General features: G+C 44.8%; 4 protein-coding genes across 4 annotated transcripts; all 4 read left to right on the top strand.

Moving 5' to 3' along the window:
• Positions 1 to 4254: 4254 nt before the first annotated feature.
• Positions 4255 to 5746, top strand: LOC117640276. Its single transcript, XM_034376636.1, has 4 exons — positions 4255 to 4348; positions 4971 to 5020; positions 5215 to 5366; positions 5658 to 5746. Exons 1-4 carry the CDS (start codon positions 4284 to 4286, stop codon positions 5694 to 5696), a joined length of 306 nt encoding a protein of 101 aa, XP_034232527.1. The 5' UTR covers positions 4255 to 4283; the 3' UTR covers positions 5697 to 5746.
• Positions 5747 to 5991: 245 nt separating this feature from the next.
• Positions 5992 to 18567, top strand: LOC117640275. The gene is made up of 7 exons (XM_034376635.1): positions 5992 to 6103; positions 6441 to 6563; positions 9513 to 9687; positions 10670 to 10876; positions 13719 to 13949; positions 16200 to 16483; positions 18138 to 18567. Exons 2-7 carry the CDS (start codon positions 6454 to 6456, stop codon positions 18343 to 18345), a joined length of 1215 nt encoding a protein of 404 aa, XP_034232526.1. The 5' UTR covers positions 5992 to 6103; positions 6441 to 6453; the 3' UTR covers positions 18346 to 18567.
• Positions 18568 to 22768: 4201 nt separating this feature from the next.
• On the top strand, positions 22769 to 33680 carry LOC117640115 (cathepsin B-like). The gene is made up of 7 exons (XM_034376373.1): positions 22769 to 22924; positions 26275 to 26398; positions 27714 to 27941; positions 29398 to 29598; positions 30884 to 31031; positions 32655 to 32771; positions 33434 to 33680. The coding sequence occupies exons 2-7, from the start codon at positions 26276 to 26278 to the stop codon at positions 33637 to 33639; spliced, it is 1023 nt and encodes a 340-aa protein (XP_034232264.1). The 5' UTR covers positions 22769 to 22924; position 26275; the 3' UTR covers positions 33640 to 33680.
• Positions 33681 to 39532: 5852 nt separating this feature from the next.
• On the top strand, positions 39533 to 57204 carry LOC117640116 (cathepsin B-like). Its single transcript, XM_034376375.1, has 7 exons — positions 39533 to 39687; positions 49528 to 49651; positions 50879 to 51106; positions 52076 to 52276; positions 54631 to 54778; positions 56195 to 56311; positions 56956 to 57204. Exons 2-7 carry the CDS (start codon positions 49529 to 49531, stop codon positions 57159 to 57161), a joined length of 1023 nt encoding a protein of 340 aa, XP_034232266.1. The 5' UTR covers positions 39533 to 39687; position 49528; the 3' UTR covers positions 57162 to 57204.
• Positions 57205 to 70795: the final 13591 nt, after the last annotated feature.

The following is a 70795-nucleotide window of genomic DNA, read 5'->3' on the forward strand; positions in this document are numbered from 1 at the left end:
ATTTCGGAATTGTCCGGCGGGGACTGGCGGACTGTCCTCCGGACAATTTCGGATCGTCCGATCGGACCCATTTCGGAGCCTTCCCCGTTTTATAAGGGAATATGGAAAATCTCCGTAAAAAGATGGAAAATTTACGGAGCCTCCATTCCCAAAATTAGAGTAACTTTCTCCGTAAATTTACGGACTTTTTTTCTAACAGTGTACTTTCCACTCGTTACTTTCTCGGAGCGATGTTCAGGCGATTCGCGACTGTTCTAGAAGTAATTTTTGGTGAGGTGTCGTGTACGGCGTTTTCCTAAACATTGATCGAATTTGAGTGCGTTGCTGTACTAAGTGTCCCAAACAAACAACTATCCGCTGGCTGCTGGCTACCGCAAGTGTGTGTGTCTCTCAAACTTGAAGGACGGGCGGTGAGAGGGTGGGAGGTGTATTATTTTATTCGCCTCTCCTCTTTCACCCTCGTCCCCAAGTGTTCCCATCATTTGCAAACAGCTTCAACGAGTTCGCTTGTGCAGGCATGTACTTGCAGGTATGCTACAGTTAGTGCATGATCAAAATTTGTGTGTAATATTCCACTGGAGGCTGTAAATCGCGTCCCTTGCCGTGTCTGACCGGCCACCGTGCCCCGAGCCGAGTCGAGCCGAGCCGCCACGGCAGTGGTGGCCGCCCAGCCGAGCCAGGTAGGGTGAGCCCAACCGGCGCTAGGGCGCGCTCCCGCGGAAAATCCCCGGCCGGCCGGCCGAAGCAACCTGCGTCCGAAGGGAAAGGGGAAGGGGGAAAGGGAGGGGCGAGGGGCAGCAGGCTGGTGCATTTGTTCGGACTGTCCGTTTTTCGACTAGCGTTGGTACTCAGGACAAGTCCGGAATCTTTCTGACTTTGGTCTTTTTCAATGTTTTTGGGAACTGTCCGAGGGCGGATTTAGGAACTGTCCCGGTCCGACTTTTGGAGCCGTTTCGGACGGTCCGCAAACGGTTGTTTTGGCTGCTTTTCGGACTCCAACATTTTCGTACGGGGCCTCGCTCCGACACAACGAGAGCAAGCTGTCACAGAAATTCATGTTGAGGCAATAAGTAGAGCCGCTTCCGCAGATCTTTTTTCTTTAAGTCCGGCATTTATTCTTCATTTCTTCTTAACTTCTGTCGTAAGGGAGGGTGGGGCACCATGACCACTTTTTTTTTTTGTGCCTCCCTCTACTCCACCGTGTGGTTCGAACAGTTAAGTTTCTAGCATGAGGGGATTCTTTGGACCTCCAAGGACCTCTTCCACCCATTGGAACTTGTCTGCAATGCACGGCAGGCTCACAGAACACTTTGGAAAATAAAACGCAAAGTGGTCATGGTGCCCCACCTATGGGGCACCATGACCACCCCGTGGGGCACCATGACCATAGTAATTTTTTGGCCCAAAAAAGTGTACTTTCTACCAGTATTCTCATTGAAATTGTTTATATCGCTGTCATTACCTTCAGGCCAGTCAACTAAACTAAAAAACACTGTAAAAACCTTCGAAGTATCAAACGTTCTAAGATGCCTTGAAATGGACGGTTTAAAACAGTTAACGCTCTAAGGCTTTCAAATTTCACATCCAAAGCTATGACATGTGTTAACATTTTATGTTTGTCTTGCTAAGACGAGTCCAAATTCGTATGCAGATTTCAATTTGGTAAATTTTAAGAAAATTATCGCGGTTACTACACTGCAAACAAGTGAATTAAATGCTGTTTCTCATAATGCCAGAGCCATCTTGGTGCAAAGTAGCCACGGATCGCCTTCGCGGCCAACTTTTGCGGTTTGGAGCTCATTTAGTGCAAGAGAAACCACCATTTCAAGTCTCAGTTTCAGAACCATTCTTAATCATCTTGGTGATTCACAAATTATCACAAATTTGTGATAAAACTATCTATTCTGCAGCAATTATTCAACCTTTATACATTTTCAGAAGCAAAAAGCAAATTCTCGACGAAAATAAATCATTATCAGGCCAAAATATGAGAAAAAACACTCAAATATGTGTGGTCATGGTGCCCCACTAAAAAGTGGTCATGGTGCCCCACAGTGCAGTTTACGACTCTAAGGCTCCCCGAGCAAGCAAACAACCACTTAGAATTAAATGTGATGTTGGATATTTTGCCGAAGAGCCGACATTTTGAGAAAAACCTAAAACATCGAACCTATCTTCTCAAATGTGAGAGTGAGAAAAAATATCCCAGATTTGAAAAACGCCCAATTTAGCCAAAACGCTGTAACAAAAATTTTGGCGAGGTGCTATGGTCGTACCCTTGAAGCTAGAAGGTAGGGCTCTGGCTGAAAATAGTTAGAATTCTATTCTCTCGAAAGTCCGGTCGACCGGTTGCCGTCGGCAAAGTAGTTCCCGAGAGCGAGGGGGGTGGTCATGGTGCCCCAGTGGTCATGGTGCCCCACCCTCCCTTAGCTTTTCTTCGAAGTACTCTAATTGAGCGTTTCACGTGAAATCTCAACTCTGAGCGAAATCTATGCACTTAAACTCTAAACACTACTCTACAAATCAAAGAGTGTACATAGTATGCTCTAACTGGAGCACACTCAAAAAAATTTCAATACAAAATTCTGTAACATGGTTACGCAGTAATTTCCACTACAAATGTTACAGAATTTTGTATCAGCACTGATACAAAATTTTGTATCACGCGTTACGGTAAACTGTTTCCCGGTTACAGAATTCTGCAATGCAAAAATCATAAAAATTTGTCGTTTTATAAACAAAAATTGAACCTCACCGATCGTTTGTTCCTACACATTCGCTCCGTCGCTTCTGTACTCTCGAACACCCGGGGAAATCGAACTGCGTTCTCCGGAACCGAACCCCGGTCCCCCGGATTGCCAGCTCGGCATGCTACCGCTTGCGCCACAGCGCCGTATGGGGTGGCACGCCTCAGACTGTCGATGACACCGAGCGGGCACGCTGCATGCCCAGGTATAGTGGTGGGAAACGAGCCCTGCGGCGCGACAGTTAGAGTTCCTGGCCCGAAGCTTCTAAAGTACTATGCCCCACGTTAGGACTTTTCGCCCGATCAACTGTGACGTTAAAATTAAGCTCGTAATTTGACTTTAAATTTGCGTTATTAATTTTTGCATCACCCGATATGTAAACTTGTAACGATATGTTACGGTTTTCTGTATCAGTTACAGTTACTTGCATAAATATCGCATTTTTACACGGAACTATATCACTGATTGTGAATATTGAAACGAAAAGTACAGAATTTTGTATCAGTTTTAGAATTTTGAAGCACTGATTCGTAAATTCGTAACATTCTTGACGTGATACAGAATTTAGGATCAAGGATACAAATTTTTGTATCCGACTGACGTGTTACAGAATTTTGTATCAAGATCGTTACAAAATCCTATATTATTTTTTAGAGTGCATGCCTGCAAGCACGCTCTAGCAAGCGCATGCCTGCCAAGCATGCACTAACTAGAGCATACATGCCATGTACACGCTTCCTGATGCAGAAAACTCCCTATCCCTTATGCAGTAAATGTATGCTTCAGTTAGCGTGTACATGGCATGTATGCACTAGTTAGTGCATGCCTGGCAGGCATGCGCTAGTTAGAGCGTGCTTGCAGGCATGCTCCAGTTAGAGCGTACCATGTACACTCTTTGATTTGTAGAGTACGTAGTTCAGTGAGACGAAAGGTTCGGACCGGTAGGAACGAGCCCGGACACGTGCGTATCCAAGTTTTCAGAGTGCGTAAATGCCTAGATGTTCAATTTAGTGTTCTAAAGGGTAGAAATATTCCCGGGAATTTAGGGAATTCCCAGGAACGTTCCCGGGCACAATCAGACCCAAAAAATGGGAAATTCCCGGGAATTTTTAAAAAATGGCAAAAATAGCTACTTTTTGCGCGGAAAATGTAGAAAGTGCAAGGTATCAAGTTAATAATTATGAAACACTTTAGTGTATTTCTATTTTTGTTTCAGAAGAGAACAAAATGAAACGTGTCGTAATAAAAAGTTCGCTTCTTGTCAATAAAAATTTGTATCAGAAATTTAACTTTTGTCAAATGTGATCGGTTTCATATGAAGCAATGTTCCCGGCCAAGTGGGAATATTCCCGGGAATTCCCGGGAAGTCTCGGGAATATTCCCCCAAATGATTGTTCCCGGGAATTTTCGAACACTAGTTCAATTTGCTCGCAACGTGACGAATAATTTGCAGTCTCAGTGCGTAATCACTTTGTTACATGTAGACGTGCCTCTGATCGACCTATCGAGAGCCATTATCTTTCGTTTTCGGTCAAGATGGCGGCTTGTCCCATTCATTTCTTTGTTGTCCTTGCAGCACGCGACGCCCCGCGCCCACTTTCGTAAAGAGTACTCCAAAGAAGCCCTGGCCCGGAAGAAAAAGAACAAAAACGGAAGCAAGAAATTGCAGTTTCCATGAGAAATATACGCTGCACTCAACCAAAAATGTCCTGTCAATGCCGTTAATTTATTACCAGTTTTCACCGTAGGTCAATTCACAGCGTTTACTGTGATCTGCTCACGCGATTCACTGTGATCTTGTTCACGGTGTTCACTGCGATCTGGTTCTCAGTAATCACTGTGAGTTTGACGCCGCTGAGCACCGAAGTGCGGCAAATCAGCCTCCAATTCACGGCGTTTACTGTGGCCAGATCACAGTGAACACTGTAACCGAGATCACAGTGAACGCCGTGAACTAGTTCACAGCAAACGCCGTGAATTGCATAACAGCAAACATTGGTAATAAATTAACGGCGTTGACCGGACATTTTTTGTAGAGTGTGCGCATGAGAGTCCGCAGCGTATATTTCTCATAGAAACATCAATTTCTTACTTCCGTTTTTGTTCTTCTTCCGGGCCAGGGCTTCTTTGGAGTACTCTATTCAGGAAGTAGGAGAGGCCTGTGATAGAGCGTGCCCGCCCATGTAGTTCCGGAGTGGTGACGGCCTAGCGTAATTGATTCAGGTGTGTTCGGCATCTGGTCAACAATCTGGTCTCAACGAGGTCTGAAAGAGGTAGGTGCTTCGCAGAAGGTTCAAAACTGAAGTTGACCTTGTTCTGAAGTGGTTCCTGGTTTTTCAGGAACTGTTTGGACATCGCCTATGCCTCTTCCTCGGCACGGGCAGTCTGGGCAGCCAGGAACCGTTTTTGCTAGATTCCAGTTCAAATCCGGTAGCAAGTTTGCTTGCTGTCATCCATATTATTTCAGAAGTGACCAATATAATTGCTGCTCGCATGGCGACTGAAGCAGCCATCTTCATTCCAACCAACTTTGTTGCCTGCCATCCCGCCTTCGAAGCCTGTATTGAAGTTTGCGGTCGCTGTGTTAGAGCGGGACAAGTGACTTCTGCTGCGGTTCTGGTACTATAATAGAGCACTCCAAAGAAGCTCTGGCCCGGAAGAGGAAGAACAAAAACGGAAGTAGGAAATTGCAGTTTTCTATGAGAAATATGATCTGCGGACCTCATGCGCAGCGTACATTTCTCATACAAACTGCAGTATCATACTTCCGTTTTTCTTCTTCTTCCGGGCCAGAGCTTCTTTGGAGTACTCTATCGTGACTGGAGGATTGATTGTACGGAGTACATCCATAGATCTTGTGTGACCTGAATTCTTCCTGGTGGTGAAGCTTTATGTCCTTTCATGTCTTAGGTGTTCATGTCAGGTAGAGCTGCCTTTCCCTGCGTTTAAGAAGCCCGAGCTGCGTAACGATTGCCCCTGCTTCCGCTGAATTTCAAAGGGTGAGACATCTCGCCAATAGGGTACTTTCGTAGATCCCTGAACCGGAAGTACACAGACGCCATGTTGGCGGAAGTAGATCCTAATTTGACATGGGAAAGAGACGTTAGTCAAACGTATCGGCCACACTTGAACATAAACAGTCGTTTCATACTTTTTTGCAGTGCATATGTGTTTCGCGAGCAATATTTGTACAGCTCGCCTATAGTTTAGAACCGAAAAGATGCTAATTTCCGGCCAATTTGGCGTCTGCTGGTCTGCTTGCTTCCGGTTCAGGATCTACGAAAGTACCTTATTTTCGGCGATTCGAAAAGTATCATTGATAAAAAGATTGTCCACAAATGTATCATCGATCAAAAGTTAGATACCAGCGAGATTGGCCCTTGTTTTCCAGTGAAAGTATCACTCTCTTTCGGTGATACATTCGTGTACGACCCATTTTTTGGCGATACATTCCTGTGCTGTTTTTTTTAATCGGTGATTCATGTTAGTTTCACCCTTTTTCTGTGAGAGAACTCTGTCTCACCCATCAGAGAGCGTTTATCACTATTTGATTTTTAGTGTGACCAGGCATTTCCAGCGTATCACTTACACACTCATCTTCGAGACGACAACATGTTATCTGTAGCTTCTTAAGTTCTTGCGAAGCCGTATCGTCTCAAAGTGACGAAAGACGGTTCTTTTCCTGTGTCGCAGTCTGCAATTTGAGATGGCCGCCGTGGACCTTTCCGCCCTGCTGCCTGACGAGCTGTGGGTGCGCGTGTTCTCGTTCTTGGACGACGCGGCGACCCTCCTGGACGTGGTGCCGCTGGTCTGCAGGTACGTACGGTCATGTAAAATGACGAACGAGGCCGACACGAAGTATACTGCTCTTCCAAAACAAGTACACTGTTTTTGGAGCACACGGGTCGGGTACATCGGGATCTCGATACATAGCGATATCTCAGCATCACTTGGACACAACATACATTATTACAAGGTAGCGGTGTACGCCAGACCGTGCCTTGTCGTAACAGGCTTCGCGATGCTTCGCTAGTTTCGACAATCCACGCCTGGCGTTTTAATACACCTACCTTGGCCTGTGGCGCCCTCGGCAAGCTGTCACTGAAATTTCAATTGAAGCACTGAGTAGTTGTGCAGAAGGTTCCAAATGGAATACATCTGAGAAGACCTTTCGGAAGCCGCAATAAAACTTTTCAGTCAGCCAACCCCCTTTTTCGACGATTCTGATCGTGATAACTGCCGAAGGCGGGCTCGTAGACCCCCCTTCCGACCACTTGTTGAAAAGATCTCGGCGAGACCAATGGGCGATTCCATGCCAAACCAACGAACTCTTGGAAATTCATCTCTTCGATTTGGATGAAACTTTTTTTAAGGGTAGAGGTCATTATGAAAAGATCCAATGCCAAAGGGTTTTGCGATATCTCTCCCCGATTGGCTGTAATAACATAGCAAAAGTTTTCACTTTGGTCAGAATCATGATATTTTCTTTATTTTCCTCCGTACTTACTGAAAGTCTTAAGATTTGTTCCGAGAGTGGTTCATTACGTAAAAAGAGCTGGGGAACACGATGGAAATAGTTTCGAGACGATTGGGTGAAGTTTTGACGTCGGTTTCTCTATTCAACGTAATTTATTTCCGAAAAATCGATGTTTCCAAAATAGCTCTTCTTCGATTTCGATGTGACTTTCCTCACATGATCCTCTCCCTTATTGAAAGAAAATCCTAAAAGGATTTGGTCGGCCCACCGTAAGTTTTTTATTTGCACAAGAAAAGATGTACCATTTTGGCTGTTTTTCTTGAATTCCCGAACCATCTTTCTGAGTTTGCATCCAAGCTTATGTCCCGTGAGGAAATAAATTTTGTCTTGTCGAGACGAATCCGTTGATATATAGAAAAGCCATTTTGGACAATTTTGGTAAATTTTCAAAATTGTCCAAAATTACTGGGGGTGGGACAGGGATTTCTCCCACGCTTGCAAGTGTGGGACACGGATATGTCCCACGCTTTCAAACGTGGGACACCGTTTGTCCCACGCTTGTAAGTGTGGGATACGGATTTGTCCCACGCTTGCAAGCGTGTAACACGGTTTGCTCCACGCTTGCAAACGTAGGACATTTTGTCCCACGCTTACAAGCGTGGGACAGTTTGTCCCACGTTATCTGGTGCATGCCTGTCCCACACTTGGATTTTCAGTGCGCACGGTCAGGAAAAGTTTTTTTAACCGCACTGGAGTATCAGGCTTCGCTATCGCTCAGCCAATCATCACAAAATTGAAAATTGAAAATAAAGAATTCGGACCAAATGTGACGACACCGTTTCGTGGACTTCTTTTTTTAAATATCAACGTAAAATGCTGTGTGTCCTTTATCACTCCGCACCGCTAAAGAGGTCTGAATTTCGAGTCTCGCTCCCAAGGTTACCAGACATAATGTCCATGAACTTAATGTCCAATGTCTAAGTGTCCATGAATTTATGTCCATGTGCATGATGTCCAGGTTTTAATGTCCATGAATGTTAAGTCCAAGGGGTAAATGTCCACGCACAAAAATGCCCATGTTTCATAATGTCCTTTAAATATTGGCCAGGAAATACTCCGTTCTGGCAGGAACATTCAAATGGTCAGGGAATCGCCATTTTTGGAGATACTTCCCGCGCGAGGGCTGTTCGGGAGGTAGGAGTTCCATTGTTACCCGTCTCATAGTAAAAATTTTCAGTCATGGCAGAAATCATTCAATCTCATAGAGGAAAGCCCCAGTTAGTTTACCGCATGAGAAACGTGTTATGGAGAGCGACAATAGGATCATCTGACCTAAGATATTTTCATAACAGCTGCACTCTTAAAAGCCTACGAATCATTTGCTTTTTAACTACAAAGCAAATGAAGGCGTTGTAGAATTGCTTCGTATTATGAAGAAATGCTTCGTATTACGAACGATTTTGCTTCATAATACGAAGCATTTCTTCGTAGATTTTACAATGCCTTCATTTTCTTCGTATTACGAAGCGATTCTTCGTAGAGTTTTCACTGTGTGTGGCGTGGTGTTGTTGCTGCGGAGTGCTGGTTCCCGGTGCTGCGACGCGGTGCTGCGGGGATGGTTGAATAAATTTGGACATTCTGACTCATGGACTAAATGGTTTCTGGACCTTAATTTGGAGGACCTTTTTATACATGGACATTTAAACCTCATGGACATTTTTTGGTCGTGGACATTTTGGATCATGGACATTATTTCTCTGGACCTTGTATGGTGGAATGCGCTCCCAAAAGGTGAGAATTTTGTTTTCGGGAATTGTGTTTTGAACGTACGTGGTCTCACTATTTTAAACAAGAGAAATTTTCCGTACGATTTTGCACTGGGTCTCACCTTTTTTAATTATGTGAACTTTTTCGTACACTCCCAACATCTTACTGAGCTTTTTCTTCGTAATACTAAGGAAGCGCTTAGTATTATGACTGCTCAGCGAAGGTAGTAACTTATAGTGCAGAGTTCTCATGACCACTTTCTTCATATTACAATCAAAAATCCCTGTATTGTGACAGATTTGTATCGTAAAGTTTTAAGAATTAGCTTAGTATTATGGCTGCCCGGCATTTCTAAGTACGAAACTGGGAGTGTACAAATTTGTTCGCACGGTCGTACCATTTCTTGCGAGATTGCAAACAAATTTGTTCCGAGTGCTAGCATGCGCACTATTGTCTCAGACTACGAACAATCATTGTGGAGGCGAATTAAGTATGTGAATATCGCACAACCCTGTCTGCAGGCGGTGGCGTGACCTGGCGGGGTGTCCAGGGAGTTGGGCCAACGTGTCCGTCATAAGGAACGTGGACTGGTTTAAGGTGCCCGATCCAGACCTGCGCGTCCTTCTCCACGCCCCTGGCCTGCGTTGCCTGGACTTGCACTGCACTGGCAGGACCTGCGGCGACGGTAGCAACGCGGTGAGTCAAATCGAAGGTGCCGCAAATCATGCTCAAATAGATTACTTTCGTGAAGTGGAAGTTAAAAGACGCCTCGGTGACTCGAGATCTCTACGAAAAACTCTAAGCAGGCAAGATTAAATCTTAAAAATTTAATTTCGTACATGATGACAGATTCAAGAAGCATACAGTTAAATTTTGATATAAACGTTGCAAGTGTCAGGTCACTCCGTAGAGCATTTCTGTGACTTATCCCTTTCCGTTGAAATAGTCAACAGTCATTTCAGTTTCTATTTCCTAAAGGAAGTTAAATTTGGAGACAATTCAAGTACAAGATTTTACGAAACAACCTGTTTTGATCGTTTCTGCAAAATCCTTTTAAATTGTCTTTGGATGAAATTTAGACTTTCGACAGACAGCTCATTGTTCATGGTGGTAACTCATGCGCAATAACCTACATTTTGACGAAAACGGGGTTGTGATCTCAAGATGGGTTGTCTCCAAGTGACAATATTATAAATGGAGCCCTGTTGACTTCCGTTGAGCTTTTTCCATTTTCTGCTAAATTGTGAGCGAAAAGGGGTTGAGTTGTTTAATTTCTCCCCCTGCATTTCTCCTTAACTGCTTGGAATTAAGTCGTACAATTTGATGTAATGATTCAAACCATTCTCAGGTCCAATTATACAATTTGAGGACAAGTCAAGTTATTCTCTTCTTCCGCTTCCTGTACACACTAAATTCTTATGGACTTTTTTTATGCATAGTTATGCATGCACAGATACGTCCGTATGTTATGTATAATATTATGCATCACTGTGTACATTTTATGCAGGAAGACGCATAAAATGTACACAGTGATGCATAATTTTATACATACCTTATGGACGTTTCTGAGCATGCATAACTATGCATAAAAAATGCGTCCTTATGCATTTAAAAAGTCCATAAGAATTGTAGTGTGTACGTCCCTGATTTTAATTTTCCTTGTCGTTTCATTGCACAGGGACGATGGCTTGAGGACCACTGGCTTGTGTCGGCGCTGCGTCGCAGCCGCGCCGTGGTGCGACAGGAGCTGCGGCTGTCGGGGTACTTCTGGAGCAACCTCCCCCGGTCGGGTCGGCGCGCGGTGGCCGAGATGGTGGGGCGGAGCGCGCCGTTGCTGCGCCGCCTCCACGTGACGTTGTCCGAGGAGGACCGCAACGAACCGGAGGTGAGTCGTCGAGTACGACACTGCTCATTCAAGAGGAGGCACACGCTAAAACTTTTCTCGAACCTTAGAAGGAGCATCGCCGAACGCCGAACATACGGCGTGAATCGCGACAGGGGTTTGCCGTCGAAGCACGGCGCGAAGCGCACGTCACGGGTTACGTGCGCTGAGTTGCTTTCCGCTTTTAACCGGGACATCCTTCGACAATGTACACTAGTGACCACAAAATAAGATTCTACGTGAAATTTAACGTTGCCTTTGCTAGTATATTCCGTGTCTCCATTAGATTTGAATTGACGAACGAGCATCAAACATGCACTGAGAATGAAAGAGTCACCACCATCGCCCTTATATTGGGTGATGCACGCATCGTCGCTCAAATTTGGGTAACGAGCCAGCGGTGACCATATTTGGGCAGTCCTAAAATCGTCGCCCAAATTTGGGTAACGTCGTCGGCGACGCCCTAAGGTCCCCGATGACGTTCTACCAGAGCCACGACGATGACCCCATGCGGCGTTGAGGCCTCCGGTCATCGTGGTGGCCCCGGGAGGACGTCACGAGGGACCTCACGGCGACGCCGACGGCGTTTCCCAAATTTGGGCGACCTAACGCCTGTTGCCAAATTTCGGGTAATGAATTTTTCGTCACCCAAAATAAGGCAACGAAGTTGCATCACCCACTTTAAGGGTGATGGTAGTGACCCATTCATTCTCAGTGATGGACGGCAAGCCATTCGGCGGAAAGCCACAACGGGGCCTCATGGTCCCGGGCACTCCCACCGAGCTTCAGCGGCGTTCGGCGTGTGATTCCACGGAACTAAGACGCGACACGACAGTTTTCTGCCGAAGAAGGCTATTTACGCGGAATTTTCGGCGGGGCATTTCAAGAAAAGTTAGCTGTGGAAAAAAGAAGTGAGGGGTGTCGCATAAGTTGCCTACCTTTCAGCCCCTCCCCCTGAATCCACGTTTGAAGGAGGGAACAGTCACACACTAGTTAGCTTGAACCTAATGTTTCATGCTTTCAAGTGCGACCCACGTTTGTTTCACGCTTGTAAGTGTGAGGCACGGTTTGTCTTTCACTAGCCCCTCAGGTCTCAATCGTTCACACTTAAGGGGAGGTTCTGGTGAAAATCTTGCCATTTTCCCAATGGATCCCACTGTCATGATTTGTTCGGTATATAAAATCTTTCTTCGGGGAGACGAAAATTTGAATTTGGAAGGCACATGCCAGGCTCTGAACCCAGTCAAAGAGTCTTTTTGAGCCTAATTTGGCTGTATCTTAAAAAATCTTTTTGCGCATACTATTTTGTCGTAATGTTGTGCCTGCCGGCATCTTCTAAAAATGAATCGAAGAAGTGAAAAATGTCCAGGCCAACCTTTCACGACAAAATAGTATGCGCTAGAAAATTTTTAAAGTTATTGCCTTAATAGGTCAAAAAGACTCTGCGACTGGGTTCAGGGCATAGAATGTGCCTCCCCAATGAAAATTTTTAATAATTACTGCGTAAGACATCAAATTTTAGTCAAATTTTCACATTGGGACCTATTTATGAGAAAATAGCATTTACCAGAACCTCCCCTTAATAGTGTGAAACTGTCCCACTCTAGAATTTGCTGTGCAGTACAGTGAACGTTTTTGGACAAATTTTGTACGTTTTTTTTGTGCAGAATATTTTGTTTTGTACAAATTTGTACCGATAGCTGGGGTTCAATGAGATAAATCGGGGCATCATGAGACAATTGCAGGTTTGTTTGATCACATTTAAAGCTGCGTGATTATGGTCTGTTGGAAGACTATCACGAAAACCGATGCTTCATGTAGACACTTTTTCAAAGCAGTTAAAGGGGAAAAAGTGATCAAATGCAACTAGAGTTTGATGGCTATTTCCTGTTAAGCAGTATGTTTTAAGAATCTAAAATAAGCATTGGTCTCAAGCTACCCCTGTGTACATAAAATGTTTTAAACAAATTTTGCACAGATTATTGGACGTGAAATTTTTTGCGTTGATTTATTTATACGTGTGATTTAGAACAAAGCGAGAGAAATGTGTGTGATTCTCCGCACGAAAATGGCAAAAAGTTCTTGCACTAAAAACTATGACTCCTCTTCCACTTATTATCTTGCATAATATGCTTTCCCATAGCATGAGAAAGAAACAAAATAAAGGTGCACGGGAAAAATTAGACCAGAACGCGAGTGTTTCGCCCGGAACGGAACCATCTTTTTAATTCGGACGATCACAATATGTTATAGTCTTATACAAGGTTTAGAGGTCACATGCAGGTGGTACACAGTAAAAAAAGATTCGCTGTTTTGGTGGTCGTTCTATATCCAATCTCACCGAAACGGGTACCCCTACAAACCCGGCGACGGTCTGTCACCAAAACGGTGACCTGCGTCACCAGGTGGTGTTCCGCCAGAGAGGTTAGGATGACCACAACAACTGTTTTTGAGCTGTTTGTGCATATTTGTGCGTGCCCGCCGGCAACGTTACGCTTTGATGAGTCACGCGAATGATTACTGACAGCCCCTGACTTGTTTTGTGTCCTATTTCACATTAATACGACGATTAAAAGTCGCTGGCGGGAGGGTGACTGCAGTGCCGTTCTGGTGAGGTGGCCGCTCCGGAACGGACCGAGCGCCACCGAAATTAGACCAAGCGTCGCCGAAACGAACAGAGGGCCGCCAGAACAGTTTGAGGGTGTTGCTGTTCTTGTAATATTCTCGTTTTGGCGCCCAGACGTCACCGAATCGGCGAATCTTTTTTTACTGTGTAGCATCTCCCGCAACATACCTGCAAAGTAAGGAAACAACTGTTTTTATTGGTGTTTATTGTCATTTGCAGCCTCTCGACTGCGGCGAGGACATGACCGACGACGAGATATTCGCTCTCCTGGACACGCTACCCGACCCAGCCATCCCCATGGTGGAGGCCGTGCTCCAGGTGAAGCGCGTCGAGGTGCTCCATTTGGACACGGACATCGACGACCTCAACTGCGATGCTGATGGGCCGTTTATCTACCAACGTGAGCTCTCAGGAATCTCTCTCCCGAAACTACGAGAACTCGTCATCAAGGTAGTGAAAAGCGGCCTACGTTTTAAAAATTTGGATCTTTCCCACACTCAATATAGCACGTTGCCACTCTTACTAGACGTACTGAAACAAGCTCATGAGTCGCTGAAAAACATTGAACTACATCATGCATCAAACCGAAACGAATGTTGCTGAACCAATAAAGTGACATTTTGTCCTTCATGAATAGTAAAGTACCTGTTTTCACCATAAACGCTTGCATGTGTTCCACGGCGCACACGACGGGCTAATAAGGGAGGTGTCCCAGGTGATACATCCAGATGTTGGCCATGTTTTGGGGATCTCTTGTAAAAAAGGTTAAGGTATAAAATCATTTGTGGGTCACTCTTAAAAAAAAAAAAAGAGTTTTGAAGTATTATTTTGAACAAGTAGCCAATGTAGCTGTGAGACGTTTAAATATGATCCCTTGACTTCGTTTTGCAGCATAGCAGCCCCGTGTATCGCCTCCGTTTATTGAGCTATAGCTGTTTTAAAACAGGCTGTTTTTGCCCACAATTGATTTTTGGAACCACTCGTGGGTCAGCACTTTTTAAAGCTACCGGCGCGCCAAGCCTTTCACAGCTTTTGCCAAATTTGGGTTGACCTACAGTCTTTCACCTATCATACACTCAATCGGTAAGGCGTCCCCCTTCATTCGATAATTAGATTTTGAAAATGTTTGGAAAACATACATTTTTTCTTGCCCTCGGTTTGGCCCAAGCCCAAGTTTCCGTCGAATTTTGTAGGTCTCTCTTTGATGCCCGATAGGTGGCGTTGTGGTCGTTGCTCAGACATCCGCGCTCTTTCAGCTGACAAAGGAAGGTTGAGGGAAGACCCATAGGGGTAGGTTGGGGAAGAAAAGTACAAAACGCGTACTTTGCACTGTACAGAAGTTCCAAATGAGGATTCAACTATTCTGCTCTCGTGAACTTGTAATCCAATGCCTACCTAATGAAATGGATCACTGTTCATTGATAATAGTCCCCCACATTACGTACAACATGCCAAAATGTATGTGATTTTGGAACTCCTCGAAAAGGGAAAGAAAAGTACACCACCGGGAAAGAAAAGTACAACGAAAAGGATTGCGATTTCGAACCAGGAGACCACTAATCTTGGCTCAATACAGGTTTACCCCTAAAGTGGAGAGTTTTCACTTGCCATTAGTTAAAGTTTCGTCAAAATCGGTCAATTGGTTCTGATTCTACATGGACTCATCACAGAAGGTGCAAAAAGCCTTTTCTCAGAGATAAGTGAGTACAGCATTTTTTTGTACTTTTCTTCCCCATTTTACGTAAATGCGCAATAACTTGTTTATTTCGAGTCTAATTCTATAACTTGTGTTGACATTTTTTGCTTGTCTCGCCCAATCAAATCTATTTCCGTGATCAATTTAATTTTCATTCCGCTTTTAGTTTCTTTGAGGGTGTTTTTTTCTTCCCCAATGCCTGTACTTTTCTTCCCCAGCCGACTGTACTTTTCTTCCCCATTTCAATTTTACACTTATAAAAAATTGTGTTGAAGCCTAAGAGCATCGAACGGCACTGTTTTTCAAAGATGATGGTCTAAGCTATAAGGTGGTACCTTACATTGGACTGTCGGCTGATTATGCAGGAATCTGTACTTCAAAGTACAAACATTTAAAAAAAAGATTTTCATAGTTATTTTTAATGTTTTTTTCAAACATGCAGTTTGATACTAAATATTATATGTAGAACTGGGCTAAATTTATTTTTTGTCAGCGGGACGACCAATCTTTCGAAAACCACTAACGTGATGGTTCAGTGTAGTTTTAGTTCGGATATATAACGGGTGTTTTTTTCTTACCCGAGCCTCGAGTGTACTTTTCTTACCCAACCTACCCCTACCGAATTTGAAATCGATTCGGTCTTTCATGGAATTGTAGCGGCCCGTCGAATAAAATGGCCCATAATTGATTCGTGACTCACAATTGATGTTCTACCGTCATTCTCCGCCTTTAAGTTGCGGCTGAGATATATTGGAACAATCTTGAAAGTTGTGTTTAATTTTTCAAGAATACTCAACAAAAAGTTTCCTTTTAAGAAAATTTAACTTCACTTATAAAATTGTCGTAATATACCTCATCAGCAACTGTTATGCGGAAAATTGATCTTTTTTTTTATTGTATGAGATATACTCAATGCATGGTCAACATCCGGATTTAACACCTGGGACTCTTCCCTTGTAAGCTGAGGATTCTGGAGGGACTGCCACGGCGTCGCGCTTTCACAGGGCAAGTTCGGGCCGGTGCCGACTGCGCTCATCTCGGACCTGCTGAGCGCCGCGGCAAACACGCTGGAGGTGGTCAAGATCGGCAAGACCATCGAGTCCTGGAGCGCCGACGCGAACCTGGACCTGCCCGGCGTGGTGGCGGCGCTGTCCCGCTGCACGCGCGTGCGTGAGCTCGCCGCAGACCGCTTCTGCCTGCCGGCTATGGCCAGCCTGCCCTCCCTGCAGGACCTGCAGCTCCACGTCCAGTGCAACGAGAAGAGGGTCGAGTCTGCTGGGTTCTTCAGGTACTGATGCGATGCTGGTGGCAAGGGGTGAAAGGAGACTCCGAATTTGGCATGCCAAGATAGACGCTGGTCGCCTTTGTCGCCTGCTCAACTTTTTGGGGCGCCAAATGTCACCCAGTTTCTAGGCATGCCACAAAATTGGAAAGCCTTGATATGAAATCTTAATGTGCTTGCCAGTATTTGGCGCTTCGGCTGCCTGCAAGGCCAATATTCTCAAGTTAGAGAGTGGGCGCCTTGCCAATTTTTGGCAATCAAAGCGGCTTTCCAGTTTTGTGTTACATTGAAAATAGAATGGTCATAGGGGTAGGTTGGGGAAGAAAAGTACAAAACGCGTACTTTGCACTGTACAGAAGTTCCAAATGAGGATTCAACTATTCTGCTCTCGTGAACTTGTAATCCAATGCCTTCCTAATGAAATGGATCACTGTTCATTGATTATAGTTCACCACATTACGTACAACATGCCAAAATGTATGTGATTTCGTATGTGATTTCGGAACTCCTCGAAAAGGGGAAGAAAAGTACAACGAAAAGGATTGCGATTTCGAACCAGGAGACCACTAATCTTGGCTCAATACAGGTTTAACCCTAAAGTGGAGAGTTTTCACTTGCCATTAGTTCAAGTTTCGTCTAAATCGGTCAATTGGTTCTGATTCTACATGGACTCATCACAGAAGGTGCAAAAAGCCTTTTTCGAGAGATAAGTGAGTACAGCATTTTTGTGCTTTTCTTCCCCTTTTCACGTAAATGCGCAATAACTTGTTTATTTCGAGTCTAATTCTATAACTTGTGTTGACATTTTTTGCTTGTCTCGCCTAATCAAATCCATTTCCGTGATCAATTCAATTTTCATTCCGCTTTTAGTTTCTTCGAGGGTGTTTTTTTCTTCCCCAATGCCTGTACTTTTCTTCCCCAGCCGTCTGTACTTTTCTTCCCCATTTCAATTTTACACTTATTAAAAATTGTGTTGAAGCCTTAGAGCATCGAACGGCACTGTTTTTCAAAGATGATGGTCTAAGCTATAAGGCGGTACCTTACATTGGACTGTCGGCTGATTATGCAGGAAGCTGTACTTCAAAGTACAAACATTAAAAAAAAAAGATTTTCATAGTTATTTTTAATGTTTTTTTCAAACATGCAGTTTGATTCAAAATATTAATTAAAGAACTGGGCTAAATTTATTTTTTGTCAGCGGGATGACCAATCTTTCGAAAACCACTAACGTGATGGTTCAGTGCAGTTTCAGTTCGGAGATATAACGGGTGTTTTTTTCTTACCCGAGCCTCGAGTGTACTTTTCTTACCCAACCTACCCCTACTTTTGATTCTTAAAAAGGTGATACTGAAATGTGCGACCGAATCATACTAAAGTGCATGACCGAAAAAGGGTCATACTTTTTTTGTATCACTGATAGACTTTTATGTAACTACGAATACGAAACTAAACGAAGGGGTGACCATTTTTCAGTCATACATTTGTGTATGGCCTTTTTTTTTCGGTCACACTTTCTAAAAAATGGCCCGACGTCTCACGCTTTTAATTTCAGTGTACGTAATTCAACTGTAAACTCGCCATTGGCTTTGTAGCGTTTTGCAGTGTCGTAAAAAGGGTGTATTTGGGGAAGTGTCCTGACAATGATGCATCTATTTTGCAGCGAGTGTGTCGCTGCCTGTGAGGCCCTGGCGGCGCTGCGTCGCCTTCGCCTCGTCCTGGACGGCCTGGACATCCTGGAGGACGACCCCGACGGCCGCTTCGTCCTGCGTAGGTGCAAGAAGGCATTTGCTGGCTTCTCCCGGCGCCGGCCGGCTGTGGACGCCTCCTGGAGGGTCCTCAGCGAGTGGGACGACCCGTGGCAGTACTAGGGTTTGTGGCAGCACACCTTTTGACAAGCAGCGCCCCCGTGACAGCACCGGAAGAGGACCTTTCCTTTCTGCATGAATGTAGCTGAAGCGCACCTTTTAATTTTAATGTTTCAGACTGATCATGTTAAGGATTTATTTTGTCTCATTATCAGTCAGAACTGACTTAACAGAAGGTACTGCCTCTAGTTTAACTCTTAATAAACACTGATAGTTTCATTTCTACACTCGCCTTTTCGTTGCCTCTAGCTCTCCTCCGAACACTGATCAGCAGACATGAGATGTAAAGCGGAGAAGTGAGATTAGTTTAATCGATCCGCTCACTTTTCAGGAAATGCAAAACACATGTGAGCGATTCTCACGTTTCGGGGTAGTTGTGTTTAGGGATGCACTTTAAAATCTTGATCATGGGAATGGGCAATCTTTTCAAGTATGTCGCTCACTGCTCTGGGAATTATACCCATTTCACCTTCACCATTGTAACACGTTCCCATTGGGTGAGTCGTACTGGGCCCCGTTTGACCATAAGCTAGGATAGTCTAGTCACACTGTAGCCTGAAAAACATTGAAACGCGTTAATGATTAAATATCAGATCAACAGCCAAGGGTAAAGCAAGTGAGAAACCTCAATGAAACATACCCTTGAATAACTTGGGCACTGAATTCTTTACAGCATTGTGATAAACCTGAGCCTGGCTGGACTCAGGGCTGCTCTACAAATGACAGAGCGTACATTGTACTCTCTACCTGGAGCATGCCTGCAAGCACGCTGTAGCTAGCGCATGTCTGCCACGCATACACTTCTTAATGCATACATGCCAAGCACACGCTTATTGAAGCAATATGCGTCTAATGCATAAGGGATAGGGAGTTGCCTGCATCAGGAAGCGTGTACATGGCATGAATGCGACGAGTTTTGGCATTTTAAAACGCCCTACAATGACATGTTTGTGCTTAAAATGTTCATTGAGGTGTCTAGTATTCCATTTTTCATACGGCGCGACAATGACTGCTCATAGAAATGGGAATTAAGAAATCAAGCAGAACATGGCAATTATGGGTTTTCTAAAGATTGGAAAAATTTGCCGCAGAGGTCATCTAATTAGAACACTACAGAACACCTCATTAACAGAAAACTTAAGTATTATAATGTTTTGGAGAGCTAAAAGAACGAGGATTTCGATCCACCAACTCATTTTGGCATCAATGCATTCGTTAACTTGCAATTGTAGAATTTTCCGGTGGGGTAAGAATGGGACACTCCTGGGGTAAAAATGGGACACTTGGTTAATGGTAAATTGTGGCCTTTGGGGAGAAAATTTTCAAAGTTGTTCGAATTGACATCTCTGAACGGAAATAGATAGGCCTCGACAATACAAACAAAAAATGTCGACACATGCTATGGGTTTGGACGGATATCTAAAAAGTTACTGGGCTTTGAAATTAACAAATAGTCGCAAAAGGTCAAATGGCACCCAAGTTCTTTTGAAGCGCAATGCCTTTTCATTTTTCATCCGAACCTGTGGCATGTGATGACATTCATTGTTCCTCGTGTTGAGACGAATCGAATTTTATAAAGTGGTCTCTATTTGGAAAAGTTTGAGGCCTGTTTTACCACTGCTAAGCCCTTGTCCCATTTTTACCCCAGCGTGTCCCATTCTTACCCCCAAACTTACAGGTCCGAATTTTCATACAGAACTGCAAAATTAAATGACTTTTTGATCTTATTTTAACGCCAAATGGTGTGGAACAGAGTACCCTATCCTTTAAAAGCATTAGAAACACTCCAACTCGCCATTGCAGAGTTGTGGAAACCTTATTATTCAAACTGTCCCAGTATTACCCCAACTCACCCTATTCTAAAACAGGGTTGCCACAAGTCTGGAAAACCTTGAAAACCTGGAAAAGTCAGTTAATTTGAAAATGGTCAGGGAAGTCAGGGAAAAGTCAGGAATGAAATGAAGTCAGGAAAAAGGAAATAAGTGGCACAAACGACCCTTGACACCTATTCGTTTGATAACTCATTACACCCAACTGCGAAAAAGTATCCGAAAAGTCAGGAAATACATTAAATATTGGTCTGGAAGTCAGGGAAAATGAAAATTTCATATTTGTGGCAACCCTGTAAATTAGCAATTTTTCGAAAAAGAAAAAAAAAAACCTTAAATGGACAAAGCGACTCCAAATTTTTATCTAACCGTCTCAAAACTATTTCCGTCGTGTTCCCCAGCCCTTTTTACGTACAGAACCATTATCGGAAAACATCTAAAAACTTCCAGTCAGTACGGAGAAAAAATAAGAAAATGCCATTAATCTGACTAAAGTGAAAACTTCGCTATTTTATCACAGCCGAACGGAGCGAGATATCGCAAAACCCTTTGACATGGGATCTTTTCACAATGGCAGCTACCCCTAACTAAAGTTCCTTCCAAATCGAGATGTATTGCCAACACTCTCATTCTAGGAACGTGACATCACGTTGAAACGAACGTGACAAACTGTCACGTTCGTTTGAGCATTGTGTCACATTCGTTTGGGTGTGAATTGGCCGAAAATCAGCTCGTTCCCATTCAAACGAACGTGACACAATGCTCAAACGAACGTGACACTTTGTCACGTTCGTTTCAACGTGATGTCACGTTCCTGGAATGAGAGTGAAGAGTTCGTTGTTTGGCATAGAATCGTCCAGAGGTGAGCCTCTTATCATGTGTCAGATTGCTGTTTTGAATCTGTCAAAAGATAATGGAGAGAATCGAAGACAGTATACAATTCACGTCATGCCGTGCAGGAAATTGCACAGACTTTGCACGGTGCGCGCACGAGACCCGGCTCGCACATGGTTCCCATTTCGGGTACACGGGTTTACACATGGGTTCCTCCGCGGGGAAATTTCAAATAGGATGTAGAAATGAAGTGCGCCAAGGAAAGGCTGAGAAGGAATTACAGACATACTTGAATTGCCTGACACAAAATGAAGTAACGTTATCTGACGTTCCTACGAACACGGCTTATCTGGCTTAGAGGATCAGGCTGACGTGGAAATCAGAGCTCATTGAGCAGAGATTCGCTGTCATCTAACTGCAATACCCACTGTCTACACTTTGCTACAAAATGCAGTATTCTCCCGCAATAGGTCGACGGCTCGGGACCGGATCTCGGACTATAACGAACACGAAAACCGAATAGAACATGGTGTGAAGGCCGGGCTCCGGCAGTGCTCCGAGCTCGGGGAGGCCATAAAACCAATAGCCGGCCCTTGGGTCCTACACTGGAGTGACCCGAAACGCTGTGCCGACCGGCGCCTTACGGGTCCACGCTACCTGGCCAGGTCGGCACTGCGGTTCGGGGCCCCGTCAGCGCCCGGGTTCGCGCGTGTTCGACCTGGCGGCACGGAGGACCCCTGTCAATCATCCCCGAGGGTCGAGCTAACCGGGCCATAAACCCCCGTGCGTAAGCGGGGGCCGTCACATGAAAACGACTTAGTGCGAATCGACCTAATGCGGGAGAAAACTGTAACTGTTGCAATCTTTTTCATTATGCACACTGATTGCAATTAAAAAATTTAGGCGAAAGTTTGCAATCTAAGTTCTACAATTGTGAAATAACGCCTAAGGGAGGGAGAGGCACCGGCACGGGAAAAACGCTTCCTGCACTCTGAATCCAAAGATGAAACTCTTTTGCGGTACACTCTAAATGTCTTACGAAGAAATTTCCCATAATACGAAGGAAATGGCGCAAGCATAATACGAAGGTTTTTCTTTGTATCTTACAATGAAAAAGCTAAAAAGATTCGTATTACGGAGGAATATTGCTTCGTATTACAGTCAAACTCCTCGTTTTGTCCCTCTACCCGGGAGTTGCTGCGGACAAAACGAAGGACCGAGCCCGGCCGGCCGATGCGGATTAGCGCCGTTTAATCCCTACCTGGCCGGCCAGCGACGGCAAGACATCGGCCGGCGGGGCGCGACCCGCGCCACGGTGGTGGGGATGACTCTGGGACAAAACGAAGGACCCAGAAGAGGGACAAAACGAGGAGTTTGACTGTATGTTTGCGCCGAATTCACTGTAACGATCGACATGATTGATTGGATGCACGGAGATGCATTCGACCGGCAGTTCTTCACATCGCTTTCTTGCATTGTACAGTGCCATTTCAGCTCCAATACTGTCCATGGTTCACAATGTTGCAAATTCTTTTATAAATCCTACATCAGGTACGGCATCTACAATTTTAATGCAAATTATTGCAACAAATTCAACGAAAGTACCTGAAAAGGGCGTTTTTATCGCAAAGCGTGAGGAATATTTTTTACAATATTTTGTTGAACTCGGTATACGTGTTGCATCCAGGGGGCCCGTATAGTTGGCGGAGCGAAATCAGTTCTATCGCAAGAAGAATGTGAAGTACCTCGAAATGAAGCACAGTAGCCTTGTCTCCTGCGAGTGCCTACACTGCGCAAAGGTCGGCCCTGCTGTGCTGAGCTCTGGTGATGCCCCGATAGCACCCGTATAAGTAGCGGTCCTCAGGGGATGCTCGGCACCAGTCTCGCATTGAGACTGCTCAGAGGAAGACTCCTGTCACGTAAGTCATCATTGAAAATCGATGAAGCAATTTGCAACAACAGGCATAATGAAAACACTAAGGGTTATGGAAGTGGGGAATTCCGGACCTTTTTAATTTTGGTATTTAGCTTAAATATGCTTTGGGTAATGTAAGCAGGAGAGACCGTATGGACCTTACCTTCAAAATGATGACATAAATCAAACTCTTTCGGTTAGGGAGAATGCGCTTACAAGCCAAAGTTTCCCTAATAGCCGCCAGGGGAATCGGCGCAGGGGGCAATTCCGGCACGTTTATTTGATACTTACTATTTACTAGTTTAGAAGGATCTTTTAGAAGGGACAATGGCTTTTTCGAATGTTTGCGCCGAATTCACTGTAACGATCGACATGATTGATTGGATGCACGGAGATCACGAATCGCAGTTCTTCATCGCTTTCTTGCATTGTACAGTGCCATTTCAGCTCCAATATTCCATCGTTCACAATGTTGCAATTCTTTTATAACTCCTACTCAGGTACGGCATCTACAATTTTAATGCAAATTATTGCAAAAATTCAACGAAAGTACCTGAAAAGCGTTTTTAACAAAGCGTGAGGAATTTTTACAATGTTTTGTTGAACTCGGTATACGTGTTGCATCCAGGGGGCCCGATATTGGAGAGAAATCATTATATCGCAAGAAGAATGTGAAGTACCTCGAAATGAAGCACAGTAGCCTTGTCTCCTGCGAGTGCCTACACTGCGCAAAGGTCGGCCTGCTGTCGGCTCTGGTGATGCCCCGAACGTTGACCTTACGTAGCGGATTTGAGGGGATGCTCGGAACAGTCTCGCATTGAGTTAGGGGTTTGAAGACTCCTGTCACGTAAGCCCATTGAAAATCGAGTGAAGGAATTTCCCCAGGCAATGAAAACACTAAGGGTTACGTCATAGCATGTCATTTTCTACTATGTTGCTACTACCCAACTAACACGCTGCGTTAGATGGTTTCTTGTGTGAAATGCCGTGGTTTGAAGGTAAACGTTATGCAATTAGCAAATATTTTGTTCGATCGGTCTCAATCCGATCGCAGTTGACTTTCGTGACCAAGAAGTGATTAGTCAATAGAAGAGTTTTAAGGGGGCAGTAGCGCCATTGACATCATATTATGGTCAAATTTTGACGAAGTTCCTACTGTTACAAAGGCCCTTCTGTTCATCGTGGGAAAAAGACACTTATTATCAATGAAAAGAGGGTTCCTCAAGGATGATTTTGAAAACAAAATGGTTTATATACTGTCATTTGAGTGGGGTGTACGAAGGGCACAACACAACATATTTGCCCAATAATGGCATATCACTGCGCGCAGAATTACTCAGTCCCCGCTAGAAGTTTTCCATCCAAAATTTGTCCATTTGTTTTACATACTTGAGCCGCAAAAATGAGTATTTTATAACTCAACTTTTAAGAAACGTTTAAGAACATGTTAAAATTTGTCATTGTAAAGTTTTTTTTCAAAAAACGTTACATTGCTTCTATCTCGAAACCCAAGGGTCATTTTGAGGACTCTCAATAGTACTGACACCCACCAAAATATCAGGGCGATATCTCAGACTGATCTCTTAAAATCCTGCGCGCAAGCTCTGAAAATCTACAATTGAGGAAAACGGCCTAAAAGATTGACCTTGCCTAACCTAACCTGTGTTAATTACTTCACATAAATGACTCTGGAGGCTAAACGGTAGCGAATTTCCGCAAAAGCTTGTCATATTCTTGAAGAGGGTTGTCAAAATATGACACGTAGACAAAAAACAAAATATCGAGTTTTTAAAAATAATGGCGTTACTGCCCCAGAGACCAATTTTTCAAAGCAACAAAAAATTTGAAGTGGGGGGAGGGGGACAGTCGTGGATCTAGAGGCGGCCTATTGGGGGGGGGGGGGCAAGTAGCTCTTTTTGCATTTAAAAGGGGAAAAGTAGCATTTTTTGACTACGTTTCGGGTCTAGGGGCTATGGAAAGGGGGAGGGGGAAAAATTTCCCTCACTTGCATTTAAAGTGCAATGCAAAAGAATTGCACCCAATTGACGCTATATTTATTGCGTTTGGATTCTCAGTGCGTACAATTTCGGCTAGTTTCTTTATTGATAAGCTCTACAAATCCAAAGGTGAGGCTGCTTGCCACTCCAGCCACTGCAAGAAAATGCCACAACAAAAGTACACAAATTTCTGGCAAAGTTTTATCAGGTATTTGTTGTACTTTCAAAGTACAACAATTGTTGTACAAAGTACAATGGAACCGACATGAGGAGTGCCGTGCAGTCCAGGCCTTGTTGTGGTTTGTACAATTCTCGTTGTACCTTATACAATCCCTATTGTACTTTTTGGCTGAGCGATAGCGAAGCCTGTTACTCCAGTGCGGTTGAAAAGTTTTTTCTGTCTGTCTGTCTGTCTGTCTGTCTGTCTGTGTGTGTGTGTGTGTACACTACTCCTCCTGAACGGCTCGGCCGATCTGGCTGAGATTTTGCAGGCTTTTTAAAGGGATGTTCTTTGGGTCAGCACACGCGAAATTTTACTATCCTAGCTCACGTGGTTCAGTTTTTATAGCCGAAAAAAAACCTAAAAATGGCGAAAAATCGAGTCTTCTGCAGGCAGATCCTTCTGTCTTGAAGATAGGGGGGGGGGGGGGGGGGGCCCCCCAGCCTCGAGAAGTTAAAAAGTTACAAGGGTCAAGATCGTGATATCTGCTGATGAAACAACTCTATCTAGAATGCAGGGGGGTCTGGGGGCCGAGCCACCCAGTATGCAACAAGTAAGAAGTCACCGACGATGGACAAGTTAAATGCCTGCCGAAGCCGAAGGCAGGCTAGCGCCGCAGGCCAAGGTAGGTACGCCAGGCGCGGATTAGAGGAACAGGCCGCGAGACATCGCGAAGCCTGTTACGACAAGACGCGGTCTGGCGTAAACCTACCTTGTATTATACAGTTTTTGTTGTACATTTGTTGTACTATTCACACTTTTTCTTGCAGTGAGGCTCGAGTGCGAAACAAAAAGTCTTGCCAAGTTTTTGTCTTACACGAAAGTCTCGCTAAAATTTATTCCGACCAAAATGTCTCACCGAGAAAGAGCAGAAACTTTTGTCTGACCACAATGCGACATGTCAGGAATTTTGACCCCTGTCGAGCTGATCCAAGCGGCGTGTTCCGCAGTCAGGTCAAGAGAGTCTGACCGTCCTCTGGTGAGAATTTTATCGGAACAAGTTATTGCCGTGCTTGCAAGTACGGCTAGACCAGATACACTGTTGACTAGAATCATTCCGTACTTCCTAATGGTTTGCTCCCAGTTCATGATGTGGCCATTGATATCTATCATTGAATCCCCACGTCTTTGTTCCAGGATGAAGTTGTTGGCATTGATGTTGGTGGGCCTGGTTGGTGTGGCTGTTGCCGAGATCAACAACCACCACCCCCTGTCCGCCGCTGCCATTCACCACATCAACTCCCAGAAGCCAACATGGACGGTCAGTTCTATCCATCCCATTTTAGAGGGGGAAGCACACCATGTTCTCGTGCTTTTGTGGTTCTTACACCTTCTTTTCGGAACCTTGCACATTCGTTGATACTTAACTCATAGAAACGCAGTTGTTACACCTTAGAGGAATAGTCTTTTAACAATATGATAGAAAGAAGTTTATCACTTTCTCGTAAATTGAGCGAGGTAATGATGCACGCATGGTTTGCACAATTAAACGATTTCTAACTGCGCCCCTAGTTCTACCTACGGTTTTCAACTTTTATTTTACGATCCGTTGGTTGACCGCCAAATGAACCACCAGCTTCACTATTAGACAACAAGAACAGCTCGAAAAATTACTTCATTTTCAGGTTCATCGTTGAAACAGTTCCTCTTGTCCTAACCAAAGCCGGGGGTTTATCAGATACAGCAAACCGATAAGGAATAATGTATAGACTTTGGGCAGAATCGTGCGCACAGTGAAATCATGTCACTTAGGACCGTCTTGCATGCATCGCATCATAGTCCCGCATGTGGTTTTCGTTTCTTTTTTTAATTTTTTCAAAATATTGTAAGAAATAAATGTGTGTACTCAGGACACTCCTGGAGTCGCGTGCTTGCAAGCATGCACTTCGAGGCGTGAGCTTACCTAAGCACGCACCTAGAAGTGTGTACTTAAATGAGTACACACTTACGAGGTGCATGTGCGGAAAAAACATGCACTTCTACGTGTGTACTCACTGAGTACACACTTAAAAGTACACACTCCAGGTGCTTGCTTAGGCAAGTACACGCCTCGAAGTGCATGCTTGTAGCGACTCGAGGAGTGTAACACTCATAGATTTTGTGCGTAACAACACTTCTTCTATTCTCCAAGCTCAATAGGGAATTTTGAATGCGTTCTCAAACACGACGTCCTCAAGTCGTTAAAAGACGAAAACATAGTGATACTGCCCCCGTTAGTTTAGAACCTGGATGGAACCGATTGGCATTTACCAAATGTCGGAGGCGGCAGCCGCAGATTGTTGTGTTATTCAATGCTTCAAATCTCTCACAAATAGGGTCAGTTGGGGTAATTATGGGACACGGGGTAAAAATGGGACAGCTGATTCTTAGTCAAGGTTTGACATTTTTGAACGCTTGACATACCAAATGTGATGTTTTTGTTGAGAAAATAACATTTGCTAGGGCACAAGTTCTAGAATCTCGATTCTTGACTAAGAATCAACTGTCCCATTTTTACCCCGTGTCCCATAATTACCCCAACTGACCCTACTTAAAAAGAGGTGAGTCTGTCGTTGCTCATCCCTTGCGCTTTTCAGGCTGGCCACAACTTCCCCACCGACATGAAGATGGAGAACGTGCGCCGCCTGATGGGCGCGAGGCGCGACCCCCTCCGCGTCCGCCTTCCCCTCAGGGAGGACGTCGAGGTCGATGAGGTGGAGTGGTGGCCCTGGAGCCTCCCCAAGCACTTCGACGCCCGCAAGGAGTGGCCGAAATGCCCCACCATCGGCGAGATCCGTGACCAGGGCTCCTGCGGATCCTGCTGGGTAAGCACCGAAGTGTTAGAAAATTTATTGGAGTACACTGCAAATGCAAAGGCGATACTAAAGTACATTTTTTGGCGATACAATTGAGTATCGCCAATAAACGGCCTTAGGGAAAAGTATTGCCTTCAGACCGGCGATACACAGAAGTATCGCCAAAATTTGGCGATACTTTTGGGTATTGCCAAAACCACGGCATTAAACAAAGGTCTTGTCCCCTTGATTTGTTCTACGTTTATTGCCAAATCGTGGCAATACTCCTAAGTATCGCCAAAGTTTGGCAATACTTTTGTGTATCGCCGTTTTGAAGGCAATACTTTTCCGTAAGGCCGTTTATGGGCGATACTCAATTGTATCGCCAAAAAAGGTACTAAAAGTATTGCCGTTGGATTTACAGTGTAATTATAATATTGTATACCGAGAATCCGCACGATGAGTATGGCGTCGGTAAGTGCAATGCTTTTGCATAGCACACACACTAAATGTTATGTACAATTTTGTACGAGACATCATAGTTTTTTGTGCACACGAAATTTTCGTACAATTCTAAACTGCACATTTTTCGCCACTTTTGTACAAAATTGTACAAAATTTTGTACAAATTTGTACGAAAAGTTCGTGTGCACTAAAAACTGTGATGTCTCGTACAAAATTTGTAGAAAAACATTAAGTGTGCATGAGGTGCAATGCCTTCCCCTTTCCCCATGCATTAGGGCCTTTTTCGGGTCGCATTGCACGTAAGGTACATTATGGCTATGGCATTGCACGCAACGTGCAATATGGCTATGACATTGCACGCAAGGTGCAATATGACTATGGCATTGCACGTATGGTGCGATATCTCAGTGCTTCACAACATGTGCTATATTCATAGCGTTTGAAATCTCAGGGTTGGGGCAAGTTGGGGAAGAAAGGTACAGGGTAAGGACAGGATTAGTTTCGTGCAAAATCCGTACCGTGTTGAGATATCAGATCTTCGCAGTGCACAGCAAAATCAGTTGCAGGTTTTCCCAGGGGCTCAGCAATCGCGTATGGCTTTACTTGTGCTACCTGGGGAAACCGGGAACGATTTTTGGCTTCCACCGCGAGACCTATGAGATCTCAACACATATTGTACCAGAAACCAGGAACAATTTTTGCCGTGCACCTGGACCACAGGAAGGTTTTCTTCTCTGTCAATGACCCAAAATCAAGAAGCCGAGGGAATAAACACTCCAAGAGATCGCGTACAGAGTACTCGGTATTACGCGGTATTACGGCGATATTACACGTGTGTTACGGTAAGAAAATGCCAAAATTTGGCACATATGGCCCAAAATGGTAAATACAATTACGTATATTGCGCGTAATACAAGGTTTTCGTGTACAGGGTATTACACGAGTGTTTACCCCCTCGCAACAAGCTCATCTGACACCGAACGACACACGTTTTATTGGCATGTTTGTTGTTCCTGTGCAGGCTTTTGGCGCTGTCGAGGCCATGTCCGACCGTATCTGCATCGCATCCAAGGGCAAGAAGAACGTGCACGTCTCCGCCGAGGACTTGGTGTCCTGCTGCTCTGACTGCGGCTACGGCTGCAACGGTGGTGACCTGGAACCCGCCTGGAACTACTGGCTGGAAACCGGCCTCGTGTCCGGCGGAAACTACAACTCCAACGAGGTAAGTTAAGATTGTGAGGGCTAATGCAACGCTTACTTGCACAATTTCAGATCGAAGTTGGGCAAGGTAAGAAAGGCACAGGCCAGGGGAGAACATCGATAGAAGAGCTCTAGAAATAATATAGACTACCCGGGGTTTATCGACCCTTTCTAAGCTATCCCATCTAGCTAGGGCGCTGCGAGCCTTTTTTTAACTCTCTGTACACAATTGAGAATGCAAGCAACTCGTCTCATGACGTGCGGGTAGTCCAGACGAGTTGATTTTGCTCATCAGAATACACACTTTATGTTTTTGTACAAATTTTGTACGAGACATCACAGTTTTTTGTGCACACGAACTTTTCGTAGAAATTTTGTACAATTTTGTACAAAAGTGGCGAAAAATGTGCAGTTTTTCGTATGAAAGTTGTACGAAAATTTCGTTTGCACAAAAAACTATGATGTCTTGTACAAAATTGTACAGAACATTTAGAGTGTACTTTCTAAATTTGTTTTGGCGAAGCAAGGACTGGGGAATTAACGCGGCTGGGCTAGAAAGCAGCTTCTCTTCCCTTGCCTTCGAGCGTTAAAGCTTAAAGAGTCGTTGTTCGGTGAAAAGAAGCGTAGCACTACGCTCCAGCATCACGTGGAAGCCCTGTTGCAAATCCGTGGGCACATTTGGAATCCTCATAAAATTTGACTGGCTCTGTTTCAAGCGCGGATGCCGGGGGAGGGGGGGGGGGGGGGGGCTGAAGGACAATTGGTTAAAAATAAACGCATACACACTAAATGATGTACAATTTTGTACGAGGCATCACAGTTTTTTTGGCGCACACGAAATTTTCTTACAATTTCCGTGCGAAAAACAGCAAATTTATCGCATTTTTTGTCAGGGATCCTTAACTTACCTCATAAGGGCATCATAACGATATCATAAGAGTTAAAGTTACCCTTAACCTCTAACATCTTTTCAAAAGGGTAAGTTATATTTTATGTCTCGAATGTGTGTGGATATACTTTTGCAAGTACTTTCATAAGTCCGTACCCTTAACCTATAGCGAACATTGTCTTATGTTACGTTTTGACAGCAGTGTTAGTTAAATGTTGAGTAAAGTTAAGGATCCCTGTTTTTTGTACGAAATTGTACAAAATTGTGTACAAATTTGTACGAAAATTTCCTGTGCAATAAAAACTGTGAAGTCTCGTACAAAATTTGTACAAAAACATTTAGTGTGTAGCTTAGCAAAAAGTTCCACCCGATGTAACCTGTTTTTGGAGCGAACAAGCAAGTAACGCGGCTGTCGCAGGGCTGCCGACCTTACTCCATCGCTGCCTGCGAGCACCACGTCAACGGCTCCCGCCCGGCCTGCGGTGGCGAGGAAGGCGACACCCCCGCCTGCACCAAGCAGTGCGAGGCCTCTTACAACAAGGACTACAACAGCGACCGCGTCTTCGGTGAGCAAACCACGCATATGTCTTCTCTTGCATACTCTGCAAACTGAAGTGTGTGCATAGTACACTCTTATAAGAGCATGCTTACAAGCGCACTCTTATTTACAGCATTTGCTAGGCACACGCTGATATGGAGTTTGCCTGGCATGTACACGCTAAATAAGAGCGTACCTGCAAACACACTAAAACTGGCCCCAACCAAGTGTATTTTACACTCTCAGCACGTTACTGACTTTTTCCTCATTAATTACGTATCCGTATAAACAGCAATAATACTTAGAATTTTCTAGGGAAGTATGACCAATTTTCTTTGTAAAATTATGTTCAAAACAAAATTCTCAGTACATTATTTAATATTCCCTAATTAGTTTTTTAAGGGGGGACACTGGTGAAACTTTCAAGTAGGCTTCAAAATAATCCCTGGAAGTTGAAACTTTGCTTAGTTATAAGGTTCATTATGGTGAGTTCCCAAAACAAAATTCAATCCAAAATGTTGAACGGTCTCTGAGAAAAGTGGCTTTTTAGTGTTTTTTTGGGCGTTGGGGAAAAATCTTCCTGCGTCTTTCATTTAGACGGAAAGTCTTGAAAATTTTTTTGGGTTAGAAGAGATTTTAGTGACGGAATTTTCAAATTCAACTTCTGTTCTGAGATATGAGTTTTCAAATTTTAACATTTTCCCCTTTTTCAAACTTTTAGGTGTGTTTAAAAAAAAGTAGGGCCGTTATCAAGATTCCATCACTAAAATTTATCGATAAGTCATCAATGAATAGAGTCCATGTAAGACGACTCATGTAGGTGTCAACCAGGAACGCAGGAAGTCTTTCTACGACAAAATTTTTTTTCGACTGACCAAAGCTGTGAAGTTGAGCATAGAAGCCAACGACAACTTATCTCAATGCTATTTCCTTCCAAATGATAAAGAAACTACCCACTTAGCTTAAAGGTGTTCAACCTATTGAATCTGAAACCTCCTATGCACATTTTTATCTATGAACTTTGAAAATACTATTTTTTGGATTTTTGGCAATTTTTTCACCAGGGTCCCCCCTTAAGAAAGGAAAAGTACGTATTTTGGTTGCACAAATTACTTGCATAAGAACTGACAAAATGAGCAAAAATTCAATAACGCGCTGAGCGTGTAGCGTGTACATGCCAGGCACGCTATATTTTAGCGTGTGCCAAGTAAGTATGCTGTAAATAAGAGTGTGCTCCAAAGAATATGCTCTAATGAGAGTGCACTATGTCCACACTTCAGTTTGCAGAGTACGTCCAGACCTGAAAGAATACCATATCAGTGGAAACCTGAAACATGCCACTCTCATTCCAGGAATGTGACATCACGTTGAAACGAACGAGACAAAATGTCACGTTCGTTTGAGCGTTGTCACGTTCTTTTGAATGTGATCAAACTAATTTTTGGCCGATTCACACCTAAACGAATGTGACTCAATGCAGAAACGAATGTGACATTTCGTCACGTTCAACGTGATGTCACGTTCCTGGAATGAGAGTGATGCATTTGAGAAATATAACCTTCTGATGTTCACCGAGTGAAAAACAGTCGATCTCACCCTGCCAGTGTGTTTCCATTGCGAATCGGGCTACATAAACCAATTAAATCTGCAGCCAAGTCAGCTTACTCCGTGAGCAACGACGAGAAGGCCATCATGAAGGAGATCAAGAAGCACGGACCCGTGGAGGCTGCCTTCGACGTTTACGAGGACTTCCTTAACTACAAGTCTGGTGCGTATCTTCGGCGTCAGGTTTACCGCTGCCAAACTGTTAAAAATAATCGTAGATTTACGACATATTTACAACTTATACGTCGTTAGTTTGCGATGTTGGTAGTTAAGTAACGACAAATTCGTTACCATACAGTAGAAAGTTGTTAGTTTACGACTATTGTCTTAAATTTACGTTAGATGTCAGTCGTTCACGACAAACGCCGTTAATCTATGGCCTGCCGCAATTTTTTTGGACCCTTTTCTTTTCATTCACGGAAGATATTTTAACGATATTGGCGTACAAAACCGAATCAGAGGTCATTCATTCGTCTTGAAACGATTTTGTCGGTATCAAAATTAGCGACCATGTTGTCGCTAATTTACGACATTGTTTTTGAGCGAGGGCCAAACAACTTCGTCAAAATTTGTACACCGTTATTTCAAATTCACGTTATTTCACTGTTATTTTACCGTTATTTCGCGTCATTTCACGTAATTTCACCGTTTTTTTTTCACCGTTATTTCACGTTATTTCAAGGAAAATGTACACCAAAATTCAAGTTGTTTGCCCCTCGTTTTTGAGAGTGCAGCAGCGGTGTTTACATGAACCCCACTATAATCTTATTATTGTATTTAATCATTATATTTTATGATTATTATTATTTCGCGCTCGGCTTGCAGGCGTGTACAACTACGTCGTTGGTGACTACGTGGGCGGCCACGCCGTGCGCATCCTCGGCTGGGGCGAGGACAACGGTGTCAAGTACTGGCTCATCGCCAACTCGTGGAACACCGACTGGGGCGAAAACGGCTTCTTCAGGTACATCCGCGGTACCAACTTGGGCGGCATGGAGGACGACGTCGTCGCTGGTCTGCCCAAGCTGTAAACAGCGCCTACTTCCAATAATAAAGGGAGCTGAGAGATGGAGAGCCGAGTTTTATTCCTACCTGACATCATCCAATGTTAACCGGGTGGAAGGATCTGCAACTTAAACTATATGACAAAACAAAAGTTTCTTTTTAGGTACAAAGTAGCCTTATAGTATACCCAGGATTCAGCCGGCCCGAGATTCAATTTATGTGGCCCTTTATGCTTTTCGGAAATTTTCTATACGATTTTAATGAGACTTTGCAGACTTGTAGAACTTTGAACGCTGATTCTCATGCTGAAATCTGGTTAAAAAGTTGGTGGCCAATTTTGAGAAATTTGCTGTCAAAATCGCCGTTTCCATGGCAAAACTCGACTCGTCAAAGGAAAAAAAAGGGAGTGGGGGGAGCCGAGCCGGACCAATAGCCGAGCTTCTTTTTGGGTCTGTACAGCTTACTCCAAAAGCTGAAATCAGCACGTTCGAAATGAAAAATTTCTTTGACTGCAGGTAGACAAGATGCAACAATAGAATTGGTGTCGGTTCGAACGCAGTTTTTCGGGTAGAACTATCCAATAAAACTTCTTGATTGGAGTGTTTTTGGACATGCGCAGTAGGTTTGCAACCTGTTAACAGTTTAACCAACTGTAGCATTTGAAATCTGTATTAATTTTACTCTCTTTCTTGTTTTTTCTTTGTTTCCTGCTTATGAAAATTCATATAAAACTAATTTTCAATTTTTGTGTGATGACTTTCTAAAAAAACATTCACAGAAAATTAGCAAAACAAAAGTTCTTTTTTTCTGACATACAGTTTCTCAAATATTCCTTTTTTTTCTGTCAATAAAACAATTTTGTTGTTGTTGTGATTCAGTTAGCACTAGGACCACTTCGCTCCACCTCGCGACTTGCAGTGCTCATGTTCCTCGAACAAGACTCACCCGCGTTTCGAAACCATCCCTCCCGAGTTTATGAAGTTTGTCAAACCAACCGTCGTGGTGTTGATACGTTGTAAGGGAGAACTATTACACAGAATTGAAGAAAACATGACTAGAGAACCATAGCCTTTTGAAACAAGCCAAACAATTCAACGTCACAATGGATGGGCAGTTTTAAGGGGGCAGTCTCGTCCCTGTACCCTTTTTTAGGGGGGTTTTCCCCCCCTCTTTTGATGACGATGATTTTTTAAATATACCTCTTAGAGACAAACGGTAAAAACCAAATGAAAGAACGGAATTTTTACAACATTTTCAAAAAAAAAATATTTTGTTTTGTCTTCAGTTGTAAGGGAGTTATAGGGAATGCAACAAAAGCCGACAAAACATACAAAATTTCACTGCGCGACAATTTTCTCCGGAAGTTCTTAACTTTTTGGCAATCGGTTTGCGGCATCTTGAAGATGAAAAAATCCTCTTTACTTTAACCTACAATCGTCCATATAGCCCAAGGATTACACTTTTTAAAACGTAACCAAAAACCTATACAAACTTAGGAACGGTTTTAATTTAGGTTTCCCTTGGGCTACATGGACGATTGTAGGTTAAAGTAAAGAGGATTTTTTCATCTTCAAGATGCCGCAAACCGATTGCCAAAAAGTTAAGAACTTCCGGAGAAAATTGTCGCGCAGTGAAATTTTGTATGTTTTGTCGGCTTTTGTTGCATTCCCTATAACTCCCTTCTGAAGACAAAACAAAATATTTTTTTTGAAAATGTTGTAAAAATTCCGTTCTTTCAATTGGTTTTTACCGTTTGTCTCTAAGAGGTATATTTAAAAAATCATCGTCATCAAAAGAGGGGGGAAAAAAACCCCTAAAAAAGGGTACAGGGACGAGACTGCCCCCTTAATGCGCGACTGCTGGTGCTTTCAGCTTCGCGATTTTCGCAAGGGCGCAGACGCCGAGAAACTAGTTGCCAACCCGTGAAAATTAATTTACTGCCTTCTTTCTGCCAAGAACATTTTAATAATGATGGACTTTAAAGATGTTCCATTGTCAGAACACTGCGGAATACATTAGCATTGGAATTTTTTGAATTTACCAGCATTTTGATTTATATATTTGTCAAGTTTAAATTTCGACGGGTGGCACATCGACCACATTGGTACCACTGCCATTGGTAGTCCCCTGAGCCACAACTTCACAACACCACTTCTTTTCTTCCTCCACACTCTTACACGATAATCAAATTGACTTCGTGACTCCTAGGATTTCTTGAAATCGTTTTTTTTTTTTTTGAAAAATGTGTTGTTCTCAGTAAACAAATAATTAAGAAATTAAGAAGTGAAAACTAAAAAAAACGCAGTTAAACTACAGTTTGAGTATGCAGTATGTGGTGGTTGGTGGTAATGGTGGTCCGTTGTTTAAAACAGTTGATTCAGTTAATTCTTGGGGGCCCAAGTCCTAAATGCCTTTAGGACTCCAGAGCACACCAGAAGTATTTATCCAAGTTTATCCCCCAAGATTTTTTTCATACATTTTATACTTTTCTATTAAAGTTCATTTATTGTATGAAAGATGCATGAAGCTAAGATATTATCTTAAATTAAATTAAGCTGATTTTGCACAATGAATGTGCGCATTCTCCTGTGCTTGTAAAATGCAGCATTACGCTTGAAATTGAGTGTACTGACTTCACGCTTGAAGCAGGGGGTCAGAATTCCTGGTGTGGCTTGATTACGCTTGGCTTCAAACATAGCTCTCTTTATGCTCGAAGTCAAGTGCAGGAGTACACTTGAAGATTTTACGCTTGAGGACAGGCATAATACAACGCCTTAGTTGTACCAGTACAGACCTTTTACAAACAATGCAGACACTGTAGAATCAACTGTTTGAAACAACGGACCACCATTACCACCAATACCACTGACCACCATGTGCTTTATGGGCTTAGGCTTAAATGGAGAGCAAAATACCTAAAATAAGGAGTTATCAACATTTTGAGCACCAATGGGATGGATCCTTGAGGTGTTTACTCTGCCTTGACTTCAAGATGTATTATTAGTAACTTTTTGACCTTTGAAAATTGATTTTAGAGTCAATGCGCTTTGTCGTCATAAGTTGCCACATGAAATATTTTGTAGTTTTAAGCGGTCACTAAAAGTTAATCTTAGGACAAAGTATCGTCAAAATTCTCGAACCACGTAAAAGTTTCATGCTCATTTTTCACTTTTTTTTCAAAGATTTTCCTATATAAAAAATGGAATTTTTTTTCAGGACCCCTCTATGCTAGTTGAAATGGAAATAGAAGCCAAAGGGGTCTCACATCTCTGCAAATGCTAAGGCGATACTTAAGTACATTTTTTGGCGATACAATTGAGTATCGCCAATAAACGGCCTTACGGAAAAGTATTGCCTTCAGAACGGCGATACACAAAAGTATTGCCAAAATTTGGCATTACTTTTCGATGGGCCCTATGAACAAAGACCGATGTCCTTTGGGTCGCTCGAACAAAGACCGATCTCCATTTCCTAACCTCTCAACGCGTTCATTTTGAAGTCCCAGAACAATCTGTACGTTTTGATTCCACACTAATGAGTTTTAGATAATCATTCTATGTTCGGAACAAAACCTTCTAACTATTGTTTGAGTTGGATGTCTGTTGCGAGAACAACAAGATAAAGAAGCGGCGAATGCAGAAACGGCCGAAATGGAGATCGGTCTTTGTTCGAGCGACCCAAAGGAGATCGGTCTTTGTTCGAGCGACCCAAAAGACATCGGTCTTTGTTCATAGGACCCATCGTTTCGGATATTGCCAAAACCACGGCATTAAACCAATGACTTGTCCCCCTTGATTTGATTGACGTTTATTGCCAAATCGTGGCAATACTCCAAAGTATCGCCAAATTTTGGCGATACTTTTGTGTATCGCCGTTTTGAAGGCAATACTTTTCCGTAAGGCCGTTTATTGGCGATACTCAACTGTATCGCCAAAAAAGGTACTAAAAGTATTGCCTTTGGATTTACAGTGATCACACACAATCATATGACCAAGTCACTGAATCGTCTCATTGAATCAGATGTCAATGTCAATCCTTCTATGCGCTACACTCACTCACCATATAGTTATCTTTAAGGTTAGTACTATAGTAAACTCACAGCATTGCAATGAAGCCTTTTCCCAGAGTCAGTGCCAAGAGTCAGCAAAGACTTTTTATTTTGGCAAGATTAGTGTCTGGTTTGTACTTTTGGATTGTATTAATCTATTTTCTAACTGTTATTGAGCAAAGCAAACAACTCAAAAGTATCATGTCTGAGAATAAAAATGGAAATACACTCTCAAAGCTTACAAAGACCAAATCATTCTTGCAATTATCAAACACACACACACTCCACTGACTAAAACATTTCCCCTGTAGCAGGGGAGGGGAGGGGGCGGACGGACGAAACGCGTAATAATTGTCACTTTCATTTTCCGTATTTCACTGTGTTGACACTCCGGAGGGGTTTCAATCATTCTAGAATGTTGAAACACTAAGGTCGATCTCATTTCCAAACCGTTTGCTATTTATTTTGTTTTATTTGTTGATTTGCTTGTGTCCCGTATTTGAGAGCCGCGGCCGCAGGTATAGCTATATCAAGTTAAGGAAAGAGAGGGTTTTGAGCCAGCGCTGGCGCTGGCGCTGGAAGGTGAGGGGCAGGGAGGCGGTCGCGCTCAAGCTGGCTTAAGCCAGACGCAGCGATACCCCTCCCTGCCCCTCACCTTCCAGCGCCAGCGCCAGCGCTGGCTCAAAACCTTCTCCTTTCTTAACTTGATATAGCTTATGAGAAATTGGTAACTAACTGCTGCCAACCTAACCATGCTAATAAACTGATTCAAAAAGATGTTTTGAATATTTCAAACGATACTAAACAACGATTTGAAACAAACTCGTGTTGGGCGGAAGTAAGACGACGCTAAATGCGAAGTAAGGAAACTATACCTGTTGTAGTCGCTGAGAAACGTGAGCGTGTACGAACAGAGGGACAGACAGACGCATGACCAGTCACTTTTGGAGCGCCCAAACACGGCAAGGGCTCGCTACCGCTCGCCAATCAGGTACGCCATCATCAATTGATCCAGGAAGCGGAAGAAGGGAATAACTTGACTTATCCCCAAATTGAGTTTTTATTTTATTATTGTGCCTTAGAATGGTTTACATCATTACACCAAATTATTTGACTGAATTCCAAGCAGTTTAGGAGAAAATCCACATGGAAAAAGGGTATAACTCTACTTAACCCCTTTTACGGTCTAAATTTCATTGGAAAATGGAGATAACTCAACCTTAGTCTACATGAGTCCATTTGACAAATTGGCAAAAGGATATAACTCAACTTGTGTTTTTATGGATCTAGTGTAAAAAGAATCAACTCAACTTAACCCCCCCTTAATTTTAAATTTCAATTTGGAAAAAAGAGCTAAGTCCAAAAAATACACCAGAGTAACATACACTTTATGCAGACTATTGTTCCACTTGACTTGTCTCTAAATTCCTCTTTGTTTAGGAAATATAAGGTGAGCTGACTCTGCTTTCCATTTCAACGGAAAGTGATAAGTCGCAGAAATCCTCTACGGAGTGACCTTACACTTTTGATTTTTTTTTCCAAAATTTTACTGATGCTTTTTAAATTATTAACTTCTGCAACATTCATTTGTTTTGTTTTAGTTTTCCCTGCTAACAGTTTTTTGTTTCTCCTGAAAAATGGTCAAAATTGAGTTATCCCCTTCTTCCGCTTCCTGGATCAATTTTAATTCAAATTATGCAAGAAATGCAACAAAAGTACCTAAAAAGCGTTTTGATCGCAAAGCGTGACAAATATTTTTTACAATATTTTGTTATGAACTCGGTATACGTGTTGCAGCCAGGGGGGCTGTATAGTTGGCGGAGCGAAATCAGTTCCATCCCAAGAAGAATGTGAAGTACCTCGAAATGAAGCACAATAGCCTTGTCTCCTGCGAGTGCCTACACTGCGCAAAGGTCGACCCTGCTGTGCTGATGATGCCCAGATAGCACCCGTATAAGTAGCGGTACTCTGGGGATGCTCGGCACCAGTCTCGCATTGAGACTGCTCAGAGGAAGACTCCTGTCACGTAAGTCATCTATGAAAATCGATAAAGCAACTTGCAACAACAGGCAGCATAAAAAATTTGAACAGTTTCACTGAAAATCTATCGGCGTGACTTCGTGCCGCTGCAGGGGCGTGAATTAAGTGTCACGCCATTAAACGGCATGACAGAAAAGTCACGCCAAAAATCGGTGTGACTGAAAAATTCACGCCAATTTTTGGCGTGAATTTCTTGTCATGCCGCTTATTGGCGTGACTTGTCTCATAAAGCGCGTTGTCATTCACGCCAAATGAGGGCGTGACTCACATGTCACGCCGGTTTTCAGCGTGAATTTCGTGTCACGCCAATTTTTGGCGTGACATTTTGTCACGCCATAATTTGGCCATGTGTCCGACCATTACGGTTTTAGTGCCAAATTTAGGTGAGGAAAGTTTCCTCACCCAAATTTGGGTAATAATACTACGGAGCTATATAGAGAGCTGATACACCCTTCCTAACCCAAAATTGGGCGAGGAAGCTTTCCTTGCCCAGATTGGGCGAGGAAACCTTCCTCGCCCAAATTTGGGTGGGAAAGTAAGGGAGGGTGGGGCACCATGACCACTGGAGTACCATGACCACCCCCCTCGCTCTCGGGAACTACTCAGCCGACGGCAACCGGTCGACCGGACTTTCGAGAGAATCGGATTCTTACTATTTTTAGCCAGAGCCCTACCTTCTAGCTTCAAGGGTGCAACCATGGCACCTCGCCAAAATTTTCGTTACAGTGTTTTGGCTAAATTGGGCATAATTCAAATTTGGGGTATTTTTTCTCACTGTCACATTTGAGGAGATAGGTTCGATGTCTTAGGTTTTTCTCAAAGTGTCGGCTCTCCGGCAAAATATCCAACATCCCATTTCATTCTAAGTAGCTCGGGGAGCCCTCGAGTTCCGTAGAACGGGGTAATATGAGACAAATTTCGAGGTTTTATGTGAATTTCCCCCTTTTAATTTCAACTTGAGGTGCTGAGGTGTTCATCACTTGTTCATTGACCCTTTGGCTACACTCCCTCCAAATTTCAGATTTTTAGGTGCAGTAGGGACCTTTCAATAACCCTCGGAATGACGTCCCATATTTCCCTGCAATGTGGGGTAATATGAGACAAAAGAGAAAAATGGTAAAGAAGTATGGAAAATAAACTCATTTAGATGGGTTTGGAGCTTTTAAAGTTCTTTTCATTCATTTTAAAGATGATTGGGGACTATAATGAAGGAGAGATAAAATCTGGAGGGAAGAAAAATGGGTGTCACCAAAAAGAGCTGAAAAATGTCTAAGAAGTCATGAGTTGTACCTGTCACATGAAAATACTAAACGAAGAGCATAGATGCCGGTCAGGTAGTAAAACAAATTCGTGTTAAAATCATTATTACTTGAAATTAAGAACAGTGGAGTATGTTTGGCCTTATGTTTCGAACGAAAAGATGTGTCTCTATTTTCCCTGCAAGGTTACAAAATTGTATTCCATCTGGAACAGGCGGCCCGGGAGTAGACATAACAGAACCAAATTTTGTCCTGATTATGTTGACATGATTGTCTACAGATTAAAACCTCGTTCGGACGAGAACCAGAGTTCCAACCGAGGTTTCTGGGGAGGTTTTTACGAACTTTATAAAACTTGTCAGAATTCAGATGATTTTCGTTTGGTTCTTAATAATCCTGGCGAGTCTCTGATTGCCTTCGTGCGTTTCCCGTGATCTGCTAAGGCCTCCTAGATCACGAAAAAAAATTCCCGATGGTCTTCTGAACAACCGCTTGAGAGCAACACGACAAAAACCAAAAAAAGTGCGCTTTGTCTCTATTTTCCTTCATGTCTCATATTACCCCGTTCTACGGTTGCAAACTGCATTGTGGGGAGCAATGACCACTTTTTAGTGGAGCACCATGACCATACATATTTGAGTGTTTTCTTCTCATTTTTGGGTCTGATAATGATTTATTTTCGTCCAAAATTTGATTTATGCTTCAGAAAATGTATTAGGGCTGAATAATTGCTGCAGAATAGATAGTTTTATCACAAATCGTGAATCACCAGGATGATTAAGAATGGTTCTGAAACTGAGGCTTGAAATGGTAGTTTCTCTAGCACTAAATGAGCTCCAAACCGCAAAAGTTGGCCGCGAAGGCGATCCGTGGCAACTTTGCACCAAGATGGCTCTGGCATTATGAGAAACATCATTTAATTCACTTGTTTGCAGTGTAGTAACCGCGATAATTTTCTTAAAATTTACCAAATTGAAATCTGCATACGAATTTGGATTCGTCTTAGCAAGACAAACATAAAATGCTAACACATGTCATAGCTTTGGACGTGAAATTTGAAAGCCTTAGAGCGTTAACTGTTTTAAACCGTCCATTTTAAGGCATCTTAGAACGTTTGAAACTTTACAGGTTCTGACAGTGTTTTTTAGTTAAGTTGACTGGCCTGATGGTAAGGACAGCGATATAAACAATTTCAATGAGAATACTGGTAGAAAGTACACTTTTTTGGGCCAAAAAATTACTATGGTCATGGTGCCCCACGGGGTGGTCATGGTACCTCATAGGTGGGGCGCCATGACCACTTTCCGTTTTATTTTCCAAAGTGTTCTGTGAGCCTGCCGTGCATTGCAGACAAGTTCCAATGGATGGAAGAGGTCCTTGGAGGTCCAAAGAATCCCCTCATGCTGGAAACTTAACTTTTCGAACCACACGGTGGAGTAGAGGGAGGCACAAAAAAAAGTGGTCATGGTTCCCCACCCTCCCTTAAACCTCGCCCAAAATTGGGTATTGATCATGACTTTTTCATTCTCAGTGTATGCTTTTAGCAAATATTTTGTTTAATCTGTCTGAATCCGAGCACAGTTGTCTTTTGTGACCCAACAGTGATTAGTTCAAACAAAAGCTTTAAAAAAGAGGCCAGGTTTACCATGCGCCACCTCTATCGAGATCCGGTTTGTGCCCTGATGATCGCTTCGATCTAGCCTACCCCTCTCCCAATCGACGTTCTTATTGCTTTGGAAAAACATTTGTTAAGCGTTCTTAATTTCGTGGGATGTCTTTACTGGAACTTGTTGCAAAGTGTCCAAAGGAATCCCACACTCTCGAATAATCCACCCGAGACCCGCACCGTTGTCACCTCCCAGCACCGGTGAAGTCGCACCAACCCGCAAGCGTCTATTAAGAAATGATTCCGTGTGAATAGGGAGGGAGTCATTTTGAGTCGGAGCATCTCCCGAGGAGCCTTTACTGAAAATAAGTTGGACAAAAGTCTTGGTGACTGAAACTGATTCAAAGAGTTGTACTACCCGTTGCACTTCCCGAGGACAATGCCCTCAAGCACTGGTGATTCACAAAGGCACACCGTAAAAAGTGATTGGAATTTTACCATGAAGTGGTTTAGCGAAATTCATACACAGAATAAAAATTGTTCTTGGCAGTCCTATACCAATTCACGAGCGCAAGGGCATAAAACTTTTCCCGCCGTTTCAGGGGCGTTAATCTTTTCTGATCTTTCAGGGCATAGTTTTTATGCCTTTGTTTCAAATGTGGTCAAAAACGCATCGCTTTTTAAACTCTGATATTTGCACTGAGATTCCGAACGCTATTATTATAGCACGTATGATGCAATGCCCTGAGATATCGCACCATACTTGCAATGTCATAGCCATATTGCTCCTTTCGTGCAATGCGTCCCAAAAATGCCCTGCGCTAAATGCATGGGAATGCATTGCACTTCATGCAACGCAAAAGCATTGCACCAGTTGGCGCAATTCTCAGTGCGTACATCTCGTCCTAATTTCGGCTGAAGTCATTATTATGTGCTCCACAAATCCAATGGTCGGACTGCTTGCCACTCCAGGCTCGAGAGCCAAACAAAAAGTCTTGCTGAGTTATGGACATGGTTACACTCTAAATGTTCTACAGTTAAGATTCTCCATATTATGGTGAAAATGTTCCATATTATGGTGGTGCAGGTGACCTTGTAACATACCATTGAGAATTCACTGTACCTTAGATATTTTGACGAATTTTGTTGGTATTATGGAGAAAATCTTCACCATAATATGTTGGTGCAGCCTTTCACCGTAAGACATTTACTGTGTACACCCAAAAGTCTCGCTAAAATATGGTCGGACCAATATGTCTCACCGAGAAGGAGCAGAAATTTTTGTCTGACCACAATGGGGCGTAGCTAGAAATTTGACCCGTGTCAAGCTGATCAAAGCGGCCTGTTACAGACCAAGAGAGTCTGACAATCTTCTGGTCAGAATTTTATCTGAACAAATTATTGCGAGGCTTTCCGGTTTGACCAAAGCTTGTTGGGGCTTTTTGTCTCGTTTCAGAGCAGATTATCACTCTCATTCCAGGAACGTGACATCACGTTGAAACGAATGTGACAAAATGTCACGTTCGTTTGAGCGTTGTGTCACGTTCGTTTGAATGTGAACAAGCTAAGTTTTGACCGATTCACATCCAAACGAATGTGACTCGACGCTCATTTTGTCACGTTCGTGTCAACGTGACGTCACGTTCCTGGAATGAGAGTGTCTTTTTGTTTAATTTTCAGCGTACAGAGGACGAAGGCGTAGCGCTGGCACGCCCAGAAGGGTTGAGTGCCGGGTATGCTCTAAACACACAGTAAAAAAAGATTCGCCGATTCGGTGACGTCTGGGCGCCAAAACGAGAATATTACAAGAACAGCAACACCCTCAAACTGTTCTGGCGGCCCTCTGTTCGTTTCGGCGACGCTCGGTCTAGTTTCGGTGGCGCTCGGTCCGTTCCGGAGCGGCCACCTCACCAGAACGGCACTGCAGTCACCCTCCCGCCAGCGACTTTTAATCGTCGTATTAATGTGAAATAGGACACAAAACAAGTCAGGGGCTGTCAGTTATCATTCGCGTGACTCATCAAAGCGTAACGTTGCCGGCGGGCACGCACAAATATGCACAAACAGCTCAAAAACAGTTGTTGTGGTCATCCTAACCTCTCTGGCGGAACACCACCTGGTGACGCAGGTCACCGTTTTGGTGACAGACCGTCGCCGGGTTTGTAGGGGTACCCGTTTCGGTGAGATTGGATATAGAACGACCACCAAAACAGCGAATCTTTTTTTACTGTGCACCGAAGTCCATTAAAAAAAAATTGTTCCTTTATGGAAGTGGGTGCAGCGACCGTAAATCCCCCCGGGTGGAAGGAACTGAAGTTCTAATTATATCTGGGAATTGCAACTTAACTATTTCTTAGACTGTACGCCACATACTTTCTGTTTATAAAATAACTTAAGTTTTACTGTATTCAATAAGTGTAGCCTATTTGCAGACAAACAGCAGTCAGACTGCAGACTGACCGATGCAGTTTGACTGTAGTTCAACTGTAATTTAACTGGTGAAACTGCAGTCTAACTATAGTTAACTATAGTTGAACTGCAGTCTGTTTACAGGAAAACTGGTAGTTTTTTCGGACAGAGCAGTCTTGTCTGCAGTTTTGATCATGGTTTCATCTCGCCAGTATTACAGAAGCTTTAACTCGAGATTTATATTGAAGTTAAAATTATTTTCGAGAAGTATTTTCTGAATTTTAGTCACAAGTGTGGATTTGGAAATCACGTTCAAATTTAGTTCTGCAAGCCCCCACTGCCGACCCTGGCCCTACTCCTTCCATGTCCTTTACGTGGTTGTTTGTAGTGCTGTGCCATCTCCGCAATGAGAGTGGAACCTGGTTAAAGGTCGGGCGGGCAAGTCGGGTGGACCAGTCCATGCCACTCGACAAGACTAAAAATTGGAAGGAGCTAGTATTGACTACCATCGCCTTCATACGTTACCACTGCATGTCACCGCAGACTACCTAGTAAGGTAGGATAGTCTGAAGAACCGAGCGAATCATGCGTGGACCCAACCTAATTGTCGCCCGTAGACGCCATCGAGTGCTAACACGGAATTCCGTTTTTCTCCACTTTAGTGCAATATTCTGATTCAAATTTTTCTCTAACGTCTAAAGCAGATATTTACTGAAGTGGCAGATGGTGTAACTTGCAAAAATAACTTAATTCACTAGCCTAAATAAGAAATCCCGTTTGACAAACACTCACAGCGATCCAAGCGCCACCTAGCGGCAGGTCCTTGAAACCTGGCCTTGCAGCTCGGCGGCTGACAGTAGACCACACGGTGTGGTGGGATGAGGATTTTTCCACAGTTTGCGCACTACCCCGACGTCTAAAAATATCGCAATAATTTTTATGCTCAACGTTAAATTTTGGCTTCACCCCGCCATGCTTAATCTCAGAGAAGAAAAACCATATTGATCGACGTACTGATCCTTGCCTTCCAGTCGTGTCGGTTTTCAATAGCCCCTTTCGCTCGTCGCCGAGTGAAGAACAAAAGTACTCTAAAAGCCCGGAACCAGTAGCGCGCCACCAAGCGGCCGTTATAGCGAACTGTCAAAAGCTGAACCCTGATTGGTCCAAGCGTAGGTCCGAACGAAGTTCACTGCATCGGCCGCTAGGTGGCGCGCTAGTAGTCCCTGCACTGTGATTACTTTTGTTCTTCAATCGCTTCCTCATTCCTGACTGCATTGAAAAGGTATACTATAAGTGTAAATTGAAGCGTAATGGTGTCTAGACAATAATCATGCAGATAAAATTACAGATAAAGCGTTGATATACTTGAGTCAAAAGTAGTATTTTAACACACTTTTGAAGTATTGTTTAACTGAGCAATGGTGAGTGTAACATAGCTGTAGATCAAGCTGAAGTTTCGACACTATTTAAGAACTGAACTCTTAACTGAAAAAAAACTGCAGTCAGACTACTATTACGAGTACCACCTGAACAGTACACAAACTTGTAAATAATTACAGAGTTTTTTCACACTTTGACTGCACTGCAGTTTGTGCACTGCAGTTTTTCACTGTAGTCGGTACTCAGTTAAAACAAGACTTCCTTCCACCCGGGCCGAACCTCTACGCCAGAAATCATCCGTACTCCCTCCTTGGCCGCAGTACTTTTGTCGTTATACTGTTTTTTTTCTTTTTGTATGACTCTGCAAACACGTGTCTGAACTCATGCAGTGGGTACGTCACGTAGCGTTACATTGTTTTCGCAGAGAAGGATTAGATAGTGATATGATTTGAAATACTGTGAGGCACTGATTTCCATTCTTCGTCAAACGGCGCGACTAATTAACTTCTCAAGTGGTGCACGCGGGAGGCGATTGAACACCCAAGTGGCCTTATCTCCATCAGCTGTCACAGCCTGCTTCTGCGTTCTGTCGTGAGTAGATGCGACACGAGGCAAGGTTGGACGTCAAGCGTCGCGTGTGGCATGTAGCCTACTCTGGAGGCAAAGTAGCACTTTTTGCCTACCTTTCAGGCGGAAGAGCCCCCCCCCCCTTTCGGTCATATGGTCGGCGCATCCGAGATGCATGCTGGGAGACCGGGCGCTGGCTGGCAGGCAGATAGGCGGTCCTCTGCTGCATCCGGCGACGGATTCGGGAGGGATTAGTTGTCCGCTCCTCACCCCGCCCCCAATGTTAATTCGGATATTTGCAAATTTTTAGCAGATGATACGTTCACGTATCAGCGTGCTTGTACTCTCGTGCTGAGAGTACCGAGTTTCCGGCTAGCCAGGCAGCAGTTGCCTCGTAACCTGACTAGCAAGCCTAGAAGAGGCCGAGCGCCTCGCTGGCAAGGCAGCGCAGCGGCTGGCTGGCCTGCTTAAAAGTTTATGAGCGGAGGGCCCGCAGCGTGCCGTGCCGCACCGCACCGCGCGCCGCTCATGAATCGGGGCGCCTGCGGGGGCTCGGGTTGCGCGCGCGGCGTAAGGGAGGGTGGGGCACCTAGTGACACTTTTTGGATTTTGGCACTCACTCCGATACTGTGCGAGAAATGAATCTGCTTACACCTCAGAAGGTTGCTTTGATCCTTCCTTGATCGAAAAAACATATTCTGGCGTTTCGACAACACCTATTTCTATTATTTACATAGCTTCCCGCAGACCTCTGCACTTGTCACTTGGTGCCCCAGCCCGGGGCACCTAGTGACAGGTCATATAACTCATATTACCAGCATAGAGCGACGCTCCAGCTAATTGAAAATGATCTGTTTTAGACTCTTTAAGCTTTTTAAATATCAAACCATTCTGAACGGCGCCATTTTTTTCCAAGAAACTGCGTTTTACTACATTGCCAATCAAATTCAAATTTCTACGAAAATGTCGCACAAATTAGTCTCATTTATGTTTCGTTGTGTGACAATCGGTGACAATTTACTTCGCGGTTGCCAAATCGATGTTTTGAAACGTTTAAATCGTTGAAATACGGTAAATAGAGTGTGTCTGTCACTACCTGCCCCGGGGGCTCATTTCCGTTCAAAATTTGATTTTAAAGACATGAAATCATATATTTCAGCTGGTTCAGCGAAAGCAACTTACTAAAGGTCCTTATTATTGATTAAAAGTGCCAGAACGATCGGCAGTGCCGTGTACTGGAAGAATGGCGAGAAAACATTTTGTAAAAAAGTCGCAAAATCTGTGATTTTGGGTGATTATTTTTTTGCTTTTATTCTAGGGGCTAAAATATTTTGTTCAAAGTCTCACTTTCACTTGAACATGATTCCACAGCACAAGACCTTTAGATAAGCCACCTCAAGGTGTCTGAAAGTGCCATAGGTCGGCCAGGGCACCCCTGTGTCACTAGGTGCCCCTGTCACTAGGTGCCCCACCCTCCCTTATAACCTCGACACCCAGCTATCTAGCGCTTGCGTCACTCACTTGCGCGCTGCCGCTCCCCGTCCTCTCGTCACGAGACGCTGCTAGCACGCATCGCGCAGCTGCCCCCCGCGCCCCGCCACACCCCGCAGCAGTCCACACACACACTTGAACCTTGAGTGCGTAGAACACATAGAGCAGCGGCCCCCCGAACCCCTGCCCCTCTCGAGAAGCGGCGCGCTGGCAGTCGGCAGTGCACGCCACTCATGCTTATCTTGAGCGTCTCGGGTATCGGGAGTCGCAGGCCGCGGCCGGCCGGCCCCGCTTGGTGGCTGACACGCTGCGTCCGGCGAGGCATCCCGCCCTAGTACCGCAAACAACTTTTACGGGTGTTGAGTATTCATGTGATTAGCCACCAAATTGTGCATCCTCGCTTTGAAACAACGAAAATGATACCCAACACAAGTGGTATCCGACATATGAGTGTCCCACCGACATTGCGAACATGTTTAACACAAATCCAAAAGTTAAAATAAAATTGACATTTTCGTGAATTATTGATCCAGGAAGCGGAAGAAGGGTATAAGTCGAGTTGAATCCGTGCACTTTTGCAAGGCCTAAACCTTGCAGGTGGGAGAACGGGTGGGGAATGTCATCTATAAATAGATGCAAGAGGATGGGACTTGTCTCACCACACCTCTTTTTGGACCAAATTTTCGCTCATGTTTACTTGATAGACTGACAAGAGGTCACTGAATCAACTCGACTTAACCCCTTCTTCCGCTTCCTGGATCTATTGTGCGTAAGAAATTTGTCAAATGAAGAGTTCCGAGTGTTTACTCTTCCAAATAAATTCACAAAATGTCACATTCATCATCGACAAATTTTTCTACTAATCGTGGAGAGAAAAAACCACCACACATTTAAATAAACATTCTCATTAGTATCATCTGCTTTCACGTTAGCGTTAACGTTTTTTCTTTGGGTTTAAGCGGTACAGAAAATACGCACGGAATGCCCACAGCTAAAAAGGACGGATAGTCCAGATACACTGTTGACCAAACTCATTCCGTACTTCCTAATGGTTTGCTCCCAGTATGATGTTGCCATTGATATCTATCATTGAATCCCCACGTCTTTGTTCCAGGATGAAGTTGTTGGCATTGATGTTGGTGGGCCTGGTTGGTGTGGCTGTTGCCGAGATCAACAACCACCACCCCCTGTCCGCCGCTGCCATTCACCACATCAACTCCCAGAAGCCAACATGGACGGTCAGTTCTATCCATCCCGTTTTAGAGGGGGAAGCACACTATGTTCTCGTGCTTTGGTGGTTCTTACACCTTGCTGTTGTTTGTTGCACCTGATAGGAATATTCCTTTAACAATATAAGAGAAAGAAGTTCACAACTTTCTCGTAAATTGAGCGAGTTAAACACTTCCACCATAACGCCGAGTGATGAACAAGAGGAAGAAATGGTACCGGAACCAGTTCCCAGAACGCCTTATTTATAGGTTTTGACGGTTAAAAATCGTAAAACTCGTCTTTGACTAAATTTTAACAATTTTTAGAACCCAAATGAACGCATAATACAAATGAGCGCCTTTTGTGGACTGTTTCCGGCTTTCGTAATTCTTCTTGCTCTTCACTTGGAGCTCTGGTGGAAGTGTCTATTAAACGATATCACTATGTCCCTAATGCCACCTTCAGTTTTCAACGTTTATCTCTTTGTTGCATCCGTCACTAGCTTCACTATTAAACAAAAAGAACGGGTCGAAAAATTACTTCATTTTCAGGTTCGTCGTTGAAACAGTTCCTTTGCAAAGCTATTTCGGGAACAGTTTTGTGCCCTATCAGATACAGCAAACCGATAACGAAAAATGCATATACTTTGGGCAGAACCGTGCACACAGTGAAATCATGTCACGGAGAACCGTCTTGCATGCGTCACATCATAGTCCCTCTCAGTCAGTTGCGGAGAAAAGTTAGTGGTTTTCCTGTCTTGTTTTTTCCAAAATATTGTAAGAAATCTATTATTTGAAATAACACTTCTTCTCCAAGCTCAGTATGGAAATTTGAATGAAATCTCCAACACAACGTCAAGTCGTTAATGCACGAAAACATAGTGATACTGCCCCCATTAGGTTAGAACCTGGATGGAACCGATTGGCATTTACCAAATGTCGGAGGCGCCAACCGCAGATCGTTGTGTTATTCGATGCTTCAAATCTCTCACTGGTAAAATTAAGGCGTAACTCTACGCTTGAGTCAAGCATAAAGTTAAGCATGAAGACGTTACGCTTGAAATGAAGCACACTCTCAATATTGCCCCATGCATTTAGTCGGGCGGAATCTTGGCGGAAGAGCCTGATACGCTCTATTTCAAGCGTAAACTGCTTACACTTGAAAACAGAGGGTAATACTACGCTTTAGTTTTACCAGTGCTTACAAATACTTAAAAAGAGGTGAGTCTGTCGTTGCTCATCCCTTGCGCTTTTCAGGCTGGCCACAACTTCCCCACCGACACGAAGATGGAGAACGTGCGCCGGCTGATGGGCGCGAGGCGCGACCCCCTCCGCGTCCGCCTTCCCCTCAGGGAGGACGTCGAGGTCGATGAGGTGGAGTGGTGGCCCTGGAGCCTCCCCAAGCACTTCGACGCCCGCAAGGAGTGGCCGAAATGCCCCACCATCGGCGAGATCCGTGACCAGGGCTCCTGCGGATCCTGCTGGGTAAGCACTAAAGGGTTGGAAAATTAATTGAAGTAATTAGAATATTGTATACACTGTCAGAAATTTTGTCGTAAATTAGCGACAAAAAAGTCGCTAATTTTGATAGCGACGGAAGTCGTTTTTAAACTACTCCGTAGTAACTGAACGACTTAAAAGTCATTTAAATGACTCTCTACGAGAATGTCGTAATCGCGATTACATATTTTAAAATCTAAAATTCCCAAAAAGTTGGTAAAAAGTTACAATTTTGCTCGCTTATTTACGAATTATGTCGTTCATTTACGATTCATAACACAAATGTACGACAAGAGTCGTAAATATACGACTTAAGTCATAACTGCACGACATATTCCATAAACAAATTACGATCGTTCGTAAACTTACGATTGAGTCGTAAATTTACGACTTGATTCGTTTTAAAACGGAACGTCTCGCTATTAAAATTAGCGACAAATATGTTGTATATTTACGACTTGGGTCGTAACAAAAAATATCGTTTGAAAACAACATAATTGTTTTACAAAATGTCGTAAATTTACGAGAGAATCCGCACGATGAGTATGGCGTCGATTTGTGCAATGCTTTTGCAGTGCTCATGAAGTGCAATAATTTTCTAGAGTGATCACCATTGCACCATCATACGTGCTATATTCATAGCGTTTGAAATGTCAGTGTTGAGGTAAGTTGGGGAAGAAAGGTACAGGGTAAGGAAAGAACCCCCATGTGGAACTGATACTTGGACTTGGAGCCATACTTTGCTGATTTTTTTCCACTAACTTTGTGCAAAATCCCTGCCCTGTTGAGATATCAGATCTTCGCAGTGCACAGCGAAATCAGATGCAGGTTTTCCCAAGGGCTCAGAAATCGCGAATGGCTTAACTTGTGCTACCTGGATCCAAGATCAACAAGCTCATCTGACACCGAACGACACACGTTTTATTGATTTGCATGTTTGTTGTTCCCACGCAGGCACATGGCGCTGTCGAGGCCATGTCCGACCGTATTTGCATCGCATCCAAGGGCAAGAAGAACGTGCACGTCTCCGTCGAGGATTTGCTCACCTGCTGCTCTGCGTGCGGCGACGGCTGCAACGGTGGTTACCTGGAACCCGCCTGGAACTACTGGGTGGAAACCGGCCTCGTTTCCGGCGGAAACTACAACTCCAACGAGGTAAGTTAAGATTGTTAAGGCCAATGCAACGCTTAATTGCACAATTCCAGATCGGGGTCGGGCAAGGAAAGAAAGGCACAGGCCCGGGGATAACATTGATAGAAGAGCCCTACACACTTAACTTCTTACGGATACATCCTATCTGTATTACGGACATTTTTGTGCAATTGCAATTACGGATAGATTTTGCTTGTAAAACGGATGAAATCATCCGTATTTGAAAGAGTTTTACGTCCGTACCATAAGGGAGGGTGGGGCACCTAGTGACAGGGGTGCCCTGGCCACCCTATGGCTCTTTCAGACACCTTGAGGTGGCTTATCTAAAGGTCTTGTGCTATGGAATCATGTTCAAGTGAAAGTGAGACTTTGAACAAAATATTTTAGCCCCTAGAATAAAAGCAAAAAAAACATTACCCAAAATCACAGATTTTACGACTTTTTAACAAAATGTTTTCTCGCTATTCTTCCAGTACACGGCACTGCCGATCGTTCTGGCACTTTTAATCAATAATAAGGACCCTTAGGAAGTTGTTTTCGCTGAACCAGCTCAAACACATGATTTCATTTCTTTAATATCAAATTTTGAACGGAAATGAGCCCCCGGGGCAGGTAGTGACAGACACACTCTATTTACCGTATTTCAACGATTTAAACGTTTTAAAACATCGATTTGGCAACCGCGAAGTAAATTGTCACCGATTGTCACTCAACGAAACATAAATAAGACTAATTTGTACGACAATTTCGTAGAACATTGAATTTGATTGGCAATGTAGTAAAATGCAGTTTCTTGGGAAAAAATGGCGCCGTTCAGAATGGTTTGATATTTAAAAAGCTTAAAGAGTCTAAAACAGATAATTTTCAATTAGCTGGAGCGTCGCTCTATGCTGATAATGTGAGTTATATGACCTGTCACTAGGTGCCCCGGGCTGGGGCACCAAGTGACAAGTGCAGAGGTCTGCGGGAAGCTATGTAAATAATAGAAATAGGTGTTGTCAAAACGCCACACTATGTTTTTGCGATCAAGGAAGGATCAAAGCAACCTTCTGAGGTGTAAGCAGATTCATTTCTCGCATAGTATTGGAGTGAGTGCCAAAATCCAAAAAGTGTCACTAGGTGCCCCACCCTCCCTTACGGATATTTTCGTCTGTATGTTACGGACACGAAAACCTTTGTATTACGGATAAAATCATCCGTATTACAACCAAAATCCATCCGTAATTACGCTTGCACAAAACCGTCCGTATTGCGGATACATGGTGTCCGTAAGGAGTCTTGAGTGTAGGAATGATTGAGACTGCCAGGGGTATATCGACCCCTTCTAGGGAAACTATCCCATCTAGCTAGGGCGCTGGGAGACTTGCTTAGCCCCCTATACAATTGAGAATGGATACAACTTTTCTCATGACTTGCGAGGAGTCCAGACGAGTTGATTTTGTTCATCATCAGAATACTTTCTACACTGCTAATCCAAGTGTGGACCAGGTCTACGCCTCAAGGCGTGGGCCATTTTGGTCCACGCTTTGAAACGTGGACCACTGTTTGGTCCACGCTTGGCAAGCATAGAATTCCATGCTTGAAAGCGTGGATCAAGAGGTGGTCCACGCTTCAAAGCGTAGACCAACCAGTGGCCCACGTTTCAAAGCGTGGACCAAGCGATGGTCCACGTTTCAATCGTGGACCAAAAAAGTCCACGCCTTGAAGCGTGGACCTGGTCCACACTTTAGCAGCGTTAGTTTGTTTTGGCGAAGCAAGGACGGGGGAATTAACGCGGCTGGATTAAATAGCATCTTCTCTCCCATTGGCTTCGAGCGTTTAAGCTTCAAGTGTCGTTGTTCGGTGAAAAGAAGCCCAGTACTTCGCTCCCGCAGCAGGTGGAAACCCTGTAGCCGAAATAGAGATGCAGATGCTTTTTGCTCATCTCAGGACCCTGGAGTGATAGGTAAAATCCATGGGCACATTTGGAGTCCTCATATATTTGACTGGGTGTAGGCTTTGTTTCGAGCGCGAATTGGGATTGGGGGGGGGGGGGGGGCAGCAGCAGATGGACCCGAGCAGCAGCAGATGGGCAATTGACACCCCCCCCCCCCCACACACACACACCTAGATAGCCGCCTAAAAGGTAGGCGAAAAATACACTTTAAACCTGTCAATAGGCAAAAATTGATACGTTGCGCCTTTGGGCCGAATCTGGATCCGCCTCGGCCGTCGATTTATGATCATTTTGCCGCAAGAAAGTAAACAACAGGTTAAAAATAAACGCATCGGGGCGCGCACCCTTATCGTAGCAACATAGTTTCCACCCGATGTAACCTGTTTTTGGAGCGAACAAGCAAGTAACGCGGCTGTCGCAGGGCTGCCGCCCTTACTCCATCGCTGCCTGCGAGCACCACGTCAACGGCTCCCGCCCGGCCTGCGGTGGCGAGGAGGGCGACACCCCCGCCTGCACCAAGCAGTGCGAGGCCTCTTACAACAAGGACTACAACAGCGACCGCGTCTTCGGTGAGCAAACCACGCAAATCTCTTGCATACTCTGCAAACTCAAGTGAGAACATCGTACACGCTTATAAGAGCATGCTTCCAAGCGGACTCTTATTTACAGCATTTGCTATAGGCACGCGCTAAAATAAAGTTTGCCTGACAAGCCAAATAAGAGTGTATACCTGGACCTGGAAGTACACCTTAACTGGCCCATACTTTTAGACAGGACCAAACGCACTGTTAGGGATTTTGTTGTAAAATAACGAGTAATTCCCTGTTAATTCTATAGGACAAATTGTTCGTAATTTAATGAGTACAGTCGTTATAATTCAAATCTTCAACCATATCATTTTCAGGTTGGTCTCGGTTTGCCTCGACGAAAAAACGTGAAAATAGAACTAATCATGTACCTTGAAAATTTTACGACTTTCTTTGTAAATTTACGATTTTTCCTGGTTAAATTACGATTTTTCTTTGTAATTTAACAAACTTTTGTAATTTTACGAACAATTTGTCCTATAGAATTAACAGGGAATTACTCGTTAATTTACAATTAAACTTGTTAAATTACGATAATGCTTGTAATATGACAACTTTCGTTCGTGTAATGACGACATTCTTCGTAAAACTACAGCTTAAGTTCGTAATTTTACAAGATTGACCGTAAAAATCTGTGTAAAATTGTGAAATTTTTCTTTGTATTTGGCCAAGAACGAATACTTTCGTAAAATAACGATTTTATGTTGTAAAATTACGATGGTATTCATGTAAAATAAAGTTGTAAAAATACGACTTCCCCTTACAGTGCGAGAAAGGAGTGTATTTTAGCGTGTACATACCCAGCACTCTCTATTTTAGCGTGTGCCGTAAAAAGGGTGTGCTCCGAAGCATATGCTCTAATAAGAGTATGCTATGTACAGTACACACTTAAGTTTGTAGAGTACGTCCCGGCTTGAAAGAATACCATTTCAGTGGATACCTAAAAATGCATTTGAGAAGTATAACCTATTCACTGTACAAAAGATGTCCTGTCAATGCCGTTAATTTATTACCAATGTTTGCTGTTATGCAATTCACGGCGTTTGCTGTGAACTAGTTCACGGCGTTCACTGTGATCTCGGTCACAGTGTTCACTGTGATCTGGCCGCAGTAAACGCCGTAATTGGAGCCTGATTTGCAGTACTTCGGTGCTCAGCGGCGTCAAACTCACAGTGTTTACTGTGGACCAGATCACAGTGAACACCGCGAACGAGATCACAGTGAATCGCGTGAGCAGATCACAGTAAACGCTTTACAGTGAAAACTAGTAATAAATTAACGGCATTGACAGGACATTTTTTTAACAGTGTGATGTTCTGCGAATGAAAAACAATCGATTCTATTCTGCCAGTGTGTTTCTATTGTGAATTAGGCTATGTAAACCAATTAAATCCGCAGCCAAGTCAGCCTACTCCGTGAGTAACGACGAGAAGGCCATCATGAAGGAGATCAAGAAGCACGGACCCGTGGAGGCTGCCTTCGACGTTTACGAAGACTTCCTTAACTACAAGTCTGGTGCGTATCTTCGACGTCACATTTACCGGTGCCACACTGTTAAAAATAATCGTAGTTTTACGACATATTTACAACTTCGTCGTTACTTTACGATGTTAATGGTTCAGCAACGCGAATTCGTTACCATTCAATAAAAAGTCCTTGGTTTGCGACTATTGTCTTAAATTTATGTTACCATTCAATAGAAAGTCGTAAGTTTACGAGTACTGTCTTAAATTTACGATGTCAGTCGTTTACGACAAATGCCTGTAATCTTGACCTGTCGTAATTTTTTTGACACATTTCTTTTCATTTACGGAAGAAATTGTAACGGTATTGTCGTACAAAACCGACTCAGAGATCAATCATTTACGACTAAATCGTTTCAGGATGACTGGGAAATCACTGTGAATTTCGGTGTACAAATCTTATGAATTTCAGTCGAATTTCAATGAATTTCAGCCAAATCTCGATGAATTTCAGTCGAATTTTGTTAAGTTGTATTATTTCCTCTTGTGTGTCGCTTTCAAAATCACGCTGTCGTTAATTTACGACATTATTTTTAAGAGTGCAGCAGCGGTTTTTACATGATACCCTATTATAATTTTATTTGATCGTTATATTTTATTATTATTATATTTGATTATTTGCCTTGTGCCTTGCAGGCGTGTACAACTACGTCGCTGGCGATTACGCGGGCGGCCACGCCGTGCGCATCCTCGGCTGGGGCGAGGACAACGGCGTCAAGTACTGGCTCATCGCCAACTCGTGGAACACCGACTGGGGCGAAAACGGCTTCTTCAGGTACATCCGCGGTACCAACTTGGGCGGCATGGAGGACGACGTCGTCGCTGGTCTGCCGAAGCTGTAAACAGCGCCTACTTCCAATAATAAAGGGAGCTGAGTGATGGAGAGCCGAGTTTTATTCCTTCTCCTTGGAAGCCGGGGACGAAATTGAAACCTTCAAAGAGTCTGGACACAAAACTACAGAAAAGCCTTTTTATCTAATGAGATGAGTAAATGATCAACTGTTGTCAAATGAAATTATTTTTCAGAGAGTGTTGTTATGGTTTGAGTTCGAGGTTTCTGCTAGTCCAGTTCTGCGGGGGGGGGGCACCGTCCCGCTTTTCAGTTATTGACACCACAGCTCGGAACTGCAAATAAGAAAACGGGAGCCCATGAATGGCCCCATAAACGGAGTCTCCAAGAACGTGATTTAAGAGTTTTTCTCATTAAAATTTCGGAGCTAATTTCTAATAGTGTAGTTTTTATTTGAAAAAACCTCATAACCGTCCGTCGCTAGAGTTAAGAAGCTTTTGGACATTTGAACGCTGAATATCACTGTATCGGTGATCGTTAGCATCACCTGTAAAGAGAAACATATGCGATAATTAGGGGCCGTACCCATATTACGTGACCGATTTAGGGGGGGAGGGGGTTTGGCCAAATCCTACGGACGGTCACGAGGGGGGAGGGGGGGTTAATTCAAAAGTCACGTAGTCACGAATTAGGAAATTATGATAGCAAAACACACGAGGTAGCGGCGCGGTCAGGCAACAGATATCTGTTCCTGCTGCATCCAAGCGGACAGAAACCAAGTTTCCCGAAATATGACAAGTTTCAGCGGTCGTTTTATGAATTCAAAGTGGCCATTTGATGTAAAATTGCTTAAATTTTACTTCCTCTGACCTTCAGGGTTCCAAAAAAAGACCCCTTCTGTGAGCTAATAGACTATTCTAGTCGTCGACTGTCGACTGAAGAACAAGAAGAACAAAACCGAAAATGAAGTGGATTACGAGCAGGTAGCGAGCCCAGTTTAAGGGAGAAATGTTGAGAAATATGTTTCTTTCCTTTACCAATAAGTATTAGAAACAGGCCTTATAGCATATCAACGCGAGAGGATTCGGGAACCTCTAAAATTATTGCACTCGAACGGGTGGACGGCGCCATTTCCGGTTTTGTGCGGCTTCTTGTTCTTCACTCACCAACGACTGGAATGGCCTATTTGTTTCATCGATGATCTTTGTCTTTCTTCACATCAGGAAACAGCAAATTAGACGAAAAACAGCTTTTGAGAAAATCCTACGTGACATCGGTGGGGGGGAGGGGGGGTTTGCGAAGATCCTACGGGGTGTCACGATGGGGGGGGAGGGGGTCCAAAAGTGGCCTAAAACCGGTCACGTAATATGGGTACGGCCCCTTACCAGGGAATCAACTAAGGGAGGGTGGGGAACCATGACCACTGGGGCACCATGACCACCCCCCTCGCTCTCGGGAACTACCGGTCGACCGGGCTTTCGAGAGAATCGTATTCTTACTATTTTCAGCCAGAGCCCTACCTTCTAGCTTCAAGGGTGCAACCATGGCACCTCGCCAAAATTTTCGTTACAGTGTTTTGGCTAAATTGGGCATATTTGAAATTTGGGATATTTTTTCTCACTGTCACATTTGAGGAGATAGGTTCGATGTCTTAAGTTTTTCTCAAAGTTTCGGCTCTCCGGCAAAATATCCAACATCACATTCAATTCTAAGTAGCTTTTTGCTTGCTCGGGGAGCCCTAGAGTTGTAAACTGCATTGTGGGGAGCCATGACCACTTTTTAGTGGGGCACCATGACCATACATATTTGAGTGTTTTTTCTCATTTTTGGGTCTGATAATGATTTATTTTCGTCAAAAATTTGCTTTTTGCTTCAGAAAATGTATAAGGATTGAATAATTGCTGCAGAATAGGTAGTTTTATCACAAATCGTGAATCACCAGGATGATAGAGTGGTTCTGAAACTGAGACTTGAGATGGTAGTTTCTCTACTAAATAGAGCTCCAAACCGCAAAAGTTGGCCGCGAAGGCGATCCGTGGCTACTTTGCACCGAGACGGTTCTGGCATCATGAGAAACAGCATTTATTTTACTTGTTTGCAGTGTAGTAACCGCGATAATTTTCATAAAAATTTACCAAATTGAAATCTGCATACGAATTTGGATTCGTCTTAGCAACACAAACATAAAATGTTAACACATGTCATAGCTTTGGATGTGAAATTTGAAAGCCTTAGAGCATTAATTGTTTTAACCCGTCCATTTTAAGGCATCTTAGAACGTTTGAAACTTCGAAGGTTTTTAGAGTGTTTTTTAGTGAAGTTGACTGGCCTGATGGTAAGAACAGCGATATAAACAATTTCAATGAGAATACTGGTAGAAAGTACACGTTTTGGGCCAAAAAATTACTATGGTCATGGTGCTCCACGGGGTGGTCATGGTGCCCCATAGGTGGGGCGCCATGACCACTTTGCGTTTTATTTTCCAAAGTGTTCTGTGAGCCTGCCGTGCATTGCAGACAAGTTCCAATGGGTGGAAGAGGTCCTTGGAGGTCCAAAGAATCCCCATGCTGGAAACTTAACTTTTCGAACCACACGGCGGAGTAGAGGGTGGCCCCAAAAAAAAGTGGTCATGGTTCCCCACCCTCCCTTAGACAATCGAAAAAGCTGGAGAAGACTGTGACTCTATTCGATACTCCCCTGCAACAAGGAGCTATCTACGCTCACTGTCTCGATAACCGACTATCTACGCGCCCTCTCCCGACAACCGGCTATGTACACGGGCTGTCTGGATAACCGACTATCCAACATCGGAGCGAGGTTAGGGTCGTCGTATAACGAAGTAAGGGAGGGTGGGGCACCTAGTGACACTTTTTGGATTTTGGCACTCACTCCGATACTGTGCGAGAAATGAATCTGCTTTCACCTCAGAAGGTTGCTTTGATCCTTCCTTGATCGCAAAAACATGTTGTGGCGTTTCGACAACACCTATTTCTATTATTTACATAGCTTCCCGCAGACCTCTGCACTTGTCACTTGGTGCCCCAGCCTGGGGCACCTAGTGACAGGTCATATAACTCACATTACCAGCGTAGAGCGACGCTCCAGCTAATTGAAAATTATCTGTTTTAGACTCTTTAAGCTTTTTAAATATCAAACCATTCTGAACGGCGCCATTTTTTCCCAAGAAACTGCATTTTACCACATTGCCAATCAAATTCAATGTTCAACGAAATTGTCGTACAAAGTAGTCTCATTTATGTTTCGTTGTGTGACAATCGGTGACAGTTTACCTCGCGGTTGCCAAATCGATGTTTTGAAACGTTTAAATCGTTGAAATACGGTAAATAGAGTGTGTCTGTCACTACCTGCCCCGGGGGCTCATTTCCGTTCAAAATTTGATATTAAAGAAATGAAATCATATGTTTGAGCTGGTTCAGCGAAAACAACTCACTAGAGGTCCTTATTATTGATTAAAACTGCCAGAACGATCGGCAGTGCCGTGTACTGGAAGAATGGCGAGAAAACATTTTGTAAAAAAAGTCGTAAAATCTGTGATTTTGGGTAATGATTTTTTGCTTTTATTCTAGGGGCTAAAATATTTTGTTCAAAGTCTCACTTTCACTTGAACATGATTCCACAGCACAAGACCTTTAGATAAGCCCTGTGTCACTAGGTGCCCCTGTCACTAGGTGCCCCACCCTCCCTTATTTTTCTCCATGACACTTACAGCGACCCGTTTAAACCATACTTAATCTTGCTTTGACAAACTTTTGACAAGTTTTGGTAAAGGTTTTGCGAGGGCAACTTAATTGGTTGGATAAATAAAAGCATACAATCTCGCGAGGTGGAGAAAGCAGATAGTCGGTTATCCAGACAGCCCATGTAGATAGCCGGTTGTCGGGAGAGCGTGCGTAGATAGTCGGTTGTCGAAACATTGAGCGTAGATAGCTGCTTGTTGCAGGGGGGGTATCGAATGTATTATATCTGCAGAAACGAAAACCTTCCCTAGAAATTCACCATTAACTACAAAGGTTTACTTTAAAAATTGTTTACACGCAATATAAAATGGTTTCTTTCTTTTTTTTGAATATGACTCGAAAGCAACATAATGTTTGTTTTTGTAGGGAGTTCCAGAAGTGCTTTCCGACTTAAGTTGTCCTTTGATATTTACGTTGCTCAAAGAGCGGAAGTGGAGACCTGGTCGGCGGTGGGCATGAATGATGCGGAAAGAAGTTGGACTTACCGTGATCAATATGCCACTGTTCAAATTCATCAAGCCACCCAAAGACATTCCGGTGGGACGCTGAACGATTTGTGCGGCGAAGAGCTCCAACTGTGACAAACAAGAACTCACACTTGTGTGGCCTACCTTTTTTCAAAGTGTTGAAAATTGGAGAGCGCCGTCCGTAATTTGAAACACTGAGATTCCAAACGATATGAATATAGGTCGCATGGTGCAATGCACTGAGATATCGCACCATAATGCACTTGCAATATCACCCAATGGACATAGACATATTGCACCTTACGTGCAGTGCAATGCGCCCCGAAATGATCCAGGAAGCGGAAGAAGGGAATTATTCGACCTATCTCCAAATTGAAATTTTATCTGATAATTGTGCCTCAGGGTGGTTTGCATCATTACACAAAATTGTTTGACCCAATTCCTAACAGTTTAAAAGAAAATCCACATGAAAAATTGATATAACTCAACTCGACCCCTTTTACGGACTAAATTTCATCGTAAAATGGAGGTAACTCAACCGAAGTCAACATAACTCCATTGCACAAAATGACAAAAGGAGAAAACTTGTGTCTTTATGAATCTCGTGTAAAAAGAATAAACCTAACTTGTTGGAAAAAAGAGGTAACTCCAAAAATGTACCACAGAAATATTGAATTGTCTCCAAATTCCGCCTTGTTTGGGAGAACTGAGTAAACATGGATCCGTAGTCCATTCCAACGTTAAGATTTAAATCACAGAAACCGTCTACAGAGTGATGATACACTTTTGAAAATTTTCAGAGTTATTTCTTACGCTTTCTTGATAAAAATGAAATTGCATCATTCATCTGATTATATTGTTGGGTTCCTGGCTCCGCGACGGGCCCCCGGCCCGACACCCCCGCACGAGCCGAGCAGCCGGCCCGAACCTGCCGGGCACCCGAGCGCGGCCGAAGCCGGCGCCATTGTCGTGAAATGCATAAATGGCGGCACCCCGGCGACCGCGGCCCCCAGAGCTCTGCCAGCCACTGCCGCGACCAGTAGTACTCGTGCACCAAGTCCTCAATAAAACCCTTCCAACTCCAGTTACCTCCCTTGACCCCTGACTCGTCCCCTCTAACCCTCACCCACCACCCAGAGACACAACACTGGTGGCAGCGGTGGGATTGAGGGAGGACGGGCCGAGCTCACGGTGAGAGGTTAGGCCCAGCCAACAGCACAGCGGTACGACAGCTTTCGAACGGGTCACGGGGTCACGTCCCTCCTGATCCCTTCGCCGGCCTAGTCCGCGCCTGCACCAGCACAGCGGAGCGACAGCAACCGAACGGCCTACGGGGTCACGTCCCCCCTGGGTCCTTCGCGAGCCTAGCCCACTGCACCGAGTCGCCCGGCGTAGCGTCAGGTAGTTCACGGCACGGTTCGCCCCTGTCCTGTTCTCCCTGCCGTTGCCCGACGCGAACGAAGACCCCCGTTGCCGACCCGCAGGGCCGGACTGGGGGCATTTGGCCCCGACGGGAGGGTTGGCCAGTGGCCCCCAGTCAACACCCCCTCCCCCCCAAAAAAAAAAATTATAATAACAGAGGGGTTGTGCAAATAAATGGCAAACGATGTTTGTTTCCCTCTATTTTTCTTCATTTTTTAAAAAGTGGACATTTTGCGAGCGAAGCGAGCTTCAAGCCATAGACCTCTTGCTTTCTTAGAACTTTATTACGAAGAAAATTACAGGGTCTGGTCTATTGGTGCAATTTAAATGCAGATATGCAATAAGGACCACTTCAAGATCAAAAATCTAATCTGAGAAGCGAGCAGTGCATGAAGCCAACGCTTTAATGCATACCAACATAGCCGTTTAAACAACGATGCGGAATAGTGTCTCCATTACACGAAATTACACATACATAGTAGCAGTTAAAGATTCCTAGAAAGTACCAAAGTGCTCTTTGAGGGCTCCAAAAGAACGTGCCTTGCTTGATGGGCTTGCCTAGATCCTGACCTGACCGATGCCTCCTGCCTGGCCCAATGGCCAAACTTTGCGTGGCCCCGTCCGCGGGCCACGAACGTGGCCGCCACCATGCCGCCAGCGATGATTGATCCACATTCTGGCCCACGTCTTGGCCATAGCGGCTCAGCCGTGGACTGGCCGAAGCAAGAGCCACGCTTGGCCCACGTCCCACGTCTTGGTCCTGACCCAAACGAGGCCTCGCTTGGCTCACGTATTGGTCCTGGCCCGCAATGGCCCAAGCAAGGGCCACGCCTGGCTCACGTCTTGACCGCGGCCTGCCGCCTGCCCAATCAAGGGGCACGCTTCGCGTGACCTCTGGCCCGTAGGCCACGCTTCGCGTGGCCCCGTCAAGTGGCCCCGGCGCCTGGCCCGTGGCCCCGTCGGGGATTCGCCTTTCCCGACCCGCCCAGTCCGGCCCTGCGGCACGGCCCTGCCGCTGCCCCGCGCCGACATGCTGCTGGAGGAGTTTGGCGGCCACGAGTGGTACTGCGCTGGTGACTTTGTTTGGGGTTACCACAACCTCAAAATCGCCGAGAAGGACCGCCACAAGACGGCCATCATCGTGCCGGAGATGGGGCTCTACGAGTACGTCGTCCTCCCGTTCGGGCTCACGGCTCCGGGGATATTCCAGTCGGTGATGCAACGCGTCCTCTACGACCCCCTCCCGGACGGCGCCGTCGAGGCCTCCGTGCCGGACACCACCACGGCGGTGTACCTGGACGACCTCGCCGTGGCCGGCAAGACGTTCTTACCGGGCCATGCCGCACAGCGCCACCAAGTACAGCCCGGCAGAAGTCATGTTCGGGCGCAATATCATGCTGCCGGCCGACCTGAACCTTCCTCCCCCGCCGGACGCCGGCTACGAGGACGACGACCCGACACTGTACCCGGCGTGGCTGCGAGAGCGCGTCCGCTACATCCACGAGGAGGTTCGGCGCAACATGACGACGGCCCAGGCGCGGGCCAAGGAGCACTACGACGCGGCCGGCACGTTCAACCCGATCTGCGAAGGACAAGAAGTGTGGCTGTACGCCCCGCGACGCCGGGTTGGGCGCAACCCGAAGATGGAGTGTCCCTGGGAAGGGCCGTACCGCGTCGAACGCGCCCTGAACGACGTGACCATGGAGATCCGGCCCCTGTTCGAGACGGCGTCCCGGCGCAGACCGCGGAACAAGACCGTGCACGCGGACCGCCTGGCCCTGCGCCATGCCATCCCTGCGCTTTCCCGCCGAAACGCCAGGCGCTGACAAAGCTCGGCCACCTTGCCGGTTGCCTAGCCACGGCTGTCCCACTCGCCGCCGGCACCCGCAGCGACATGGATCTCCGAGACGCCCTCGCCGGCCTGCGCCAGCGAAAGAGCAGGGAGTCTGCGCGGACCAGGACGACGAGGACGCGTGCCCATGTCGCGGTCCAGACCGCGCGCCAGCTGGGCGTGACCACGCAGACAACGCAGACTCCGCGGCGGCCGCTGAAGAGAGAGTGCGCTGCCGTGCAGTGCAGAGATGCACTGTTAAAAAAAATTACTGAAAATTCATAATTTTTTGTAAGAAGTCGATTTACTTACATTCAGTCTGAATTTTCATACCAAAACTTTCATACTTCGCGGTCTGAAAGTTTCAGACGACGTTAGTCTGAATTTTCAGATAAACATGTTGTATGAAAAATGATACCAGTCGGTCTATTTTATCAGACTAAGTTGTACGAAGACATTTAACAGTCGCACTTAAAAATGCCACTCTGAAGAGTAGAACACAAATCGGCGATCTTTAGCCATCGGTTTATCGTAAACGCTCAGCGGATCGTCTCGGCTCCAAAATTGGGTACTCGGTAGTAGACTCCTACTTGCAAAGGTAGTGAAGAGGCTAGAGATGACTTCTGATTCGAGAGGGAGAGCGGCCTTAGCCCAACCACGCGCCGACCCGTGGCCATGCGCGAGAGTGAAATTGTACTCTTTGTTATTTAGCTTATACTGCACTTATTAACCTGAATCTTGCTTTGGTGCGCTCATGCCCTTTCAGACAATCACTTGGAATAAGTTTGTAACAAAATATTCGCAATTTCGCCTTCAAGTGGCAATTTTAGCTCCAAAAGATCATCCATGCGACACTAGCGCCACCTAGCGGATAGAGCAATAAGTGTCCATTTCGGAGCTCTGAAACATTCTATATGCTTTTACGACACTAAACGTAAATATTATTTAAAATACAACAGTAGTATTGATAAAAGTTCTGAGAAAATCGAAAAATGTACAAAGGAGACGGGGTTTTTTCACTCGTTTTCCGATTTCACAAGTATGAATTTAGTTTTCGGACGACAATGTACAAAACTTAATAGCCATCGCTCTAAATATTCAGACTTGCTAGTCTAAATTCAAATTTCAGACAACAGGTCAAACTTTTCAGACCGTTGGTCTTAATATTCGTACCATTTTATGAATTTACGATTCAGACCACCAAGTAAGACGAAATCAGTCTGAATTTTCATATTTTTTTTAACAGTGTGCGGCGTCGCAGACGTCACCGACCAGCCTGAGCCGCGACCGACAGAACCGCCAGCTTCGCCAGCAGCAGCAAGGAGGTACCGTGCAGTCTGGCCCTGCCATCGGGCCCCAGCGCCGCCAGTGCCCACGAGGACGGTCCAGAGCCCGCCGGACACCGAGCAGTCGCCAGGACGCGGGTGAGCGGAGCCGCGGGCTACAACAGCAGCGGCAGCAGCAGCAGCGGCCGCGGACGCCAGAACCCCGCGTCCGTTCGGTCATCGTGGGGCCAACGGGACCCAGGACGTCAGCGGCATCCGAGACGACAACGGCGGCATCCGAGACAACGACGGCGCGGACGGCCACGCCGAGACCGAGAGTGCCGGACGACCCGGCGACGGCCCAGGCCGCGCCCCTCGGCGCTTACGCCGGCGTCGACGAGATCACCCAGTGGTTGCAGGAGCTCGCCGGCTGTGCCGGCCACCAGGCGGACGACGGGATGGACGTCCTGGAGCTGGGACTCTAACTTTCCAACGGAGGGGGAAGTGTTGGGTTCCTGGCTCCGCGACGGGCCCCCGGCCCGACACCCCCGCACGAGCCGAGCAGCCGGCCCGAACCTGCCAGCCACCCGAGCGCGGCCGAAGTCGGCGCCATTGTCGTGAAATGCATAAATGGCGGCACCCCGGCGACCGCGGCCCCCAGAGCTCTGCCAGCCACTGCCGCGACCAGTAGTACTCGTGCACCAAGTCCTCAATAAAACCCTTCCAACTCCAGATACCTTCCTTGACCCCTGACTCGTCCCCTCTAACCCTCACCCACCACCCAGAGACACAACAATATTAAGTTTACCTTGTAAACAGTTTTTTGTTTTTCCCGAAAAACGATGCATATTCCGCTACATGGGTCGAATAGAGTAGTCCAAAGAAGCTCTGGCCCGGAAGAAGAAGAACAAAACCGGAAGTAAGAAATTGCAGTTCTATGAGAAATACTCGCGCTGCTCGCTGGGGCCTCCGCCCCCAGACCCCCGCATGTGTGGCGCGCATGCCGAAGTATTTTCAGTAAGTCCGTGGTGACCAAAGGCAAATTTTCTAAGGAAGTAAATGTACTGCTTCTTTGAAAAGTCTATTTAACAACTTTTGACCGTATAATTAACCTACTTTTACTGCCCAAATAGATAGCTTGTATTGCATTGGCTACTGTGGCAGTCAATGGGTGCACACAAGGTCCGGAAATATTGAAGACTGCTTTGACAAGGATAGAGGTGAATGGAAAAAACCGCAAGTCTCTACGACCACCCCTTGAGCCTAAACATTTCTATGAGTGAGTGAGTCAGTGAGTCAGTCAGTCGGAATGGGGCTATATAGGTTCTTGATTGATGATTTTGAGGACGTTGCCGGTGACGGGGCCTGATTGCGGCATAGTTTCGGAAATGTCTCGACTTGACCTATCGATAGGCGAATAAAAATTACCAGTCAGTCGGTCCCCTTTTCCGAAGATTGAGTGCAATTGAGTTCAATTTTGGCCTATTTAATCGTTTTGAGGATGTTGCCGGTGACGGGGAACCGATTGCGGCACAGTTTCGGAAATGTTTCGACCAGACCTACCGATGGGGCGAATAAAAATTTTTAGTCGGTCGGTCCCCTTTTTTGAAGATTGAGTGGATTTTGTTGAATTTAGGCCTATTTTATCGTTTTTGAGGATGTTGCCGGTGACGGGGACCCGATTGCGGCACAGTTTCGGAAATGTCTCGACCAGACCTACCGATGGGGTGAATAAAAATTTTCAGTCGGTTGGTCCCCTTTTTTGAAGATTGAGTGGATTTTGTTGAATTTAGGCCTATTTTATCGTTTTGAGGATGTTGCCGGTGACGAGGACCCGATTGCGGCACAGTTTCGGAAATGTCTCGACCAGACCTACCGATAGGGCGAATAAAAATTTTTAGTCGGTCGGTCCCCCTTTTCGAAGATTGAGTGGGTTTGCTCGGAAACGGTGAGGAATTTGGTCCCCTTTTTTGAAGATTAAGTAGGTTTTCTCGGAAACGGTGAGGAATTTTCAACTTTTGGGATTTTTCCCAATTTTCCTATAAAATTTGGAATTGAATGGAAAAAACCGCAAGTCTCTACGACCACTCCTTCACCCCAAACATTTCTATGAGTGAGTCAGTGAGTGAGTGAGTCAGTCGGATTGGGGCTTTATAGGTTCTTGATACGCTGCGGACCTTCATGCGCAGCGTATATTTCTCATAGTAACTGAAATTTCTTACTTCCGTTTTTGTGGTTCTTCTTTATGGCCAGAGCTTCTTTGGAGTACTCTATTGCCCTTGCTAATGCATGTGCATGGGAAGGCATGCACTTCATGCGCAATCCAAAAGCATTGCACCCATTGACGCTATATTCAAAGCGTATAGTCTCAGTGAAGTAAATGTGAAATCATGAATTTCAATACTAAGACAATCAGATTTGGACCACATTTGGAGGTCTACCAACGCGCCTGCCCTTTAAATAACAGGAAAAGTAGCGATATACATCGGCAACTTTGGCCCGTCCCGTACATTAACAAATGTGTGAATTTCGCCTTTGTTTACCCCTGACGGGTTCGGTCCTGAGTCTGGGGTCAAAATAGATGTTATTTTCGTCATCAGCGCCCTCAAAAACGTACGAAAAAATGCAAAAACCGCGAATAAAAAGAATGTTCAAAATATACCCCACTGGGATTTGAACCCGGGTCCAAACTTCTCCGATTCGCTTGTTACTGGCACCGTTGGTTTTGTCTCGTCACCCCGATTCCAAAAATACCCCTACATGCCCTGCTAGCTGTATCCGTTGCCGAAATCCTCCTCGACCCCATGTAGACCATGATGCACCTGCAGCAGCGCCCCCGAGGCTCGGATCGGATTTGCTGCCACCGGGCGGTTCTTAGGGTCACCCAAGGAGGCTGCATACCAAATTTGGTCAAGATCGGACCACGGTAAGTCCTCGGACGGACGGACGGACGGACGAACGGACAGACGGCCGCACAGCAGGGATCATACTATATGCCCGTCCCTCCGTCATTTTTTTTACAAATAACAGGAAAAGTAGCGATTTACATCGGCAACTTTGGCCCGTCCCGTACAGTAAGATACGTACGAATTTCGCCTATGTTTGACCCTGACGGGAATTAAACCTGAGTCTGGGGTTAAAATAAATGTCGTTTTCGTCATCAGCACCCTCAAAAACGTCAGAAACAATGCAAAAACTCGAATAAAAAGAATGTTCAAAAAATACCCCGCTGGGATTTGAGCCCGGGTCCGAACTTCTCCGATTCTCTCGAAACTGGCACCATTGGTTTTTTCTCGTCGCCCCGATTCCAAAAATACCCCTACATGCCCTGCTAGCTGTATCCGTTGCCGAGATCCTCCTCGACCGCATGCACTGTTCGAAATTAGCTCCGAAATTTTATGGAGAAAAACCCTATAATCGCGTTCATGGAGACTCCATTCATTTTCCATCTTTTTTCGGAGAGATTTTCTCAGGGCTTAAACAGAGATGTTCTTCGGAGCATTACTTGGGTCCTGATGGGAGGTAAAATGCATGTCTTTTCTCAGATATGTTAAAGAGGGCTTCGCTGAAGCATTCTTTAGTGTGAAATGGTCAAAGAAGGGAAAATCTCCTTCGAACTCATTTAACTTCTATCCTGTAGCTTTCCCCTAATATTATGAAAAACTGAGGTAAACAAGTATGGGTTTACCTTTCCCCTCATTTTTGAACTGATTGCAAACCTTTCTTCGTGTTTTCGTGATGGTGAACATGCATTTTTGTTCAAAATTCCGAAACTTTTCGGAGAAAGCCCAGAATTTGCATTTATGGAGAGTATCACAGACCCGCAGACCGGTTCACACAGGTCAGCGCCTCTGTGATGCTCAGTAGCACGGCCGAGCTAGGTGGCGCTCTATCTGAGTGCGTGCCTAGGCAGTAAACAATCTACTGCGTCGCGCCGACTAAGCCGCCAGCCAACTGTCGCGACTGGCGGATGGGCTGCCTACTAATCAGGCGTTGGCCGGCAGTGCTAGGCGATTGAGCGATAGGCACCAGATAAATAACCGGAGGCGTACCTCTGATTAGAAGAGGCTTGTAGATTGAGCACGTGCGCCCCCTCGGCGAGGTGCCGCTCTGGAGCGGCACAAGTCAGTATTCAGCCAACATCGAGACGAGACAGACCTAGACCTCCTCGCGAATACTCCGTCGTGAAAGTGACTAGTGTGTTAGAGTGATCACCGATTGACTCCCTCTTGTTGTCATTTCATCCCTTGCGAACCCGTAGAACACGTGAGGTTTGACCGAGACGCGAGTGACAGTGAAGTGACAGTGAAACAGTGCGAGTACCCGTTAGCCCGGAAATAGTTCACAGACCGTCTGGGTTACGCCTCCGGCGATACCCCGCGAGCAAGACAAGTGTGTGAACCGGCGTGCCGCTCGTGACGCGCACTGGGAACCGGTAGATACCCGTGTCGAGCAAAGACACTACTTCACGCGTCGATACCCCGACGCGCCCGGTCGGTTACGCTGACGCGGGCCTTTTGGGCCCAAACACCAACGTAGAGTCAGCGGCTGGGTTGACCTCGCCGACCCGATCAACAACCACGTGATATGGTGCATCGAGCCGGGTTTCTCCAGGACGACGAAGGTGCCAGCACCGCGTGAAGCGGTTCACCGTGCCTGCTTCGTCACTGAGAAAAGGAGCGAATCGACCAAGAGTGAGTACCCAATTTCGTTTACTCGCAACACACAACAATGTCGGTGCCGGTAGCTGGCATTGTGGACACAATCTGCAAATACTCGAGGCGTATTGGGACGAATCCCAAAGTCGTAATCAAAAACGCCACACACACTACTGTCCATTCCGCTGATGAGACACTCAGACAGTTCCACATTGCCAACAAACTGCTACAAGACGCGAAGGCAGGCACCAAATATAAGAAGGTTTCAGAAGTCCTCACGAACGA

The sequence above is a fragment of the Thrips palmi genome, unplaced genomic scaffold (assembly GCF_012932325.1).
Source record: "Thrips palmi isolate BJ-2018 unplaced genomic scaffold, TpBJ-2018v1 HiC_scaffold_12, whole genome shotgun sequence".
NCBI classification, from domain to species: domain Eukaryota; kingdom Metazoa; phylum Arthropoda; class Insecta; order Thysanoptera; family Thripidae; genus Thrips; species Thrips palmi.

Excerpts from the sequence above, each read along its gene's own strand:
- LOC117640276 (XM_034376636.1), top strand. The coding sequence starts at position 4,284 with ATGGCGGCTTGTCCCATTCATTTCTTTGTTGTCCTTGCAGCACGCGAC. Across the intron at positions 4,349-4,970 it reads GACGCCCCGCGCCCACTTTC|GTGTGTTCGGCATCTGGTCA; the intron begins GTAAAGAGTACT and ends TAATTGATTCAG. Across the intron at positions 5,367-5,657 it reads TGACTTCTGCTGCGGTTCTG|GTGTTCATGTCAGGTAGAGC; the intron begins GTACTATAATAG and ends TTCATGTCTTAG.
- LOC117640275 (XM_034376635.1), top strand. The coding sequence starts at position 6,454 with ATGGCCGCCGTGGACCTTTCCGCCCTGCTGCCTGACGAGCTGTGGGTG. Across the intron at positions 6,564-9,512 it reads GTGGTGCCGCTGGTCTGCAG|GCGGTGGCGTGACCTGGCGG; the intron begins GTACGTACGGTC and ends CCCTGTCTGCAG. Across the intron at positions 9,688-10,669 it reads GCGGCGACGGTAGCAACGCG|GGACGATGGCTTGAGGACCA; the intron begins GTGAGTCAAATC and ends TTCATTGCACAG.
- LOC117640115 (XM_034376373.1), top strand. The coding sequence starts at position 26,276 with ATGAAGTTGTTGGCATTGATGTTGGTGGGCCTGGTTGGTGTGGCTGTT. Across the intron at positions 27,942-29,397 it reads GCTCCTGCGGATCCTGCTGG|GCTTTTGGCGCTGTCGAGGC; the intron begins GTAAGCACCGAA and ends GTTCCTGTGCAG. Across the intron at positions 29,599-30,883 it reads GAAACTACAACTCCAACGAG|GGCTGCCGACCTTACTCCAT; the intron begins GTAAGTTAAGAT and ends CGGCTGTCGCAG.
- LOC117640116 (XM_034376375.1), top strand. The coding sequence starts at position 49,529 with ATGAAGTTGTTGGCATTGATGTTGGTGGGCCTGGTTGGTGTGGCTGTT. Across the intron at positions 54,779-56,194 it reads CAACAGCGACCGCGTCTTCG|CCAAGTCAGCCTACTCCGTG; the intron begins GTGAGCAAACCA and ends TTAAATCCGCAG. Across the intron at positions 56,312-56,955 it reads CTTCCTTAACTACAAGTCTG|GCGTGTACAACTACGTCGCT; the intron begins GTGCGTATCTTC and ends TGTGCCTTGCAG.